Source organism: Rutidosis leptorrhynchoides, chromosome 10 (genome assembly GCF_046630445.1).
Source record: "Rutidosis leptorrhynchoides isolate AG116_Rl617_1_P2 chromosome 10, CSIRO_AGI_Rlap_v1, whole genome shotgun sequence".
NCBI lineage: Eukaryota > Viridiplantae > Streptophyta > Magnoliopsida > Asterales > Asteraceae > Rutidosis > Rutidosis leptorrhynchoides.
Genome location: NC_092342.1, coordinates 283,493,326 through 283,565,000, shown reverse-complemented (window position 1 = coordinate 283,565,000; position 71,675 = coordinate 283,493,326). Strand labels below are relative to the sequence as shown.

The 71,675-nt window shown below is 33.0% G+C and overlaps 3 protein-coding genes across 3 annotated transcripts; all 3 read left to right on the top strand.

Moving 5' to 3' along the window:
• The first annotated feature begins 34,757 nt into the window (after window positions 1-34,757).
• Window positions 34,758-37,768, top strand: LOC139871097 (mitogen-activated protein kinase kinase kinase 1-like). The gene is made up of 8 exons (XM_071858839.1): window positions 34,758-35,801; window positions 36,010-36,094; window positions 36,181-36,243; window positions 36,369-36,526; window positions 36,605-36,677; window positions 36,752-36,811; window positions 36,920-37,030; window positions 37,170-37,768. Exons 1-8 carry the CDS (start codon window positions 34,825-34,827, stop codon window positions 37,380-37,382), a joined length of 1,740 nt encoding a protein of 579 aa, XP_071714940.1. The 5' UTR covers window positions 34,758-34,824; the 3' UTR covers window positions 37,383-37,768.
• A 2,012-nt stretch (window positions 37,769-39,780) lies between these two features.
• Window positions 39,781-42,530, top strand: LOC139872867 (large ribosomal subunit protein uL18c-like). Its single transcript, XM_071860798.1, has 3 exons — window positions 39,781-40,024; window positions 41,872-42,033; window positions 42,230-42,530. Exons 1-3 carry the CDS (start codon window positions 39,836-39,838, stop codon window positions 42,377-42,379), a joined length of 501 nt encoding a protein of 166 aa, XP_071716899.1. The 5' UTR covers window positions 39,781-39,835; the 3' UTR covers window positions 42,380-42,530.
• A 1,699-nt stretch (window positions 42,531-44,229) lies between these two features.
• On the top strand, window positions 44,230-68,869 carry LOC139873564 (mitogen-activated protein kinase kinase kinase 1-like). Its single transcript, XM_071861485.1, has 5 exons — window positions 44,230-44,301; window positions 44,410-44,520; window positions 45,241-45,268; window positions 68,205-68,420; window positions 68,512-68,869. Exons 1-4 carry the CDS (start codon window positions 44,290-44,292, stop codon window positions 68,387-68,389), a joined length of 336 nt encoding a protein of 111 aa, XP_071717586.1. The 5' UTR covers window positions 44,230-44,289; the 3' UTR covers window positions 68,390-68,420; window positions 68,512-68,869.
• The last annotated feature ends 2,806 nt before the right edge of the window (window positions 68,870-71,675 follow it).

Sequence of the window (71,675 nt, the reverse complement as noted above, 5' to 3'; positions counted from 1 at the left end):
AAAACAATCATGAAAATAGACATCAGTTTCCAATTTTGGGGTTTTAAATTGATTTTAGTTCTATATAAATTAATAATTTAATATATTTTTAGTTCAATTCGGTTTTGAGTTTGGTTTTCGATTTAACCGAATTCAAAAAACTAAAACCGAATTCATATTTGAAAATCGAACCGAAAAATGAATTCAAATTCTATTCGTGTTTTTCGGTTTGGCTTTCGGTTTACACGGTTTAAAATCAAGTATTGAACACCCTAAAATTTTTATTCGAATTCAAATAAAAATGTTCGAATTCATGAAGTGTAGAACAAGAATTTTTTTAAAAATTGAACATTTTTGTTCGACGTAAGCTATTTTTGTTCAAATTCATACTTGTAGAACGGTGTAGAACAAAAACGATTTTTTGTTCGATTCTAGCTTTTTTGTTCAACTTTAGCTTTTTTTGTGCAACGTCAAGATCTGTATAACAAACACTATTTTATAGAACAAAAATATTGATTTCAATTTTCGTTCGAACAACTTCAAAATTGTTCTACCCATCCATTTTTTGTTCAACCTCAAAAGTTCTCATGGTTCTATCCACTAAAAATTCGAATTAAATCCCTAATATACATATACATATTGTACATTTTAAATATAAATGCTTAGTATCAAGTCAATATCTCCTTCCCTCGTATACATTAAAATAAAGTCTTAATAGAGCAATAAGTCTAAATCCCTTTTAATACGGGTTACTGGATTTGATAATCTAACATTCAAATTACACTTAATCATCAAATAGAGTAATAAATGCCTTAAATTAATTTTATTTCCTAATTACCCATAGTAGGAAAAACACGGGCCATTGAATTTAGACTTCCAGAATATCATGACCTTACTTATACATTCTCATTATCAAATTCAATGGTCAATTTATCAATGGTAATCAATTCATATAGAATAACTAGGTGCATTGCCCGTGCGTTGCACGAAGATGGTTATGGTTCCTGTATCGTACTTGTAATTGAGATTGGTTGATGTAGTATATGTCGAAGGTGCTACGTAAAGCTCTGCACGACCAAGTTAACAATACATATCTGAAATATTTGGATATAAACATAGATATATCATCTTGTGCATTTTAAGACCAACAATGTGTTAATAAGATCATAGCTCTTGATGAGAAGTAAAATCCATGGTTAGCTTTGTCAGTAGTTTAGTGAGAAGATCATGACTCTTATGAAACTGTCCTTAAAATAATCGTTCAGAAACATTGTTTGAAATATGTCCATTAATTGATTGCTTAAAGTCTCAGAGTCAATAAAACAAAGTAGTGACTGGTTCACACAAAGCAAGTAGACAATATTATATAAAGAATGCATAAAAGGCAAGCACTATTAGAAACTCCAATGAGGCAAGCACTATCACAATGAAATCCAACAACGACGATATATCTTTATGCATGGTCATGTATATCATAATTCACAACTGATACAGATCAAAGATGTTTAGTTAAAACTTCTAAAAGTTAAAACTATTTATTATTCTAATTATCTAACAATGACGTTTTTGTATCTCAAGAATATATATAATTGCTCCAAACAACATAGAATAATTCAGAAACAACATTAAATATTTCATAAATATACAAAGTTAAACATTTTGAAACATATCTAGCATTTGTATTATTGTTTCAAAAAATTTAAGAAACTATTAACCATCTAGCTATCATCTCATCTTTAAAGCATACTACCTATAACAATAGACATTTAAATAGAATTAAACTAACATTTTATATATATATATATATATATATATATATATATATATATATATATAATACTTTATAAAGAAATTAAACTATTTATTATGTAAAAATAAGTTACATATATATTTTTTATAAAGTTTTTTTAACTCTAAACAAACAATATAATGTGTTTTTAATTTAATTTAACATTTGTATCATAGATTATCATAGGATAAATCACAACTATTATCCTAAGAGGTGTTGGGGCCTTAAACTATTGTTTTGAAATGTACTAATCTATTATATGAATGTTATATGGATATGAAACATAATAATAGTTATTTTTATCAACACTACAAACTATATTTACTATTTAAAGATAACTGAAACTCAACCATAATTGAATATACATCGAATTATCCAACTCCGACTACTTGAATAATAGTTAAAACAAAAAATCGTATAATAATGTTATTGTTAAAAATCACCACCGAATATTGTTGACATATTTTTTTAACATTTAATTTATACCAATAACAATATAAAAAAGTACTTCGGTATAAATCATCACCGAATATTATTGACATATTTTTTTAACATTTAATTTATACCAATAACAATATAAAAAAGTACTTCGGTATAACAAAATCACCGATTTAGATAATTTAACCTACAACAACACAAAGAACATAAAAATTAGAAAATTTGAAATTAGTAACGTGAAAAGCCAAAAATAATAAAACATCACAAACTAATTTATTAATAGAATAAGAAATGAAGCTTGATGAATGAATACAAAAACTCAATACTTACACAAGATTGAATTAAAGGTTTTACATGGCTTTACATTCTCAAAAATTGATTTGTAACCCATTTAGATTTAGATTATCAAATTTATAAATTTTGTAGAGTTCATTTCATATTCTATTTATATTTTTTGATTATTTAATTTATACCAATAACAATACAAAAGAGTAGCTCGTTATAAATCACCACCGATTTAGATAACTTAATCTACAAAAACACAAAGAACATAAAAGTTAGAAAATTTGAAATTAAATAACATGAAAATTTAATAATAATAAAACACTAAAAACTAATATATTAATAGAATAAAAAATGAAGCTTGATGAAGGGATACAAAAACTACATACTTACATAGATTGAATTGAAGGTTTTACATGGCTTTACATTCTCAAAAACTTGATTTGTTACCCATTTAGATTTACATTTTCAAATTTATATAGTTTGTAGAGTTCATTTCATATTCTCACCATTGTACTCATATTTAATTTATTTAAATTTTTCTATCATAATTTATTATATGTATAATTATCATAAATATATTAGAAACTCAAAGGTTAGTGTATTAAATTAAATAGTTATCATAATCCGTTAGTTATACCTATAATAAGATTAAATATCATATATTAAATCATTAAATTTTTAGGTTTTAGTGGCCTCATTTATGAAGATGGGAATCACTTTTATATTATATTATATATTATTATTATATATAGATTCAAGTATCTGTTTTCATCGCAATCAATATCTTCCATGCCGAGTATCAATGTTGGTATATACTTATATTCTTGCTTCTTTTAGGTTTATATTATTGTAGAAATTAGGGCTTAACATTGCTTATTTTTACTTATTGTTAAAAGTATATTATCAAACCGTTATTATATATGTAAACCGCTTTTAGATGTTGTTAAATATTGTTATATGTTTGTTGCAAATGAGATTAGTTCATTAACAATTGTAAAAAATGACTTAAAATAATGTTTATAAGTGTGCAGTCATGATTAAGTTGTTTTGCATACATAAAAACAAACAGTATTCATTATTCAACATACAAATATTTATGCCACATCTTATTTACATATTCAAACAAAAAACGTCATAAAAAACAAATATCACCTTATTGATATTCACCTTCCTTCTATCTAATGTGCAACAGTTTTGAGCCGATAGGTATGTACTACGAGTATTTTTTATATTTTTATTTTTTGCCTTTTATCCCTAGCAAAACCGTCTTTATAATTATATGATATATGAATATGGTGATGTATTTAAAAAAAAACTATAATTATATGATGATTTTTAGTTTAACATGCGTGCTAATTGTGAGCACTAAATAATATGGAGTAATAAAAATATAAATAAATAATTATATTCATATTAATTACTCCATCCGTCTCTAATTTATTGTCTAGTATTCTATTTTAAAATGTCTCAATTAATTCTTCACTTTCATAAACAGAAAAGAATAAGAATATTCTATTCTATTATGCCTTTAATATATGTAGATGTGTAGATACTATTAAATAAGAAAGAAAAAGTAAGGGTAAAACTAGAAAATAAACAGAAAGTACAATAATCTTATGTTTTATGACATTTCCTTAAATTATGTGTTTTTTTGTATGAGGATGATTAAATAATGATTGAGGGAGAATATGTAATTTTCTAATAACGTCCCTGGATATTACTAATAAGAAGTAATTTATGTAAATATAATTTTACATCTTGTTAGTTAAAAAGTAGTTACTTTCAAATAATAGTTATTAATATTAAATATTAATATACAATATTACATTATATAAAACATGTGTCATAATACTGACATGTCGTATTCTCATTTAAACTGCCACGTGTCATTCTATCATTCTTCCCATTTATTAATAGATTTTTTTTATATAAGAAAAGTATTATTCTAAATATACATACAATTACTTAAACATTAAGTTAAATAAATAAAATAATATAAATATAGATATAGAAGTTGAAAGCAACTGGAGCAATGGTATCACTTTTGGGTTAACAAATATATAAAATAAAAATAATAATTTAAATTAACTAAAATAATATAAATTAAATAACATATATTAACAACACCACAACAACAACAATAACAACAAAACTCAATCTCGCACCTGTAAATAACATATATTAAATTAAACAAAAAAAATTACGGGCTTTTGTTTAATATTGTATCGATATTTGTCAATTGAAGTTAAAATAATTATTTGATAGTCCTTAAAGATATTTAGATCTATGCATTCTCTTTTTCGTCTGAGATCTTAACATAATGAAAATAATTTGTACTAAAAGCATATACAAATTAGAGATGTACCTAAAAACTATTATTAACGACCAGGATAAAAATAACTTTTTTACGGGTTAATATTTGGTGTTTTATGGATTATTTGTCAATTAAAGTTAAAATGGTTCCAACAGACGGGCTCATAATCTACCCGTTAGTATTCAATAATAATGTTTTCGATACAAATGTTATCAGTGATAAAGGCTTTTTTCATTATAATCATCTATCTTACTAAAACAGTAGTGTAAGTCCATGTGGTAGTCAGACAGAAGCCCTCAGCATTTATCTTTTTTCTCCTTAAAAGTTGATTAGATCCTAATAATTCTATAAAAATGACACGTGTCCCTCAATAATCCCTTCAATTGGTTAGGGTCGTTCAAAATTAGGGTTCACAAAATTATTTTTCCAAATTTTTCATCGATTCATTCTATCACCGATTCAATCTTTAACGATTAATGCCTCTTAAGGAAGTTCATATTCATCATCATGATCATTGAAACTGATCCTATCCCTCAAAAGTGAAAACCCTAGAATAACCACGATCACTATATCCGTCGATTATCTCTTCGATGGCGAGTGTAATTCCGTGATACGCATTTCAGTTTGTTTCATAATCGGTTGTTGCAGGAATCAATTTGATGGTCAATTGAAAATTCCTCAATCAGTCAATCGTTGCGAGAATTATTTCTTGCGGCTTTTATTAAGCTTTATCGTATTAAATGGGTAAGTTTGAATTTGTATTTGTTTCGTTCTAATTACGGTTCATCGTCAATTGAAAAGTAGATATATGTGTTGTGATTAATAAGTTTGTTTTAATTCTGAGGGAGTATTTTGTGTAATTGGTTGTAATTTATATTAAAAGTGAATTTGATTACTTAGCTATTTGTTGTACAGTAAAATTGCTGGTAGCTTTCTTCGATTTTTAGTTTTGTTTCGTGAGCAGAAATTGAAGAGAGCATGTCTAAAGCCACTTTTTGAAGCCTTGCAAAAGATCAAGGAAGGTATTTTAAGTTTTTTATTCATTTTATTTTTGTTTATAAGCTGATCAAAGAAGCCATTTTTTTCTATTTCAAAGAAGGTATTTCAAGATTCAGACTTTGATAGTTGGATTATACTTTTTTTTATTTTAATTTTTTTCTTATTTGTTCATTTTTCCTATTGATTAGTTTTTATTATATTTCCATACTTCTTAATTCTTAATATGGTATTCTGTAGCCATACTTCTTAATAAAGACTATTATGGCGGTTACAGATGATGAGGACAATAGGAGAAAGATTAGGAAGAAGATGGTATGATTTACGGTGAATGAGAATTTTAAAGCATCAACAATGATTCAGAAGTTAGATAGAGTTGGTGCTAGACTTAATAGTAGCATTCTCTTACAATCCATTATCATGGTGATTAGGTAACTAAAAGAATGTGAAAAAGCTGTTATGAAGCTCAAGTTTGAAGAAGCGATTTCTGTGTCTGCTTCTGAACACACTGTACCTGAGTCTATTGAATTCCAAACCATAGGTATCATTCTTCTTATGTTGACTGTTTGTTTTAAGTTGTTAGTGATTTAGAGTTTTTATAATTTTCACTAGCATCAGCTTCATTCCAATATGTTAACATGGGTGATTTGTAGTATGTTATTCGTGTTAACCAATATGTTATTCGTGTTACATGATAAACCATATACATATAATTACTTGTGCAGGTGGCAAGATGGGTGGGTTGACCGGTAACAAGAGAAAGCGGCTTAGGGTTGGAGCAGGTCCTTTGTAGTATGGGTCACTAGATGACACTATTGTTGTTAGATTGATGGCATCGGCTATTACAAATGATTCATGCCTTTTCGGTCAGTTTTTTCACTTTCTTGCTTTTCGGTCAGTTTTTCCACTTTGGTGTCAAGCTGGGTAATACTAAGTGTGATAGCAAGTTTGGGTGTCTTAAAAGGTTTTTTGAAGCTACCAACATATTTTGCATCTGAGTCTGAAACTGTGGGCGGTTTTAGGTCACTCGGGTCAGCTGAATAAGAAAAAGAGTCGTCAACGCATTTTCGATCATAAAAATAAACCTATCACAGATTCGTATCACTCTTTGATTATGGTCAGTTTGTTTGATTATTTTGTGATTTTAATTTTTGTATTATATTAATTAGCTTATTTATGTTCAGTATTTCTAGATATTTTGTGAAATCCAACTCAGTGTAAACTTTATAGTTCATTCATCTCATTGTTGTTAAAGGAATTAATTTCTTTTGGTTTACTCAGTGTAATCCAAGGCACATATTGTCAACTCATGATAAAATTCTTACATGGCAGCCTAACGCAAGTTTTAAATGTGCTTTATGTGATGGATATCCAAATTCGAATGATCACCTATTTAAATGCCATCACTCCAAAAGAATATGGAATAGTGTGAAGGGAAAGTTACCTTTTAGAGGCCTTCAAGATAATTTACTGAATATCAAGAACAGGCTTTTCTGATGATCCTTATAGACATAACATTTGTAGTGTTATAAATAGGGTCTCAATTTGTATTTTTATTTAGAAAGAATGGAATTATAGAATTTAAGTAAATGGCAAGAACTAAAGATGAATTAATAAATGCTATTTTGGATAATGTAAAACAAACGATTAGCCTTAGGGCTTAGAGTTAAAAGATCAAGTGCAATTTCAAGAGCAGCTGAGTAATGGGGCTTAGTTTGGATCAATATGCAGCTGCAATTTGGTTAGAATGGTCTTAGAGGTTGAGTTCGCTTAGTGTAGCGAGTCATGCTTATCTTAAGGCTTGAATATATATATATATATATATATATATATATATATATATATATATATATATATAATAATAATAAAAATACTAATATTAATAACGATAATATCAATAATAATAATAATAATATAATAATTATATTAATAATAATAATACTTAAATTAATAATAAATAATAAAAACTATAATAGTAATTATAACAATGATAATAATAATCTTATTAATGATAATATTAATTATTTTAAATGTTCAATATAATATTTATATCTAATAATATCACTAATATTAATCACAATAATAAAAATCGCAACTTTACTATTGGTTATAATAATAGTAATGATGTTAACAATGATAACAATAATATTAGTAATTATAATAACTCAAATGTATCCAATTCCATATAATAAGTTTTATTAATATTGAATGTAATAATGTAACAACTATACTTGTAATTACATTTATATTATATATATATATATATATATATATATATATATATATATATATATATATATATATATATATATATATATATATATATCATTGGGTAACATGCTTATCTCAGTTTTGTTGTTCAATGGTGTACATAACAGAATTATAAAGTTGCATCATATAAATTTTAGTATGTTTAATTTTCATGAAAGCCATACTCAAACACCCTACATGAGTTTTTCTCACGAATATATATAATTGTCCACCACTAGACTAGAACTCACAACCTATTGGTTGAAGGAGTTCTTTGATACCGCTAGGTCATTGGACTGTGATAAATGTTAGTATGTCATATATGGTTTTGTTTTTAAAGTCGGTCATTATAGCGGTACCTGATGTTACTGTGGGAAATGCAACATCACAAAGTCCGGCCTTAAGCAGTTGTGGGAGTTGCAGACCCGTTGACGATAGAAGCAGTTGTGGTTGTTTAAGGCCTTAAAAAATGGGTGTTGTACCGATCATGGTTACAGGAGATAATTGGCGGACCGCTAGAGCAGTTGCAAAGGAGGTATGCACTTTTTAATCTAAAAAAGTATTGTTTTTTGTATTGGTTATATTTTTTATGAGTATTTTCTGTCATTTTGGGCAATAATGACATAATCACTCCCGGGCAAACTTTGTGGGGTCGAAAGTTAAAAGGGATAAAGTACTCATGAAAACCAAGTATTGGTTTAAAAAATAGACCGACAAACTTTCAATTGTTATGTAGTATGTTTGACTTTATTTAGTCTAAAAGCGTTTTAAACTTTCGTCAAAATGGCTTGTTGCATTTGTTGAAATGTTGATGCTTTAACATGTACAATTTTAATGAAGATTATCCTTTGTGCTGCTAATCTACATGGTGAATGGGTCCATTTTTCTATAACGAATAGTGTCCAGTTAAAGAAAGATTCTAATGTACATTGAATTTTTAACCGAAACTTATTAATCAGTCGGGTAAGTGATAGCATGTAAAACTTACAGTTCGACAACCGATAACAATGCAACTGATTTTTTATAGCCATGTAACGTACGGGCTCAAACACATTAGTGTTCCATAAAGATTCACATGTGTCTTTAACAAGATTCATTTTGTATTGTAATGGAGCAGGTTCAAATACAAACTATCTCAATGTGAAGATTTGTGTTTCACATATGGAAATAATCAAGCACGGGGGAATAAATCAAGAGATGTCTCGAAGATGGAGAAATAGAGGAATTAAAAAAAGATCATGCTTGCATTTTGATGTGTTCTAGAGGGTGTGTGTGAAACGGCTATCAGTTTTATATTTATTTACTACAGGAAATCACCTAAATTAAACTAAAACACAAAAGGCAAGTATACCTATCGTGTAATAATATAGCTAAGGTAAAGTCCGGGAGGTCGATCCGTGGACACTATTATTGGGTGTCTTACTAGGTCAAATTAGTTAATTAAGTAGTTAAACTAGATTTAGTAATATATAGTAATTATAGGTAACTTTGGGGGAATTTACCGTTTAATGACCTGTTTGTCGATTTTAAGACTTATATCACAGTTAAAACCTAATGCAAAATATTAAATATAAATATAACTTATTTTAAAGAGTAAAGTAAATGACAACAAATAAAAGTGCAATAATTAAAAATATAAATAAAGCGTAAAAATAAAAGTGCGATAATTTAAAGTACGATAAATAAAATGACGATAAATGAAAGTACGATGAGATATAAAATAAAGGAATTATGCTTATTTAAACTTCCGTAATCATGATGTTTGACGTTTTGATTTTAATTTATTACCATGGCTTAATTGTCCTTTGTCCTGGATTATTCGATACGTCTATCTGGTTTTTGTCCATAACAGTCCATCGGCCATAATTATAAAGTGCGAGTATCCTCGTCAAATTACTCTTATACCCGAAGTCAAATATTCCAACTAATTGAGGACTTAAACTGTAACAAGGTTTTAATACTTTGTTAACAATTACACTAATTTTCATTGTATGTAATCCACCCCTGTTTTAATGAGTCCATTGACTATTAATCCATCCTCGTGTCCGGTCAAATGAACAATTATTAGTACTTATAAATATCCCGCCCATCGTATCCGATCGAGTATATGTGGTTATTTATAGATAGGTCAAATTGTAAATCTTTATATTAAATTAACGAACTACCATTCAGTTAAACAAATATAAAGCCCATTAATAGCCCATAGTCTAATTTCCACAAGTGTCGGTCTTTTGTTCAAACCCCAATTATGGTCCAAAGCCCAATTACCCAATCTTAATATTTAGCCCAACATCACGATTACTTCGGCTTAAATAAGCATAATAATAACTTAGTTACGAGACATTAATTTAAAAAGGAAGAACATAACTTACAATGATTATTTATAGCGTAGCGTTACACGGACAGAGTTTCGATTTAAAACCCGTAAAACATTCTTACAATAACCCAATTATTATTAAACTTAAATTAAAATTATAATTATAAAATATAAATATATATATATATATATATATATATATATATATATATATATATATATATATATATATATATATCGTATATGATATGAGAAAGGAAAAGAAAAAGGTGTAGTTTCTTCATTACTGTGCCTTGCTTTTATAGGCAAATAATTGATACTGTTGTAGGTGGAATGTTAGCTGGCTACCATTCAAAGTTGAATCAATAATATCTCGTTGCGAATTATTGATTTGAAATTTTCACTTATGACCCTTTAACTATGCTCAATTAACAACTTTTTATTATTTATTATTATTCTTATTATGAATTATTTAAATATTATATTATATTCTTGTGCATAGTTGACTTGTACTTTCAGCTCCGTTGCGTCGAGCGTTGAAAGTTGGTTCATGTCTCGGTTCCGGATTTTCGAACGCCTTTTCGTATAATTTAATATCTTGTACTTTGCGTTTTGCGGCTTGTACTTTTGTAATTTTGAGACGTTTCTCATCAATAAATTGAACCACTTGAATTGTACTTTGTACTTTTTAGCTTTTTGGTCATTTGCGTCTTCAAATCGTCGAATCTGTCTTTTGTCTTCACCTTTTATTATTTAAACGATAATTACTTGAAATTAGAACAATTGCAACTAAAAGCTTGTCTTTCTTGAAGGATAATGCTATGAAATATATGTTCGTTTTTAGCATTATCAAATATTCCCACACTTGAGCGTTGCTTGTCCTCAAGCAATATAGAACTTGAATATAACTTTACCAGAATTACTTCTTTATTCTTCACACTTTGTACATAAGTGATTTCAATATGGCGGTATGAACAATGATAGTAACAATGTGGTTTACAGTCCCACATGACTATGAAAATTTAGATCCTTTAAGGAAATCGGATCTTTATGAAAACATTTGATCTTTTGAAAATTAAATCTAGCTTTTACCCTAGATAAGTTTTCTGATTTGACCCACCATCGGTGTTGCAAAATATATTTGTGGATCAATATTTTGGCTAAAACTTTTAGGTTCGTGTAATCCACTGCTATCCCTGTATCGGAAAGCACATATCCAGTTTACTTGTTCCGTATATTACCTTTTAGCAAACTACCGTCCGGTTGTAAAGGAAAGCGATGAACAAGAAACTGTTAAGGCGATGTCTAATGACATGCAGTTAATCATAGTTTAAAACGTGTCGGATGCAAATACTATCCTTTGTAGGAGAAATAGTAAAGATCACCCTATGATTTTTCGGTCTGGCACAAGGTCCTGTCTCCGATCATGCTATGCAACCACTGTTCTTACGGTTGACACCCGATTTAGTTCAGGTGACCTAATGAATTCCAGGTGAATTCCTAGGATTTTACATTCAATGGTAATGAACGCATTGAAAATAGGTTTTCAGAAAACAAATCGGTTTGTAATTTGATCAAAATATTTTCTCGTTCAAGTTCAAGTTTAGATATCATTGAATTCTATGAGTTTGTAATTCTTAATCTTTAAGGTCAATCTCAAGGATTGAGTGATATCAGGCTTAAAAGCTGATTTTTAATCTTTAAGGAGATTATCCTTACTGGGGGTCTGATTCATTAGTCTTATCAAGCTAATTTGCACGGCGTCCTCCCCATTTTACGAGACACATCCTCTCATGGTTAGGATAAGTCTGACCACATGGCGACCCTGTTTGATGCTGAGGTCCGTGGATTTCCTGCTGATTTTAGAGATGACTTTTCTTGATTTTTCGTCAACCTACAGCTGGTCTGGACGACAACTTCCTGACCTAAATCAAGAAGCGCATTTCTTTTTCGGAAGACTTTACTTCCTTTTAATGATGGAATTGATTCATTGTGTAGATTCATCTTTTCTTTTATCTTTATTATAATATTACGGGTAAAACAGTTAATTTAGTCCAAAACAAAAGCACCTGCAATAAACTTTACAGAAACATGTGATAGATAGTTTTATTGAATAACTTGGTACATTCTCCCCGCACTTAGTTTTTTTCTTTGCCTTTTTATTCTCCTTTATTCCATTTTAAATGAATTCAAGCGTTTCAGGGTGTTTCTCAATTTATGTCCTTTCCGAGGTAACGATAATTTCGGTATTAACACCTAGTTTTCATCGTTCATAAATATGTATAAACATGATTTTGAATTCATTTAGTTGAAAATTTTTCAAATTTTCACAAAATTTGGCAATTAAACCAAGTGTAAACCCGAGAGAATTTATAACCCTTCCCCACACTTGAGATCTTGCAATGCCCTCATTTGCAAGAAATCAGAAAAAATTTAAATTCATGAGGGTGATTAGTGTAGGAAAATGATTAAAAATACCGAGTTTGCAAACATATTGTTGTTATTTCACATTTGATATTTTGCGTCTTGTCGTCAAAATTAGTACCTTTTTCTGAACTTAATGACAGTCTTTGAAAGTGCGTTGTTTTACCCTGTTTTGTACATGACATAAAATACAAACATATATATACATATTTTTGAACTTTGGTATATAACCCCACGTTCAAAAATTTATAAAATCTAATATTTTTTTGGCATACTTTAGATCAATAAAATTAAAAATAATGATAACAAAATTTGTCGCCCCGCCCTCTGGTAAAGCAATTTCGGTTCAACGACCTAGTCTTCAACTCACGACCAATTTTAGGTATCAAATTTTTAACTTAATGAAATAAAGTACATTTTTGTTTTTAAATTCACACCAAACTTAAATTAAAAATGCATAAAATTAAAAATTCATATTAATATTATTAATATTTTTATAAATTAATTTTACAAACTTATATTGAAAATATTAATTTTTAAAATATTTAAAAACTTAAATATATTGATTTTAAAATTTTACAATATTAATTTAATATTAATATAAAAACAAGGTAAAAATTAAAATTAAAAATCTTTTTGGTCTTTTATCCCACTTTAATCAATCAAATATTATCAAAAATATACGCCCCTCTTTTGGGTAAAGTAATTTCGGCTATATTACCTAGTTTTACTCCTGACGAATTTCTGAAATACTTTGGATTGATTGATTAAAGATATTTATACCTTAAGAATAAACGGTAAATTTCGCAGCGATGTAATAAATTTTTGTATGATATCAATAATTTCGGTTACGCATACCTAATTTTATTGAATACCAATTTAATACTTTATAGCGAACGATTCAGCGTTTATTATCAAAAGGTTAAAAGCAATAAAAATAAAAATAAAAACTGTACATACTTACCTGTGAGATAGAATTCTCAGAGACCTGCTTTAGCTGACTCATAGGAGAGTCGTGTGATTTAGTTCTCCATAGCTACGTAAGCGTAACCTCGATTCTTCAATATCTTTTCTTCTAAACATGTGAACGGTCCTTCTCTGCATAGAGTAACAAATTCGGTATTTGAATATGTTTGATTGTTCGAACATTTACCTTCGTGTGACCATTTTCCGCATTTATAACATCTTTCAAGGTGTCGTGCTCTTCTTTTTATTGCAGATTTTGATTTTCCTTTACCAAAATGTATCTTATGATGATTGTTCTTGAGTTCTTACTCCGTCCATTTTGCTTCTTATGAATGATACCAATTCACTCGGAAGGGTGTCATTATTACGTTTAGTAATCATAGCGTGTAGTAGTAGACCATGGTTCAGATCAAAGGAATTCTTCATCTCGTAAAACCTAAAAAAAAATAAAAATTCAGAATGGAGGGAGAAGACTAGTTCTTTAGGGTCTGCTAGGGAAAGACCATTCGGATTCCATTCTTGGAAACTACACGAAAACAGAATATCTAACTCTAACAGAAATAAATATTATCCTTAAAAGACTTGATTCTCCCCACACTTAGTTAGCTGTGGTGTCGAAATTGTGATTAACTTCGTTGTCAACTTCCATTGGATCATGTATGTAATGTTTAACTCTGTGATCATTAACTTTAAATTCAATCCCATTTGAATTTATTAACTCTACTGTTCCGTACGGGAAAACTCTTTTGACTATGAATGGTCCAGACAATCTTGATTTCAATTTTTCAGGAAATAGCTTGAATCGTGAATTGAAAAGAAGAACTCTGTCTACTTCTTTAAATTCTTTTGAACTTCTGATTCTTTTATCATGTCATTTCATCGTTCTTTCTTTATAAATTAACGAATTTTCGTATGCTTCATGTCTTAATTCTTCTAATTCGTTTAATTGACTTAATCGTAAACGTCCGGCTTCATGTAAATCAAGATTACATGTCTTGAAAGCCCAAAATGCTTTGTGCTCAATTTCTACTGGAAGGTGACATGCTTTTCCGTAAACGAGTTTAAAAGGTGTGATTCCAATTGGAGTTTTGTAGGCTGTTCTAAAAGCCCAGAGTGCATCCTCCAATTTTATGGACCATTCCTTTAGATTTGATCCTACGGTTTTCTCTAGAATACGTTTTAATGCTCGGTTGGTATTTTCAACTTGTCCACTTGTTTGTGGATGATAAGCGGTTGAGATTTTATGAGTTACTCCATATCTTTTGAGAACTTTCTCAAGTTGATTATTACAAAAATGAGTACCCCGATCACTTATTAAAGCTTTCGGTGTTCCGAACCTAGCAAAAAGAAATTTTAAAAACTTGACTACAACTCGTGCATCGTTAGTTGGGAGAGCTTGTGCTTTCGCCCATTTAGATACATAGTCAATGGCAACGAGAATGTAGAGATTATTATGAGATTTTGGAAATGGACCCATAAAGTCAATACCCCAAATGTCAAATACTTCACATACTTGAATGACATTTTGTGGCATTTCATCACGTTGACTTATTTTTTCGGCCCTTTGACAAGCATCACAGGATTTACAAAGAAGGTGTGCTTCTTTGAAATTTGTAGGCCAATAGAATCCAGCGTCGTAAACTTTTCTTGCGGTAAGTTGAGGCCCATAATGTCCTCCTGTTGGTCCTATGTGACAATGGTTTAAGATTTGACTAGCTTCCTCCCCGAATACACATCGGCGTATTATTCCATCGGGATAACTTTTAAACAAATGTGGATCTTCCCAAAAATAGTGTTTTATATCACTAAAGAATTTCTTTCATTTTTTGGTACGACAACCCTTTTTCAAGGAATCCACATACTAAGTAGTTTGCATAGTCTGTAAACCATGTAATTTCATTATAATCTATCTTCAATAGATATTCATCAGGAAAGTTATCTTGTATAGCCGATTCATTTAGAACTTCTAATTCGGAATTTTTAAGACGAGAAAGATGATCAGCGGCGAGATTCTCTGCTCCCTTTTTATCTTGGATTTCAATATCGAACTCTTGTAAGAGTAAGATCCAATGAATTAATCGTGGTTTGGCATCTTGTTTCGAAAATAGGTATCTAAGAGCAGAATGGTCGGTATAGACCACCGTTTTAGCTAGAACGAGATATGAACGAAATTTTTCAAAAGCAAAGACAATAGCAAGGAGTTCTTTTTCAGTAGTTGTGTAATTCGTTTGTGCTCCTTGTAATGTCTTACTAGCGTAATAAATAGGTTGAAATCGTTTTTCAATCCTTTGTCCTAAAACGGCTCCCATTGCAAAATCACTTGCATCGCACATGAGTTCAAATGGTAGATTCCAATTTGGAGTTATCATGATCGGTGCATTAGTGAGTTTTTCTTTAAGAATATTAAAAGATTTGATGCAATCATCCGAAAAGATGAATGGAGCATCCTTTTCTAGGAGTTTATTCATAGGAGTGGCAATTTTAGAAAAAACTTTTATGAAACGTCGGTAAAAACCGGCATGCCCTAGAAAACTCCTAACTCCTCTAACATTGGTGGGATGTGGAAGTTTAGCAATTACATCTACTTTAGCTCTATCCACTCCAATTCCTTCCTTTGAGATTTTATGACCAAGAACGATGCCTTCTTTAACCATGAAATGGCATTTCTCCCAATTAAAAACTAGATTTGATTGCTCGCATCTAATAAGCATTCGTTCAAGATTAACTAAACATGTTTCAAAAGTATCATCGAAGACTGAAAAGTCATCCATGAAAACTTCCATGCATTCTTCTATCATGTCATGAAAAATCGCCATCATGCACCTTTGAAAGGTTGCAGGGGCGTTGCAAAGTCCAAATGGCATGCATTTGTAAGCAAAAGTACCATAAGGGCACGTGAACGTGGTTTTCTCTTGGTCCTCGGGTGCGATTGGAATTTGAAAATATCCGGAGAAACCGTCAAGAAAACAATAGTAACTGTTTCCGGCTAATCTTTCCAACATTTGATCAATGAAAGGTAAGGAAAAGTGATCTTTTCTAGTGGCGTCATTTAATTTTCTATAATCAATACAAACACGCCATCCTGTTACAGTCCTAGTAGGAATAAGCTCATTTTTTTCATTTGTGATGACAGTCATGCCACCCTTCTTAGGTACGCATTGAACTGGGCTTACCCATGGACTATCAGAAATTGGATAAATTAAACCTGCATCTAGCAGTTTAATAATTTCTTTCTTAACAACATCTTGCATATTAGGATTTAGTCTTCGTTGGCGTTCCACATATGTTTTATGACCTTCTTCCATAAGGATTTTATGTGTGCAATACGAAGGACTTATGCCTTTAATATCATGAATCTTCCATGCAATAGCTGGTTTATGAGCTTTTAGCACAGAAATGAGTTGAGATTTTTCATTTTCCGTAAGAGAAGATGATATTATTACAGGTAATTCAGATTCACCATGTAAATAAGCATATTCCAAATGGTTTGGAAGTGGCTTTAACTCTAATGTCGGTGGTTCTTCTATCGATGATTTGTATTGATATCTGTCTTCCTCTTTTAGCATTTGAAGTTCTTCTGTTGTTGGTTCATAATTATTAGCCATGAGTGTAGCTAACATTTCAACTTCATCAATTGGTTCAGTTCCTTCTCCTAAAGAACATTCTCCTGTTCCTTGTAATTCTGGAAATTCTTCTAACAATTCTACATGTGAATCTATAGTTTGAATATAATAACATGTATCATCTGCAGATTACGGTTGTTGCATGGCTCTATCAACATAAAAGGTAACACTCTCATCCTCTATACTTAGGGTCAGTTTCTTACCGAACACGTCTATTATTGCTTTAGCCGTGTTTAAGAATGGTCTTCCTAAAATGAGAGAAACTCGAGAATCTTCTTCCATGTCCAGAATAATAAAATCTACTGGAAATAATAAAGTACCAACTTTAACTAGCATGTTCTCCATTATCCCTCTAGGATATTTTACTGATCGATCGGCTAGTTGTATGCTTATTCGTGTTGGTTTCAATTCTCCAAGGTCTAGTTTAGCATATAGTGAATACGGCATTAGATTTATGTAACATCCCGCCTTTTTTTTTTCCATTTACTTTTCCGTTATACTAATATAAAGTCCGTTATATGTTTATAACATCTCCCGTTGATACGCGTTTTAAATTATCTCGTTTAGGTAATTCCCGCACCCGAACGAAAGTTGAGGGACTAAACTTGACAAGGGATCAAACCCTTGACTAGGTCAAAGGGTCAAACCCCTTTCACCCATTCATTTTCATTCCTATCTCTCTCTTTCTCTCTAGCAAGAACACACACACTCAAAACCAAATTCATTCAATCATCATCTAAATTCGATCTAGGAGGCTTACAACAAAATAAATTACATATTTGTGATCCTCTCTTCATCCTCTTCATTTTGGTACCAACTTCATCTCATTTGGGTAACTTTCTAAAATCACTAGATTTTGTGTTCTTGATGTTTTTAACTTATAAAAGTGTTAATTAGTGTCTATGGCTCAAGTCTAACATGAATATATGATTTGTATGCTCGATCTCGTTGTTTTAGTGTAACTAGCATGAACTTGAATTTTGGTGTGTTGTTCTTGAATTTTGGATGATCACATGTTGTTAGATGTTGAAAGTTGATGTATTAAAAGTGTTACTAGTATCATTAGCTTCGTTTTGATGTATAGGTTGATTAAGGAAACTCCAAGAACATGATTAGTGATTTTGTGAACTTGGATTAGGGTTTGATAAGCTTTAGATGAACTTTTGATGCACCAAATGCTATGAAATATTGTAGATAAGAATTTTGTTGCAATGTGTGTATGATTACCTTCGAAACGGCATATCATACATGTAAATTGGTTGCCCGAATCATAAAATGCATTTGATGAACTTGAAACTTTGAAAATGGATTCGTAATGATCACTTGACGGAAAATCGGTTATTGAAATTGATGTTTTTGTTTGATGAAACGTGTTTAGTTGTTTTCCTTGTCAAATTACCTTTCCAACGATATATAGTATGCATTTTAAATGTTTTCGGTTCATAAAATATGTTAATTTGAGTTTTGGTTCGTGACTTGGACCATTTTTTTCTGCAAACTGCATGATTCCCAGGTATTGCGCGCCGCGCATTTACCCGCGCGCCGCGCAGAATCAGAAATCTCAGATGCTTGCCTTCTTGGTTGAGTTCTGACCAGAAATTGCACTGGGTGCGCGCCGCGCAACCCATTGCGCGCCGCGCATATGCCCAGCTCATTTTTGTTTTTATTTTTCCTTTCACAAAATGTTTCCCGCTTAACCGTAACTCCGATTAACATGAAACTTGGCCATTCTGCTCATAAATGATTTCTCATCATGGGAAAATTGTCGGATACCTTACCCGACCCCGTTGACTTTGACTTTGACCAAGTTTGACTTTTAGTCAAACATAACCAAACGATTATACAATCGTTCTAACATACTTAACTACTTGTATCGTGCATGAAACTTGACAAATTGATTCACATGCTATATTAATCGAGTCGTAACGAGCCATAGGACTAATTGAACATCTTTGACCATTTGTGTTTACCGTTATTGATACAATCTATATGTTTAGGTCAAGACTAGCTTTGTCTTTGCACACATTTACTTGTTGAAGTACTCTACTACTCGTGCATTCAAGGTGAGATCATAGTCCCACTTATACTCTTTTTGAATTTATATTGGGATGAGAAAACATAAACGATTCTTTTGAACTAAGTGAACACAAGAACGGGAAAACAAACATTCTACATACGAGTTTAGAACAAAAATCCTCAATTCGATTATCATTAGTTACACTTGCCGGGTGTAAGCGAGAACTTATGTTATATGGCCATATGGGTTGACAACCCTCATCTTTGACGGTTCGCTACCGTCTACGGATGAAATATATTTTCGAGAATCAGTGTTTGTTCTAGCACTAAGTGATGGGGTATACAATGGAAGGAATGTTAAGCTTTGATAATTGGGTGCTCGTGAAACAAACTTTTGGAATGTATTACTATTATTTCATTGATGCAAATCTTGTGGTTCACTTGTACTTACTTACTTAAACCTATGATTTCACCAACGTTTTCGTTGACAGATTTCTATGTTTTTCTCAGGTCCTTGAACGATACATGATACATGCTTCCGCTCATTATTTGATACTTGCATTGGATGTCGAGTATATGTGCATTTCATGGAGCGTCTTTTGACTTTACTTTAAACCGTGTCGCCTAGATTTCATTCGTATTATAACGTTGTAACTTAACTATTGGTTGAACAATTCTTGTAAACTTTGGGAACAATCTTTATTTTGAAATGAAGGCGACATATTTTGGTCAAACTTTGTCTTAAAGACTTATGACCACGTAACGGGACCTAAGTAGATGGCGCCGTCAAACATGATTTGGTCGGGTCGCTACAGATGGTATCAGAGCGTTGGTTGTAGGGATTTAGAGTTCATTAGTGTCAACCCCGAGTCATAGGGTACATTGGTGAGTCTAGACTACAACCGGCATATAGACTTGAAGTAGGAATTACTTGACTACTTGTGCATTTATACTCGAACGCTTCTACTCATATCTACTCTTAGTTCATCTTAATCTCACGTTGTTTAATTTTATTGACGCGCCACCTTGACTATATGAAATGATGTCGAATGCACATATGAATCAGGGTAATATAATTTCCGGGATTATATTACGGTGACTCATATGAACGTTCCGACATTATGACATAAAGAATTTAAGGCGAGTCGAGGAAAAACTTCTCTTTATCTTTATTCTATATCACGGTTAGTATTATTGAGAATACTAATCAATGATATTCTTGTGTCTTGAAGGAACAATGGCTCCTCGTCGTGTACGCCGCAATGAAACTCCCGAACAAGCTCTCGAACGGATGATAGCTACCGCCGTAGATGCGGCCATGGCCGGTCACTCATCCAACAACAATAATAATAACAACCACAACAACAACGACAACAACAACAATGGAGCCGGAAACTCAAACGAGGGATGCTCCTATAAAGCTTTCATGGGGTGCAAACCTCACACTTTTGATGGAACCGGGGGACCGGTCGTGCTCACCCGATGGTTTGAACAAACGGAAGCCGTCTTTAGCATAAGCGGTTGTCGGGACCAAGACAAGGTCAAATACTCCACTCACACTTTCTTCGGAATTGCTCTAACATGGTGGAACACCTATGTTCAATCGGTGGGTACCGATGAAGCTCATGCCCTCTCTTGGGCCGATCTAAAGGAAAAGATGATTGTTGAATATTTTCTGCGCGAAGAAACCCGAAAGCTTGAGGAAGAACTAAGAGCTTTGAAAGCGGTCGGAAACGATCTTAAAGCTTATAATCAACGCTTCGCCGAACTATCCTTGATGTGTCCTAATCTTGTTAACCCCGAATCTCAAAGGATTGAGCTCTACATGCTCGGTCTTCCAAAAAGCATCAAACAAGGGGTGATGTCATCCAAACCCACTACTCATCAAGCCGCTATGAACATGGCTCGCCAACTAATTGAAACGGTTGACGAAATCGTAGTTCCGGCACCTAAGGCCGAGGATAAATCGGGCGGCAACAAAAGAAAATGGGAAGCTCCCCAATCAAGCAACAACAACTTTGCCAAGAAATCTTTCACTTCCGACGGCAAGAGGGGTTATGCCGGGAATCTACCTCTTTGCAACAAATGCAACAAACATCACTTTGGTGAATGTGGCAAGTTAATTTGCCACCGGTGCCAAGGAGTTGGTCATAAGGCCAACGATTGTAAAAGTGCCACTCCCGTTGCTCGAAAGTGGCCCAATGCACCAAAGACGGGCACTTGTTACGAATGTGGTCAAACGGGTCATTATAGAAATGCATGCCCAAAGAAGAAAGATAACCCCAACACGCGCGGCCGAGCTTTCAACATCAACACCGAGGAAGCCCGGGATGATACTGAACTAGTCACGGGTACGTTTCTCCTCAACAATTCTTATGTCTCTTGCTTATTCGATTCAGGTGCCGATAAATGCTTTGTATCCAAGACTTTGACTCATTCTTTTAGCACTCCACCTCTTCCATTAGATACCACTTACACCATTGAAGTGGCTAACGGGAAACTATTAAGTGCCGACACATATTACCGGGGGTGTACGATAAACATTTTGGGTAAGGAATTTGAAATTGATTTGATACCCATGGAACTAGGAAGCTTTGATGTAATAATCGGTATGAATTGGTTAGTCAAAACGAAATCTCACATTCTTTGTGATCTTAACGCAATCCGAATTCCTATCGAGAATGGTGAACCTTTGATCGTCTATGGCGATAAGAGTTGCACCGGACTCAACCTCGTTTCGTGTGTTAAAGTTAGAAAACTACTCCGTAAGGGTTGTTTTGCGATCCTTGCTCACGTTAAGAAAGTCGAGTCCGATGAGAAGCACATCGATGATGTGCCAATTGTTAGTGACTATTCCGATGTATTTCTCGACGAATTGCCGGGTCTTCCGCCTCATCGACTGGTTGAATTCCAAATCGATCTTATTCCGGGAGCCGCACCCGTAGCACGTGCACCATATAGACTCGCTCCATCCGAAATGCAAGAATTGCAAAGTCAAATCCAAGAACTACTTGATCGTGGTTTTATCCAACCTAGCCATTCACCTTGGGGCGCTCCGATTTTGTTTGTTAAAAAGAAAGACGGATCCCTACGAATGTGCATTGATTATCGTGAACTAAATAAATTGACGGTTAAGAACCGATATCCTCTTCCTCGCATCGATGACCTCTTTGATCAACTACAAGGGTCTTGTGTATATTCGAAAATCGATCTCCGCTCGGGTTATCATCAATTAAGGGTTAAGGGGGAAGATGTCTCCAAAACCGCTTTCCGGACTCGTTACGGTAGTTATGAATTCCTTGTCATGCCATTTGGTCTCACTAACGCACCGGCGGTGTTCATGGATCTTATGAACCGCGTGTGCAAACCGTATCTCGATAAATTCGTTATTGTGTTCATCGATGACATATTGATCTATTCTAAAAATGAAGAAGAGCACGAACAACATCTCCGACTTGTGCTTGAACTTTTAAGACAAGAACAACTCTATGCCAAATTCTCCAAGTGTGAATTTTGGTTAAAGGAAGTTCAATTTCTTGGTCATGTTGTAAGTGACCAAGGTATTAAAGTCGATCCAACGAAAATCGAAGCCATTAGCAAATGGGAGACTCCTACTACTCCTACTCACATTCGTCAATTTTTGGGTCTCGCCGGGTACTATCGTAGATTCATCGAAAATTTCTCTTTGGTTGCACGTCCTCTAACCGCATTAACTCACAAAGGAAAGAAATTCATTTGGGCGACCGAGCAAGAATCCGCGTTTCAAATCTTGAAAACGAAGCTAACCACCGCTCCTATCTTGTCACTTCCCGAAGGCAATGATGACTTTGTTGTATATTGCGATGCCTCGAAACATGGTTTTGGGTGTGTATTGATGCAACGAACGAAAGTCATTGCTTATGCTTCTCGACAACTCAAAATTCATGAACGAAACTACACGACGCATGATCTCGAACTCGGAGCCGTCGTCTTTGCACTTAAAATGTGGAGACACTATCTTTATGGAACCAAGAGTACTATCTTTACCGACCACAAAAGTCTCCAACACATTTTCGATCAAAAGCAACTAAACATGAGACAACGAAGGTGGATTGAAACCTTAAACGATTACGATTGCGAGCTTCGTTACCATCCCGGGAAGGCAAATGTAGTAGCCGATGCCTTAAGTCGAAAAGAAAGAGCGGTGCCTCTCCGTGTCCGAGCTTTAAACATCACCATTCACACCAACCTTAATAGCCAAATTCGGGTAGCCCAAGATGAGGCTCTCAAGGATGAAAACATCTCTCTCGAACACTTGAACGTCCTCACCTCTCGATTCGAAGTTAAAGAAACCGGACTCCGATATTTCGCCGGAAGAATTTGGGTGCCTAGTTATGGGGATCTACGAAGCCTTATTTTAGATGAAGCCCATAAGTCACGATACTCGATTCACCCCGGTGCCAATAAGATGTACCACGACCTTAAACAACTATATTGGTGGCCGAACATCAAAAGGGACGTAGCTACTTATGTTTCCAAGTGTTTGACATGTTCCAAAGTCAAAGCCGAACACCAAAGACCGTCCGGACTACTTCAACAACCCGAGATCCCGCAATGGAAGTGGGAAAGGATAACGATGGATTTTATCACCAAGCTACCAAAAACGACGGGCGGTTATGATACCATTTGGGTTATTGTTGACCGTCTCACCAAATCCGCACACTTCCTGGCCATGAAAGAAACGGACAAAATGGAGAAACTTGCACAACTTTACATTAAGGAGATCGTAGCCCGACACGGTGTACCTTTATCGATTATCTCCGACCGAGATGGCCGTTTCGTTTCTAGATTTTGGCGTACTTTGCAAGAAGCGTTGGGAACGCGTTTAGACATGAGCACCGCATATCATCCTCAAACCGATGGACAAAGCGAACGCACAATTCAAACCTTAGAGGACATGTTACGAGCTTGCGTGGTTGATTTCGGAAAAGCTTGGGACAAGCACTTACCTCTCGCCGAGTTCTCTTACAACAATAGTTATCACGCGAGTATAAAGGCCGCACCTTTTGAAGCGCTATATGGCCGAAAATGTCGTTCACCTCTTTGTTGGGCCGAGGTAGGCGACGTGCAAATCACCGGACCCGAACTCATTCACGAAACCACCGAGAAAATCGTTCAAATCCGAGATAGGCTTAGGACGGCCCGAAGTCGTCAAAAGAGCTATACCGACAAACGACGCAACGATCTTGAATTTCAAGTCGGTGACCGAGTAATGTTAAAAGTCGCACCTTGGAAGGGTGTAATCCGTTTTGGGAAACGTGGGAAGCTAAATCCGCGGTATATTGGTCCTTTCGAAATCTTGGAGCGTATTGGAACCGTTGCTTATCGTTTAGATCTTCCGCCTCAATTGAACTCCGTTCATCCTACCTTCCATGTATCTAACTTGAAAAAGTGTCTTGCCGAACCCGATATCGTCATCCCTCTCGAAGAACTTACTATTGATGACAAACTTCATTTTGTGGAGGAACCGGTTGAAATTGTGGACACCTCCGTCAAGACATTGAAACAAAGCCGAATCCCGATTGTCAAGGTTCGTTGGAATGCCAAAAGAGGACCCGAGTTTACTTGGGAAAGACAAGATCAAATGCAAAGGAAGTATCCTCATCTATTCGTGAATTCGGAAACGCAAGATCTCGAGGAAGAAACAACGACTACTACGCCTACTTAAATTTCGGGACGAAATTTCTTTTAAGGAGTAGGTAATGTAACATCCCGCCTTTTTTTTTTTCCATTTACTTTTCCGTTATACTAATATAAAGTCCGTTATATGTTTATAACATCTCCCGTTGATACGCGTTTTAAATTATCTCGTTTAGGTAATTCCCGCACCCGAACGAAAGTTGAGGGACTAAACTTGACAAGGGATCAAACCCTTGACTAGGTCAAAGGGTCAAACCCCTTTCACCCATTCATTTTCATTCCCATCTCTCTCTTTCTCTCTAGCAAGAACACACACACTCAAAACCAAATTCATTCAATCATCATCTAAATTCGATCTAGGAGGCTTACAACAAAATAAATTACATATTTGTGATCCTCTCTTCATCCTCTTCATTTTGGTACCAACTTCATCTCATTTGGGTAACTTTCTAAAATCACTAGATTTTGTGTTCTTGATGTTTTTAACTTATAAAAGTGTTAATTAGTGTCTATGGCTCAAGTCTAACATGAATATATGATTTGTATGCTCGATCTCGTTGTTTTAGTGTAACTAGCATGAACTTGAATTTTGGTGTGTTGTTCTTGAATTTTGGATGATCACATGTTGTTAGATGTTGAAAGTTGATGTATTAAAAGTGTTACTAGTATCATTAGCTTCGTTTTGATGTATAGGTTGATTAAGGAAACTCCAAGAACATGATTAGTGATTTTGTGAACTTGGATTAGGGTTTGATAAGCTTTAGATGAACTTTTGATGCACCAAATGCTATGAAATATTGTAGATAAGAATTTTGTTGCAATGTGTGTATGATTACCTTCGAAACGGCATATCATACATGTAAATTGGTTGCCCGAATCATAAAATGCATTTGATGAACTTGAAACTTTGAAAATGGATTCGTAATGATCACTTGACAGAAAATCGGTTATTGAAATTGATGTTTTTGTTTGATGAAACGTGTTTATTTGTTTTCCTTGTCAAATTACCTTTCCAACGATATATAGTATGCATTTTAAATGTTTTCGGTTCATAAAATATGTTAATTTGAGTTTTGGTTCGTGACTTGGACCATTTTTTTCTGCAAACTGCATGATTCCCAGGTATTGCGCGCCGCGCATTTACCCGCGCGCCGCGCAGAATCAGAAATCTCAGATGCTTGCCTTCTTGGTTGAGTTCTGACCAGAAATTGCACTGGGTGCGCGCCGCGCAACCCATTGCGCGCCGCGCATATGCCCAGCTCATTTTTGTTTTTATTTTTCCTTTCACAAAATGTTTCCCGCTTAACCGTAACTCCGATTAACATGAAACTTGGCCATTCTGCTCATAAATAATTTCTCATCATGGGAAAATTGTCGGATACCTGACCCGACCCCGTTGACTTTGACTTTGACCAAGTTTGACTTTTAGTCAAACATAACCAAACGATTATACAATCGTTCTAACATACTTAACTACTTGTATCGTGCATGAAACTTGACAAATTGATTCACATGCTATATTAATCGAGTCGTAACGAGCCATAGGACTAATTGAACATCTTTGACCGTTTGTGTTTACCGTTATTGATACAATCTATATGTTTAGGTCAAGACTAGCTTTGTCTTTGCACACATTTACTTGTTGAAGTACTCTACTACTCGTGCATTCAAGGTGAGATCATAGTCCCACTTTTACTCTTTTTGAATTTATATTGGGATGAGAAAACATAAACGATTCTTTTGAACTAAGTGAACACAAGAACGGGAAAACAAATATTCTACATACGAGTTTAGAACAAAAATCCTCAATTCGATTATCATTAGTTACACTTGCCGGGTGTAAGCGAGAACTTATGTTATATGGCCATATGGGTTGACAACCCTCATCTTTGACGGTTCGCTACCGTCTACGGATGAAATATATTTTCGAGAATCAGTGTTTGTTCTAGCACTAAGTGATGGGGTATACAATGGAAGGAATGTTAAGCTTTGATAATTGGGTGCTCGTGAAACAAACTTTTGGAATGTATTACTATTATTTCATTGATGCAAATCTTGTGGTTCACTTGTACTTACTTACTTAAACCTATGATTTCACCAACGTTTTCGTTGACAGATTTCTATGTTTTTCTCAGGTCCTTGAACGATACATGATACATGCTTCCGCTCATTATTTGATACTTGCATTGGATGTCGAGTATATGTGCATTTCATGGAGCGTCTTTTGACTTTACTTTAAACCGTGTCGCCTAGATTTCATTCGTATTATAACGTTGTAACTTAACTATTGGTTGAACAATTCTTGTAAACTTTGGGAACAATCTTTATTTTGAAATGAAGGCGACATATTTTGGTCAAACTTTGTCTTAAAGACTTATGACCACGTAACGGGACCTAAGTAGACGGCGCCGTCAAACATGATTTGGTTGGGTCGCTACAATTTATACTAGCACCTAAATCTGCCAATGCTTCTATTGAACTAAGACTACCCAGAAAATATGGAATTGTGAAACTTCCTGGATCAGATAATTTTTCTGGTATCTTATTCAACAGTACTGCAGAACAATTAGCATTCATAGTAACAGCCGAGAGTTCTTCCATTTTCTTTCTATTTGTGATTAGATCTTTCAAGAATTTAGCATATCTTGGCATTCCTGAAATCACATCAATGAAAGGAAGATTTACATTTATTTGTTTAAATATATCCAAGAATTTAGATTGCTCGGCTTCAAGTCTTTCTTTTCTCATTTTATTAGGGTAAGGAAGTGGTGGTTGGTATGGTTTAACATAAGGTTTAGCCTTAAATGTGTTATCTTCATTAACCTTTTCAACTACCGGTTCTGTTTCCTTATCTTGTTCAGGTTATGGTTCTTGTGGAGTAGGAATAGAGTCATCAGAAATTACAGGTATTTCAGGTGGTTTAAGTGTAATACCACTTCTTGTGGTAATGGCTTTAGCTATTTTATTCCAGAGGTTAGCATTTGTATCGCTAGGTTGACTCCCTGGTTTTCTTTCACCTATCAACCTTGCTAGGTTACTCACTTCTTGTTCCAAATTTTAAATCGAAGCTTGTTGATTTCTAAATGCTTGAGCATTTTGTTCATTAGTTTGTTTCTGAGATGTGAAAAACTGCGTTTGAGATTCAACTAACTTTGACACCATATCTTCTAAATTTGGTTTTTTATCATCGGTTTGTGGTGGTTTAATTGAAAAATAGGTCTTTGCTGATTGTAAGTATTATTAGATACTTGTTGATTGCTAGGACCTTGTTGGTTGTTGTATGAAATATTTCGATTATAATTCTGATTTTGATTGTAGATTGGTCTTGGCGGTTGATAATTATTCTGATAATTATTTTCTGGCATTTGGTTCATGTATGAAACATTCTCTCTTTGTTCCATTGTTTGTTCAATACTGAGACAATCTTTTGTCAAATGTGGTCCTCCACACTGCTCACAACTAATTCGTATTGAGTGAATATCTTTGGTCATCTTTTCCATTCGTCTCTTAACAACATCTATCTTTGTAGACATGGAATCAAAGTCATGGCTAGAATCAGCTCTAGCCGCTTTAGATGATCTAACGATATCTTTTTCTTGGTGCCACTCATATGAGTGGGAAGCAGTGTTATCAATAATTTTGTAAGCTTCAGTTGCGGTTTTCTTCATAATAGAACCACCAACTGCTATATCGATGTCTTTTCGTGTAGTGATGTCACATCCTTGGTAGAATATTTGTACTATATGATAAGTGTCTAAACCATGTTGAGAACATCCTCTCAAACTTTCCAAATCTTGTCCATGCCTTATACAGAGTTTCATTTGGCTTTTGCGTGAACGTAACTATTTCTCCTTGAAGTCTCACGGCTTTAGATGCCGGAAAGAATTGTTTAAGAAATTTTTCAACTAAAACATCCCATGTATCAATCGCCCCTTCAGGTAACGATTCTAACCAATCTTTGGCTTCTCCCTTTAAAGTCCAGGGAAATAACATGAGATAGATCTGTTCATCCTCCACTTCTCGAATTTTAAATAGAGTACAGATCCTATTAAAGGTACGAAGATGTTCATTTGGATCTTCCTTCAACGCACCACTAAATTGACATTGATTAGTTACCATGTGTAGGATTTGTCCTTTGATTTCATAATCTGGTCCATTAATGTCTGGTTGAGTAATTGCGTGACCTTGGCCAGTGCGTTTAGCTCTCATTCGGTCTTCCATACTTAAAGGTTCCAGATTTTCCATGATTGAATTTGTTGAATCTGAATCACTAAGGGATTCTGATTTAATGGTTTCTTCCTCGACAATCTCTGGATGAATGATTAGTGGTTCAGGAGGAATGATTAGCGGTTCAGGATCTCTGAATTGTCCCTGAATATCCTCCAGATTCTCAATTGTGAGGTCGGGTTCAAAAAGTGGATTATCGAAAATTTGAATTGGAGTACTTGGTCGACTGGATGACGATTCTAAAGAAAAATAACGGCGACAATATTGGCTAGATGTCTTGATCGAGTTACAGGTGGTGAACGTATGAAAGGTGGTGAACGTTTTGCTCGGTGCATTCACTGAATATCCTATTAGTTATAAAAATAAAAATTATATAAGTTATCAAATTAATAGACTTTTCTGATTTTGCCCACGTTTCGAATAGCCAATAGATGCAGCAGGTAGCCAGGACCCTTTAAATCGGAAGCCCACAACTCGCCACTAACAAATCCAACTATTACTACGAAACAGAAAATTTTGGATGTCTATCAATTTAACCACTTAAAACAATTTTTCGTCGAAATTTTGAAATAAAAATCTATGTCCTAAACACTAGAGCGTCGAGAAATAAGAAAGAAAAAGAGCGCGTCGAAAAATGTCGAAAAATAAAAGGTCAAAAAATAAGAAAATTGTAGCGCGTCGAAAATTAAAAAGGGATTCTAAACGAAAAACGGGAATTACTTAAAAGGATACTAATATTTTAACACGGCGTCGCAAAATTTTAAGGCACCTAAATCTTAGTCTAAAGAAAAAGCACTTAAGGGATTTTACGGCAAAGCCTAAAAATCTAAAAGTATAAAAATAACTATGGCAAACTAAACTTAATACTAAAAGTTGTGACTAGAGTCTAAAAATCTAAAGGTAATAAAACTTAAAAAAAAAAAAAAAATTAATTTTATAGACAAAATCTTAAAAATATTTTTTTTAATAAAAATTTTATTTTTATATTTTTAAATTTTTTTTAACGATTTTAATATTTTTTTTAAGAAATTAATAATTTTTTTTATTTTTTTAAATAATTATTTTATTTTTTTTTACGTTTTAATTTTTTTTTAAAATATTTTTTGTAAATATTTTTTTAAAAAAATTTTTTACTTTATTTTTATTTTTAAAAAAACGAGATTTTTTTATTATTTTTTTTATTTTTCGATTTTATTTTATTTTATTTTTTAATTTTTTTTAACTTAAAAAAGTAGAAAAGCAAAAACTATTTAATTGTTTTTTTTATTCATTTACTATTCATTGAATAGTAAATGAAACGAAATTAATTAATTTACTATTCACATGAATGCGACATGATAGAAATTATTAATTATAAGTTACATAATATACCCCTGAAGTATTTAATAAATACGACTTTTTAAAACTTTTCGATTTATTCAAAATTATTATTATATTATTATATTTTATTTCAATATTATTATATTATTATATTTATTAAATTATTATATTTAAATTAATATATCTTTAATCAGTCAAAAACTAAAAAAAAAAAACTTAAATACCCCGTGAAGACACAAAATGTCCCCGGCAGCGGCGCAAAAAAACTTGATGTGTTCTAGAGGGTGTGTATGAAACGGCTATCAGTTTTATATTTATTTATAACAGGAAATCATCTAAATTAAACTAAAACACAAAAGGCAAGTATACATATCGTGTAATAATATAGCTAAGGTAAAGTCCGGAAAGTCGATCCGTGGACACTATTATTGGGTGTCTTACTAGGTCAAATTAGTTAATTAAGTAGTTAAACTAGATTTAGTAATATATAGTAATTATAGGTAACTTTGGAGGGATTTACCGTTTAATGACCGGTTTGTCGATTTTGAGACTTATATCACAGTTAAAACCTAATGTAAAATATTAAATATAAATATAACTTATTTTAAAGAGTAAAGTAAATGACAACAAATAAAAGTGCAATAATTAAAAATATAAATAAAGAGTAAAAATAAAAGTGCGATAATTTAAAGTACGATAAATAAAATGACGATAAATGAAAGTACGATGAGATATAAAATAAAGGAATTATGCTTATTTAAACTTCCGTAATCATGATGTTTGACGTTTTGATTTTAATTTATTACCATGGGTTAATTGTCTTTTGTCCTGGATTATTCGATACGTATATCTAGTTTTTGTCCATAGCAGTCCATCGGCCATAATTATAAAGTGCGAGTATCCTCGTCAAATTACCCTTATACCCGAAGTCAAATATTCCAACTAATTGAGGACTTAAACTGTAACAAGGTTTTAACACTTTGTTAACAATTACACCAATTTTCCTTGTATGTAATCCACCCCTGTTTTAATGAGTCCATTGACTATTAATCCATCCCCGTGTCCGGTCAAATGAACAATTATTAGTACTTATAAATATCCCGCCCATCGTATCCGATCGAGTGTATGTGGTTATTTATAGATACGTCAAATTGTAAATCTTTATATTAAATTAACGAACTATCATTCAGTTAAACAAATATAAAGCTCATTAATAGCCCATAGTCTAATTTTCACAAGTGTCGGTCTTTTGTTCAAACCTCAATTATGGTCCAAAGCCCAATTACCCAATCTTTATAGTTAGCTCAACATCACGATTACTTCGGCTTAAATAAGCATAATAATAACTTAGTTACGAGACATTAATTTAAAAAGGAAGAACATAACTTACAATGATTATTTATAGCGTAGCGTTACACGGACAGAGTTTCGATTTAAAACCCGTAAAACATTCTTACAATAACCTAATTATTATTAAACTTAAATTAAAATTATAATTATAAAATATATATATATATATATATATATATATATATATATATATATATATATATCGTATATGATATGAGAAAGGAAAAAAAAGGTTTAGTTTCTTCATTACTCCGTGCCTTGCTTTTATAGGCAAATGATTGATACTGTTGCAGGTGGAATGTTAGCTGGCTACCATTCAAAGTTGAATCAATAATATCTCGTTACGAATTATTGATTTGAAATTTTCACTTATGACTCTTTAACTATGCTCAATTAACAACTTTTTATTATTTATTATTATTCTTATTATGAATTATTTAAATATTATATTATATTCTTGTGCATAGTTGACTTGTACTTTCAGCTTTGTTGCGTCGAGCGTTGAAAGTTGGTTCATGTCTCGGTTCCGAATTTTCGAACGCCTTTTCGTATAATTTAATATCTTGTACTTTGCGTTTTGCGGCTTGTACTTTTGTAATTTTGAGACGTTTCTCATCAATAAATTGAACCACTTGAATTGTACTTTGTACTTTTTAGCTTTTTGGTCATTTGCGTCTTCAAATCGTCGAATCTGTCTTTTGTCTTCACCTTTTATTATTTAAACGATAATTACTTGAAATTAGAACAATTGCAACTAAAAGCTTGTCTTTCTTGAAAGATAATGCTATGAAATATATGTTCGTTTTTAGCATTATCACATTTGCTCCCAAAGTGATTAAACTTCAGCTGGAAGTGGTAACAAGTACCAGAATCCTTCATTTATTTACTTTTCCGTGTATATCTACAACTTTAATGCAACGCACGGGCTCATTTGGACACTTGACCCGTTTGGCGACTCTTTGTGTTAACTTGTACTGTCCTAATCATAACTTCAAATGATACAATATTTTACTTTTCGATTTAGTTTGATTATTTAGTTTGATACATTATTATAGGTCACATATATTTGGTTAATTAAAGAGCTGAAAATTGCCGGAACTTTTGTTAAACGCAATGTTATTTTCGTAGTTCTTTGATCTCCTTAATCATTTGTATGTTTGCCAACAGGGAATGGCAACAAGGATGGACTTTAACTCATTACATTCTGAAACAAGTGTCTTCGCTAAGTCCATTATTGGTTATATCGAATACAATTACAGAACAAATTGTTTATTTTCAAAAAGAGTTTTTCGTTTGCCAATTTTACAAATGGGCATATGTTGGAATACTTATTGGTTATTCAAATAATTTAAAACATTTGCATTTTAATAGCTTTCATTAGTTACACTTACAGTCACTGTTAAACTAATCAACCTATGTATCTGTACTTTATTTTATAGTTGATTTTTACACTTCTGTGCAACGCACGGGCTTTTAAATATAACAAATATATTGAAGCAGTTCACACACAACAATACTTGTGATACTGTCTTTATCATATCGCTAATTGATATAACATATTACGATTCAAGTTTGTTTGTGGAAAAGTCCCCGTGCAACGCACGGGCTCTTAAATCTAGTTGTATTATACATTTGGTGAGTATCAATACTAACATTATCGTATACCAATTTGTACAAGTGTCGTGCACAGACTCATAAAACTAGTATATAAATAAAGTATTTATTGAACACAACACTTAATTTCATTTTTCTGTGTAAAACTAGAGCTTTTATTTTGAAAAAAACCTCGGAACTTTCATCGTAAATGAAAGAACCATTTTCGGAAACAAATACAATAAACAAACATCCCGGCAAACAACTCGACAACTAGTAAACTATAAAATGGAACACCCTAATGACCACAGATAATTCGGGATCTGAGAGGTCGCACATATAAAGCAAACCAAATAGCCCAACTAACGACCAACAAACAACACGAGAAAGTCGCTAAGGTTTACAAACTAAAATGAAGACAAAACAACAGACAAAGCCTCTAAAAACAGCTATAAGGCATACGACAATTCAAACGAAATGCGGATTACTTAGCCTCCTTGAGCGGATTCCTATTGTCAGACTTTGCTAATTTCCCTGCAAGATGCTTATACATCACATTTTTACTTGTTCTAGATTATATTTATAAACCAAAGACGAAGAGACCACATTATGGGAATTCAACGCAGAACCAACAAAAGGACTGGGATCCGAGCTCGAAACACCACCGTGATCAACATTTCCAATGGCTTGATCTTCCACCTCATCGCGTGATCTAGGAGACCTGTCAATACGCGACAACGTCTCCGAATCAACCATCTTCGACACTCCGCATAACCATCATGTCCAACCTTACCTTGTGTCGAAATACACTCGAAAGCAACTTTATAGCTACGATCAAATTTCCAAGCTTTCGAACACTCTTTTCGTACGCTTTACCGGAGCACGAAAACGACAAAATGGCATTATCCAAATCTTTAGCACTTCAACACCATCTACAAACGAAACAGCATCAGCTAATATGACACCAATTTACCACCCAAGTTGGACCTTTTTAGTTTTTACACTATCAACATAGCTGCATAGTGTTGTTATTAAAAGAAAGTGCCAATTAAATAATTAAATAATTTAGATAATAAGATCTGTGTAAATTTAATAATTGTGCTCAAGTCAACCCCTAAAATGACGACTCATCCAATAGCAATGGCGCGCAGCCTCTTCTGAATACTCCGTACATATTTCATCATACCCCAAAAAACCTATACGTACAGAGAGAGAAACTATACCAGTTTATCTCTCTACATGTTACCAATACAGAAACATGTCTACGAAGAAGAAACGATTAGTACCGAGGCTCGATCGAAGAAACGCAGCAAAAAACATCGATTACGACTCATCTAAATCCTCATCATCTAATCGAACTCGATCACTTGAACGTTTTTTGCTCTCCAATCGCACCAGTTTCCGAATTCAAGGAATCGAAGGCGAAATCGACTTGATTTGCAAAACCCTAGGGCTTTCAAGACCAGAAGACCTTTCGATTACCGATTCTGATTGGAACGCTCATAATTATACGCACAAATCTAGGTTTTGTAATCAGAACGTTACTAAATTGTCACCGGAGACTCAATTTAGGTTTTATCATGATGATGACGTCAAGGTACGTGAAGTTAATTGTGCAATTGACCGTTCGGAATTAGGTAATGTTGCTTTTTCAAGTCATAGTAATATTGATAATGAGGATGATGATGTAGCGTGCAAAGCACGTGATAACATTACTAAAGAGTCACCGGAGACTGAATTTAGGGTTTATCGTGATGATGACGTCAAGGTAGGTGAGGTTAAATGTGAAATTGACCGTTCGGAATTAGGTAATGTTGCCTTTTCATGTCATAGTAATATCGTTAATGAGGATGATGATGTAGCGTGCAAAGCACGTGATAGATGTAATGTGAAAGATAAGAGTGAAATTAAAGGTGTACGGTCATTGTTATGTGCTCCGCCACCTGTTATGCTGCCGGTGGCTGTGGATAATTTGGGTTCGAATTGGGAGCTGATTGAGGGTTTTGGTGGACCAGTTGGGGATTTAAAGGAAGAGACTGATATACTGGTTGATTACAGAGTTGTTGCTGAGGATTTTAAGGATGATGAAGAGGATGAGGTTTCGTCGAATGCAGCTACTCAAGTCGAGTATTCATTTTCGCCTAATGGACCTTTGAAGTACATTATTAACAACTGGCAGAAAGGTGATTTTCTTGGAAGAGGTTCGTATGGAACCGTATATGAAGGTTTCACCAAGTAAGTATATTGAAATTTGGTCGCAAGTGTATGTATGATTTTATCGTATACTAGCTAAAGTTGTAAATGACATTACTATTAGTTTAACAGGGTGTGGTTTGTTGGTGCTAACTGTTAGGTTAATTTCTTATATTAATTAGTTAAAATGTGGTGTTATTGTATTGATAAATTATGAAGGGTGATTTTTTGCATAAATGTTTGTTTGCAGACATGGGTTCTTCTTCGCTGTGAAGGAAGTTTCTCTGCTTGATGAAGGAAGCCAAGGAAAGCAAAGCATTGTTCAGCTTGAGCAGGTGCTTTACTAGTCGCTTTTTCTTCTACTTAGACATATTGGATTCTGCATTCTAATGTATCTTTAAATATTTTCTGTTGATTTCAGGAAATTTCTTTGTTAAGCCAATTTCAACACGAGAATATAGTTCGATATCTTGGGACTGATACTGTATGCATCTCTCTTTTACTAAAACTGTTAATTACACCGTATGTTTGAACCAAAACAAGGTTCATGTTCCGTTATCTCGTATATGATTTGACTTACTGTCTGTTGTTAATGTGATGATGTTTCAGGGTGATGGCAAACTATATATTTTTCTTGAACTTGTAACTAAAGGTTCGCTTGCAAGTCTGTATCGAAAGTATCATCTTGGAGATTCTCAAGTCTCTGCATACACCAGGCAGATATTGAGCGGGCTAAATTACTTGCATGAGCGAGATGTGGTTCATAGGTACTAGTTGCTGCTGTGAGTTAAAGCACAGATTTTGTTGTTACCATTTGTTCTTTCCTAATTTTAACATTCATATAGGGATATTAAATGTGCTAACATATTGGTTGATGCAAGCGGATCTGTAAAGCTCGCAGATTTTGGGTTGGCAAAGGTAACTGCACAGAAATTATTCTGCTTTTTGTTTATTATATGTAATATGTAATGTAACACTGTTTATCTACACAGGCAACTAAATTGAATGACATTAAATCTTGCAAAGGGACTCCATTTTGGATGGCACCAGAGGTTTCTTGATTCTTTCAAATATATATTTGATAACGCTAATATAATTTAATAAAATGAATGATGCTTTACAAATAATATTATTTTCGCATTGTACTATTGTATCCTTAGGTTGTTAACCGAAAGAATAATGGATACGGGCTTGCAGCAGATATATGGAGCCTTGGTTGCACAGTGTTGGAGATGTTAACAAGAAAAATTCCGTACTCCCACTTGGAACGGGTATGACCTTAATATTTCTCTTGAAAACTTGTGTATCATTTGCTTCCATTTTACATACTAATTAGATACTAATACATAACTTTTATTACGTTCGAGAAGTTATTTTGTTCTGACTGGGACATGCCTTTTGGTTTTACAGATGCAAGCATTGTTCAGAATCGGAAGGGGTGAACCCCCTCCTATTCCCGAAACGTTGTCTATAGAGGCCCAAGATTTCATTGGTAAATGCTTACAAGTTAACCAAAGTGATAGGCCAACTGCTGCCCAACTATTGATGCACCCGTTTGTCAAGACCGGTGCGTATGAATCAAAGCCATGTTCTCCCCGATATGGTGTTATATGTTCATTGTAGCTGCAAATAAGTCCTACTATAATATCACAAGGCAAGTTCACCTTAATGTGATATAGTTTGACAACTGTACATCATAAAAAATTGCAAAACCAAATTGACATGAAAAATGAATTGTTCTGCTGGAGTAAAAGAAAATATTCCTTGTAAGAGGGCTGATGTTCTTATTGTATAGAACATCCTCAGTAATAACATCTAGGAGTTAAAGTTGGAGTGCAAGATTCTCTTCAAATTGTAGTTAGATTAGAATTGTGAAGACGCGTGTTGTTACTTACATCGTGTCATTTGTTGCTTGTGGCTGATTCAGTTTGCTATTAGCTTTAGTTTTGTTTGTAGAGGTGATGGAAAATGTACGTTGTAGCCGGAAACTGTATATAGTTGTTTTTTTCGAGTGATGTTATATATAAGTTTGCTGATTTGAAAAACAAAAAATATGTCATTGATTGGAATAATTTTGCAGTATGTTATCTGTTGTAATTTGTATTTGAAGTTGATATCAAATTTGAGGGCTTTTTAGATATTTACTGTGACGTTCGACCTTTGACAGATCTTTTGAAGTGAGGATTAGAAGGCTAAAATGCATGCGGATATCATTCCGATGAGAGATATTGCTTGTAATCAATGGTTGCAAAAATGTAGATTGTCAGTGACACATAACTCTGTGTTGCCTTTCTTTAAATCCCGATAGTCAAGCGAGTTTCAAATTCTTGACGTACAAAGGGATCGAACTTGCGCCCATTTTGAAAAAGGCTTCGAAACATGGCCCCCACCTGCTCTCCCCAACATGGTGTCATATGTTTATAGTAAATGCAAATAAGTCCGACTTTAATATCACGAGTCAAGTTCACCTTAATGTGATAGTTTATATCAAGGAGTTAAAGTTGCAGTGCAAGATTGTCTTCAAATTGTAGTTAGATGAGAATTGTGAAGATGTGTGGTGTTACTTACGTGATAATTAATTCGCGTCTTTTTTTGCTTGTGGCTGATCCGGTTTGCTATTTGCTTTAGTTTTGTTTGTAGAGGGGATGGAAAATGTATGTTGTAGTCAGAAACTGTATATAGTTGTATATAAGTTCGGTGACTTGAAAAAACAGAAAAGTATGTCACTGATTGGAACAATTAATCAGTATGTTATCTATTGTAATCTGTATTTGAAGTTGCTATCAAATATGAGGGCTACGAGTGTAATTTGACTATACAAGGTAAAATCTTCAAAATTAACTAAGATTATGTAAAATATGGAAATTTTTAAAGATAGCCCTAAGGTTTTAAGACATGCTTTAAACATTTGTACCATTCTAATAACCAAATTACTATTCTTTTGTACAAGTTTTTGTTCACAAATTTTTTTCTTAAAAATAACCCTTAGAACTATCATTAGAAAACTCTATAAAATAATTAATATATCAGAGATCATATTTATGGATTAATCTCATGACCCACGAGTCAAGTGTATGAGTAAGATAAGATATAAAAAACTTACTCGTACTCTATTACCTTGGTAAATGTATCAATCGGAAGTTAGTATAACTTAAAAGTTACTGTATAATTTATCGTAAATTTTATTAAAAATTACCTCAATTTTCTATTTTAGGTAATCTATGTTATTTTGACGTTTAAAAAATTATTTTATCAAATTAACGATGCTCCATATTTTTAAGTAAATTATATGCAAGTCTAATCATTGGCTGATTGGCACTTATGGAATGGAAAACCTCGTGAATGATGATTCTTACGAACTTGATATTTACTTAAAATTCGTTATATTCGTAATATGATCGTAGAAGATTAACGGCACATGTATGTGTCAATTATCAGACTTGCATATGTTTGTTATCTTCGCGAAAATGGCAATGATTAGGTTTGCATATGATTTACTTTTAAAAATGCAGTATCGTTAATTTTTGACAGAGTTCTAACTTAAAAATAATGATACTTCTATTTTTGATTAATATTTGATATACAATCCTTTAAACGTCAAAATAAACATAGATTAAATAATATATGAAATTGAGTTATAAAAAAAAAGTTACGTAGATTTTAGTGAGATTTGCCTATAATTTGGAGATTGATATTTCCCAACTTCACTTTTACTTGTTCTACCAATATTTACTAAACTGCGCTTAATGATAGGTTTGCAAAAATTCTTAAAGTTTTTTGTTATAGTTTTTCAAGAGGTATTTTGAGAAAAAAATCATGAAAACATGGTGAAACAATTAAAATTGATTGTGAAAATTATCATCTCTCATAATTTATGTACAAGTAATTACTCCGTAACTAATAATAGTGGAGGTGTTGATTGAATAATTGTAAAGTAGAGGGACCTTGTGAGTAAAGTTTGGACAGTTGTTTTATCTATCTTCATCTATCTATCTACTCAATAAAACGTTATCTATGTTGATTTGGGTACACAACACCGGAATACAACAGAAGAAGAAGAAAATAAGGTGTATACAATGTCATCTATTTCGTTATCATCCCTACAAAGCACATATTCCTATTCAAATTTTCATCACCAACAAAACCTTTTCTTCATTCAACCGTCACTAATATCTGATCGGAAAACAAGGTCACTGAAAATAGAAGCATCTGCAAGAACTCGTCAAGATAACAGACAAGCTCGCCATGCTCGTATCCGTAAGAAGGTACCTTTATAAAATGAAACCCTAATTTCTGTTGTTACCTGCATTGACCTGTAGTATGTTTAGGAATAACTAGTCCGGATCGGCCCGCGCGTTGCGGCGGGGGCTTTCGGCCTGCGTATTCATATTTAATGTAGTGTTGTGTATTTACAGAGGGGAAAACGGGTCATGTGTTAAGCGTCGTTGTAGGTGTCGCCGTCTTCAGTGTTTTTTAAAAAGTATCCGTTTCGAACGTAGGTAGTTTCGTTTTGTTGATAAAATTATTTCGAGTATAACGGTGCTGTCGGAAAAATTTAACTCGCGTCGAGGAGGAAGATACGGGCTGTCGTTGTGTTTAGCGTTTTTTAAAAAGTGTCTGTTTCGAACTTGGTTAGCTTCGTTTTGTTCATAAGATTATTTCGAGTCTGGCGCTGCCGTCGGAAAAATTTAACTCGTGCCGAGCGGGAAGATAAGGGTTGTCGTTGTGTTTAGCGTTTTTTTGAGAAGTGTCCGTTTCACGTATAGTTAGTCCCGTTGGGTTGGTAAGATTTTTTCGAGTTGAACGGTGGTCACTGAAAAAATTAACTCGCACCCAGCGAGAAGATAGGGCCCGTTATAAATTCGGGTGGATTTAGTTTTCTATATTTTAATTAAATTATGTAATTTACACTTTTCACCCCCTAAAAATGTAAACTTGTGGGACCGATGTGGAAATATAGGCAAATTTGAGGGACCGTTTGTAGTGTGAACGCAAACTTAAAACTACAACCAAATATAACTAAAACTACATAACGTGCCACCACTTTTAGTAATATAAGAACTACATAACGTGCCACCACTTTTAGTAATATAAGGTTAATTTCATTGATAACATTAAGATTCCTGGTATTATCGTTATTGCACATGATGATGTGGCGTGCAAATATTCGATTTTAGCCGATTTATGCCATTTCGAAAAATTGTGGATTTTTTTGCGAAATGTTTGAGTATATGAGAAATTATGTGTGTACAATTAGGCTTTAATTTACCTGATTCTCTTAAACTTATTATCTCTGAGAATGTCTTGAAAATCTCATTTATCTCATATTCGTATACAATTCTATGAAATGGACCAAGTTCGACCATCTGCAAAATATTTCCCTTGAGGTTAACCGCCCATTTCATGGGCCTAGGAGGTCTCGAACGTCTTGTGTTCGAGCCTCACCCGAGCGGGTTTTACCACACGTGATGCCCGTATGGATTCGTGGGGTTTCTTCTTGAGAGGCGGTAGGACAGTTCGTTTAGGGAAATAATCGGGTGGGTGGGTTCAGACATAACGTTCGGACCCCGTCAGTGACTTCTAACCGCCTTTAAAAAAAAAGTATATTAAAACTTTACTACAAGTGTTTTTGACATGTGTTAAGTTTTATATGTTTGTGAATACGGAGTATAATTTTTTACATGTATTTAAAAAATAAATAAAAATAAAAAAAAAACTGCTAAGAAATAAACAATTTTACAAGTATATAAGATTTTTTAGTGGGTGTCGAGTCCTCGATCCAAGCTCGAGCCTACAACATGAAGGTTTGCCGATACAGAGTACCAGTCGATTGCAGCTATACATCCACTTGTAAAACTGTAATTTATTTATTTGTATCACCTACTTCTTAAATGGTAAAAACAGGTAACAAGTAAGAGGAAAATGTTATAAGTTTGCAAATATAAATTTCTAAGGCATTTCAAATTGTTTGTTGAGACGTTCAAAAACACTTATACAGAATGTAGTAAATTAATGAAGGATTTCAGTTAATGGAGCATGATTTTACTGACGTAAGTACACCGTTTTAGCGGTAGCTTTTTTGATTTCCTACCAGTATGACATTTTACTGTAGGTGGAAGGGACACCAGAAAGACCAAGAATGTGTGTGTTCCGCTCCAACAAGCATATGTATGTTCAGGTGATTGATGATACCAAAATGCATACACTTGCATCAGCTTCAACAATGCAGAAACCACTCTCTGAGGAGTTTGATTTCACCTCCGGGCCCACTATTGTAAGTATAATAATAATCAACCATATTTACCACAGATAAAATTAATAAGCTATCAATTACTTTGTTCTTGCTACCTTCAATCGGTTGATATAAGCTTGTGGAAATGTAAATAAGTACATAATTTTATTCAATTATTACTATCAGGCGTATTGGGTATATGTTTGTGTGTTTAACGTGCGTTTTTTTTGGGTGTTAGGATGTAGCTAAGAAAATTGGTGAAGCTATTGCAAAGTCGTGTATTGAGAAAGGGATAACAGCTGTGGCATTTGATAGAGGTGGTTATCCTTATCATGGACGTATTCAAGCGCTCGCTGATTCAGCTAGAGAACATGGTCTCCAGTTCTAGTAATTTGGCGAGTCTCTACTTGTTCTTGTTGTATTCAAGATTGAATCTTTTTTATTCACCGGATATGCCAAAGTTGCATATAGTTGTTGTTAGTACTAAATGTTCTGAAACTTGTGTTCAGTTTACTGCAAGCAGGGGAATCTTTAAAGTATAGGTGGCCATTTCGCCTCATAAATGGGTCAATTCGGATATGTATGGGTCAACATGTAAAACTACAAAAAAAAAAGCCAAATAATAGGTACATATGTCTAATATGTGAACCAAGTAATAATTCCGTTCGTAGTACTCCTTCCAGTCTTACAAAAATTGTACATCTTACTATTTTTGTTTGTTCTAAAAATAATTGTCTCTTTACTTTAAATAATCACAAAAAAAAAAACCATTTAAGTTCCAATTATGCCATTTTTATTATTAGAAATGTAACATTAGATATGTCAACTACCTTTATAATTACTCTTTAGAACAACTTTCTTTTTAATTAAAGGGCTAAAGTCATAAATTGGCTATATATATACTCAAATGTCCCGATGTCGTCCATATACCCATTTCCGTCCTACTGTCGTTTACAAACTTTTAAAAAAGTGTACCAATGTAAACAAAAACTTTCAAAAAGTGTACCAATATAAACAAAAATGACCTGCTACCGGCTAAACCGGTTTAAAATGATATCAAATCAAAAAGTGTAATTGTTTTATTATTTTAAATATTACTGAATATTACGTGGTCAACATCTTGATTCGTGATTGACAACGAGATGATGAAATTTAAAAATACAATTTGATTAGGCATGTACTTGTGGATGGTTATGCAGAATTTAAATCTCTAATTCGAAGGAATCATCTCGAATTTGAGAGCCAAACTTCGGATTTCAAAAGTCAACAAGATATTCATCAATCGAATTAGTTTGATTTAGTTAAATTCAAGTTCTAATTCGGTTTGTCAAGCATTAAGTGATGATTTTACAACAACTTTTGTGTTGAATTCAATCCCTAAAAACTTTCACATCACGAAATTGTGTTTGCGTAACGACCCATTTTCGTAAGTGAAAATCGGATGTCACACTAACCATTTCATTTATTTCAAAACATTACATTAAATGCTTCCCAATAAGCAAATGGAAGGTGCGTTACAAATTCATGACCAAAAACTAATATAAATTAAAAGAACACTTGAACTAACTTTTCGACTTCCTTAGCTTCTTGCAAACTCCGTTTCTTGCGTTCCTTGAATATCTGCCGCATGGAATTAAAAATGCGGCTGAGCTAAAAACCCAGTGCGCGGATACAAATATAAGGAAACAAACAATATGTATTTTACAAAAACGATTAAGAATTTAAAAAGTCTTGATCTATTTTGTAAAAAAGAATTTTTTTCGACATCTAACATTGAAGGGTTGTTCCTTTTGTGAAAGTTGCTTCTTTTAGCGTTCGGGTTTTATTTAAAAAAAAAAAGTTAGTAAAGTGGAGGTTCGATTTGTATTTTAATAAAAGTTAGGGGGTTAAGTTTGTGAAATTTGAAAAAAATATACGTATAAAGTGGGAGTTCGATTTCTATTTTAATAAAAGTTAGGGGGTTAAGTTTGTGAAAATTGAATATTAGTAAAAAAAAAAAAGTTAGTAAAGTGGGGGTTCGATTTGTATTTTAATAAAAGTTAGGGGGTTAAGTTGGGAAAACTATACGTATAAAGTGGGGGTACAATTTGTATTTTAATAAGAGTATAAAGTGGGGGTGCGATTTATATTTTAATTAAATTTGGGGGTTAAGTTTGCGTAAAGTGGGAAAAAGAATAGTGCTGTTCATTTGGTCTTTGCCTTTTTGATATAGGTATATAATATGTAATGTAACACTGTTTATCTACACAGGCAACTAAATTGAATGACATTAAATCTTGCAAAGGGACTCCATTTTGGATGGCACCAGAGGTTTCTTGATTCTTTCAAATATATATTTGATAACGCTAATATAATTTAATAAAATGAATGATGCTTTACAAATAATATTATATTCGCATTGTACTATTGTATCCTTAGGTTGTTAACCGAAAGAATAATGGATACGGGCTTGCAGCAGATATATGGAGCCTTGGTTGCACAGTGTTGGAGATGTTAACAAGAAAAATTCCGTACTCCCACTTGGAACGGGTATGACCTTAATATTTTTCTTGAAAACTTGTGTATCATTTGCTTCCATTTTACATACTAATTTACATATTACCTAATAGACAAAAGTTATGAATAGTTAACAGGGACATTTTCGACTTTTAACCTTTTTTTTTTTAATTTTAACTAAATTTCATTTTACACACTTTTTTGAAAAATTTAAATCGACCCCCCAAACAGGGGGTAAAGTGTCAATTAACCATTTTCATAAAAAAATCTTAAATAAACTCCACCCAAATATTTAACGGGTCATGTCTTCTCGCTCGCAACGAGTTAAATTTTTCCGACACCATCGTTAAACTCGAAATAATTTTAGGAACACAATGTCACTAGCTATACTCAAAACGGACGCTTTTTTAAAAAACGCTAAATATTTGGGGTACTTTTCATACACGTTGATTTTGCGTTAAATTTTTAAAAGTCGACAATTCCATAGCGAAACGCTGAGATGCACATATATTGTTAACTTAAAATAACATTTAAATCTCTCACGGGTTATACCTTTTAGTTCGACTCGAGTTGCGCTTCAACGACATCATCGTTAGCCACAAAATAATTTTATTAAACGCAATAAAATACATTGAAAACCGAACCCCCTGCGCGAAGCGAGGGTTCGATAACTAGTTAGATACTAATACATATCTTTTATTACGTTCGAGAAGTTATTTTGTTCTGACTGGGACATGCCTTTTGGTTTTACAGATGCAAGCATTGTTCAGAATCGGAAGGGGTGATGTGACGATCGCTCCAAATCCATATGGACGAACACGTCATTCATCGATTTCATCGCGAGGTTTTGACCTCTATGTGATACGTTTTGTAACATTGCATTCGTTTGAAAAGGTATTTCATAAATGAATATATAAATTCCAGGTTTTTAACATCTGATGATTCCTACGCATAGATAATCACCATTTAAATGGTTTACAATAATACATCTGTTGACAATACAGTCAAAATAAGGTACATGGTGAATGCAAGTTTCTTGTATATAGCATGTATGACTCCAAGCACATATCTTGTATCACGTATAAGCAAACAGCGGAAGACTTCTAGAATCCTGAGAATAAACATGCTTCAAGTGTCAACACAAAGGTTGGTGAGTTCATAGTTTTAATATTACACATAATCCGTATATCAATGTGGATTACAAAATTTCAGTTGTTTTATTCAAAACATTTATCAATAGGTTTTACATAAAAGGTGGATCACAAGATTTCAGTTGTTTCATCCGAAACGTTTATCAATCGGTTCTACAAAATTGAGCACCCTGGTAACTAAACTTTAACGTTTATATAATTTGTACCCTTTGTATAATCATCTTAATAATACACGCAAACCAACGTGTACGCTTCTCAAATAGCATACGTCCGTTAAAAGGCTAGTACTCTAGCTCGGACGGGGATATCAAGCCCTATGGATCCATATACTACTACTCGCGCCCACCAGTTCTTATAACTGGCAGTTACTAGTTACCAAAGCTAAGGGATTTTCGGTTCAAACTCAGTGTAGAATTTAGTATGTACTTGTATCCATTGTGTTTAAAATAAAGTGCATGTATTCTCAGCCCAAAAATATATATTGCAAAAGCAATTAAAAAGGGAGCAAATGAAACTCACGCATATAAATATTGTAAATCAGTTAATAAAGCATTTGCATGTATTCTCAGCCCAAAAATGTAATGAGTAAAAGGGGATCAATGAAACTCACGCATATAAATATTGTAAATCAGTTAATAAAGCATTTGCATGTATTCTCAGCCCAAAAATGTTGAGAGTAAAAAGGGATCATATGAAACTCACTGTTTAATATTGATATACAATATTGTAGGAAAGCACGTAGACGCATCGGAGATGATAAACACGAGTTTTGATTCACAAAAAAATATCCCCGAACATTACCCATAACCTCCTTGGCAATAACCCATAATTTCCTTAGCTCTATCCCGCTTGAAAACCCATTTTGAAAATTACTTGGACAGCACTCCGTCGTAATATTTTATGTACATTATTATTTTTGTATTGCAAAAATAATAACACTAATATTAATAATAATAAGATTAATAATAATAATAATCTTAATATTAATAATAATAATAATAATAATAATAGTAATAAAATAAAATATATAAATAATTACGGAGTATATATCTGCATATGTGTGTGTGAAAACTGTCAAGCAAACAAGCAATTTATAGGGTGTCAGCTGGAATTGCACCCCATGCGATCGCATGGGGTTTGTTCCTCTTATCCACGCGATCGCATGGCCTATAAAAACAGCTCATAAACTTTTTGTCCACAAGCTTGTCGACATGATTAATTAATTATAATTAATATATATAATTTAAATTAATTAAATAAATATTATATTATATTTACGTGCATAGTTGACTCGTAAATTTAATTCCGTTATTTTGTACGTTGACGTCCGGTTTAAGTCCCGGTTCCGATTTTTCAAACGTGGTTTCGTACACTGAGAAAACTAGCATTTTACGTTTTACCACCTATACCTTTGTCAATAATTAGGCTTATTCTTCACTAAATTATATTCTATGAAATATAACTTATACATTTAAGTATCGTGGTCATTTGCTTTTATAAATCATCGTTTCGCAGTATATATACATATACATATATATATTTTATTTATTTATTTTGAAATAGTGTTTTACTGTAGCAAAGTTACTGTAGCAAAGTCAATTTTTACTGTAGCAAATAGTGATTTTTGAAAACACTGTAGCATTTTGGGTACTGTAGCAATTTAAAAATACTGTAACAAATTAGTGTTTTACTGGTTCATCTTAAACGTTTTAGTTAACTTATCTAAATATCAATCGAATCAATAATCGAATGTTATTATTGTTTAATAAATAACTTGAAATCATATATATTCAAATAGATATATAAACCAATAAGTTTAATGTACGGTATCATGCAATTAAAACTTTGTTACGTTTTCAAGTTATAGTATATATATGTATCTATTTACATATAATGGTTCGCGAATCGTTGAGAACAACCGAAGGGTAATTGAATAGTTCAAAATTTTGAGATTCTGATAATGCTAAAAACGAACATATATTTCATAGCATTATTCCTCAAGAAAGACAAGCTTTTAGTTGCAATGGTTCTATTTACAAGTGATATTCGTTTAAATAATAAAAGGTGAAGACAGAAGACAGATTCGACGATTTGAAGACGCAAACGACCAAAAAGCTCAAAAGAACAAAAGACAATCAAAAAGGTTCCAATTATTGATAAGAAACGTCTCGAAATCACAAGAGTACAAGATTCAAAACACAAAGTACAAGATATTAAATTGTACGCGAGGACGTTCGAAAATCCGGAACCGGGACCAGAGTCAACTCTTAACGCTCGACGCAACGGACTAAAAATTACAAGTTAACTATATATATAAATATAATATAATATATAATTAATTATATTAATTATATATATATTATATATATATATTAAAAACCGTCGGCAGCAGGAAACTCCAAGGGTGTGAGCTGTAAATATATCTCCGCGACTCGCGGAGTTTTAAGGGCATTTTGCCGCGAGTCGCGGAGCCCCAATTTTCAACCCTGGCTATAAAGCAACCCGAATTCTGATCAAAATCATCATCATTTTTCTTCTCATTCATACGAGTAATATATATTTATATTTATAATTTATATTTTAATTTTAATTATAATTTTAATAATAAGGGTATGTTAGCGAATGTTGTAAGGGTGTAAGTCGAAATTCTGTCCGTGTAACGCTACGCTATTTTTAATCATTGTAAGTTATGTTCAACCTTTTTACATTAATGTCTCGTAGCTAAGTTATTATTATGCTTATTTAAAACGAAGTAATCATGATGTTGGGCTAATTACTAAAATTGGGTAATTGGGCTTTGTACCATAATTGGGGTTTGGACAAAAGAACGACACTTGTGGAAACTAGACTATGGGCTATTAATGGGCTTTATATTTGTTTAACTAAATGAAAGTTTGTTAATGTTAATATAAAGATTTACAATTGGGCGTCCCTATAAATTACCATATACACTCAATCGGACACGATGGGCGGGGTATTTATATGTACGAATAATCGTTCATTTAACCGGACACGGGAATGGATTAATAGCCACTAGAATAATTAAAACAGGGGTGAAATTACATTCAAGGGTAATTGGTGTAATTGTTAACAAAGTAGTAAAACCTTGGTTTACACGCAGTCGATAACCTGGTGTATTCATTAAACAAAGTATTAAAACCTTGTTACAATTCGAATCCCCAATTAGTTGGAATATTTATCTTCGGGTATAATAATAATTTGACAAGGACACTTGCAATTTATATTTATGACTGATGGACTGTTATGGACGAAAACCAGACGGACTTATTGAATAATCCAGGACAAAGGACAATTAACCCATGGGCATAAAACTAAAATCAACACGTCAAACATCATGATTACGGAAGTTTAAATAAGCATAATTCTTTTATTTCATATTTAATTTCCTTTATTTTATATTTAATTGCACTTCTAATTATCGCACTTTTATTTATTGTTATTTTATTTAATCGCACTTTTAATTATCGTACCTTTTAATTATCGTAATTTTATTTTATCGCATTTTTATTCGCAATTTCATTATCGTTATTTACTTTACGCTTTAATTTAAGTCTTGTATTTATTTTATATTTTACATTAGGTTTTAACTGCGACTAAAGTTTTAAAATCGACAAACCGGTCATTAAACGGTAAAAACCCCCCTTTATAATAATAATATCACTTATATATATATTTGTATTTTTATAAAAGTAAACTAATATAGCGTTGAGCTTTGTTTAAAGATTTCCCTGTGGAACGAACCGGACTTACTAAAAACTACACTACTGTACGATTAGGTACACTGCCTATAAGTGTTGTAGCAAGGTTTAAGTATATCCATTCTATAAATAAATAAATATCTTGTGTAAAATTGTATCGTATTTAATAGTATTTCCTAGTAAAATATAAGCTATTTTATATACACCTCGTTCGACATCAAGTATTTTTGGCGCCGCTGCCGGGGAACTATCTTAAAAGCCGGAAGCGCAACGCTAATATAAAAAAAAAAAAGATTTTTATCTACTTTTATTAAAAGTCGTTTTTGTAAAATTACGTTTTAAAAATTCGAAAAATATAAAAAGAAAAAAACAAAAATATTAGTATTTTTAAGATTTTGTTAAATAGTTAAGTTTTATAAGTTCCTTTATTTCTATTTTAGTTTATAAAAATATAACTTTTGTTTTAAACATCTTTTATTTATATAAAAAAACAGAAAACATAAAAAAAAAAAAAAATAAAGAAAACGCGTAAAAAAGTAAAACCTGTCAACTGAATTTCTGATCCCCGCGACTCGCGGGGTTTTCTTCTTTATTTGCCGCGACTCGCGGAGACCCTCTGACACTCGCACAAGAAGCCCTAATCGAGCATTAATTACGGGATTTTAATTATTATTATTATTATTTAACTTAATTATTATTATTATTATTATTAATTTTAGTTTTATTTTTACTTTTTACTTTATATTTATGTATTTTGTTTAATTAGTTTTATTAAAATTGTAAAATTAGTAGTTTTATTAAATAAATAATATAAAAATAATATTTTTATAAAAATTGTACTTTTTACAACTTTTTGTATATTTTTATATTTTGTACCTTTTTAATCGTTGAAGCATAACTTTTGTATTTTTAGCTCATATTTAATTTTAAACTTAGTTTTTGCTATAGTTATTTTTACTCCTAGATTTTTAGGCTTTGCCGTAGAATTCCTTAAGTGCTTTTTCTTTAGACTAAGATTTAGGTGCTTTAGAATTTTGCGACGCCTTTTTAAGTTTTAGTTTCTTTTTAAGTTATTTCCATTTGGGATTTAGTTTTTCCTGTAAGCTTTAATATTTTTAGAGACCTTTTACTATGTACCAATTATCATTCCAATTAGTAATTTCAATTTGCGATTATAATTTTAAGTTAGTTGTAGTAATAAGGTTAAATTAGTTAAGTATTTTTAAGTTTTGATAAGTTTCTTTTATTTTTCCGTTACCTTTTATTTTTCAACCATTTTTCCTTTTTCGACCTTTTTCGACGAACTCTTTGTCTCTCTTATTTCTCGCCATTCTAGTTTTTAGGACTTAGAATTTTATTCTACTTCTTATCTAAATTTCTAAAAATTACGAAAATTTATTTTAAGTGGTTAAATTGATAGACATCAAAATTTTCTGGTTCGTAGTAATAGTTGGATTTGTACGTGGACCGGGTTATTGGAGCCAAACAGTCCTCAATTATATTGAGACCAAACGAATCCTGCCCCTCTGCTGCATCTTTTGGCTATTCGAAACGTGGGCAAAATCAGAAAAGTCTATTGATTGGATAACTTATTATAATTTTTCTTTCCTTTTAAAAACTAATAGGATATTCAGTGAATGAACCGAGCAAGACGTTCATCACCTTTTGTACGTTCACCACCTGTAACTCGATCAAGACATCGTTTAACAAATATAACCGCCGTTGATTTTTCTTTAGAATCGTCATCCAGTCGACCAAGTACTTCAGTCCAAATTTCCGATAATCCATTTTTTGAACCCGACCTCACAATTGAGAATCCAGAAAATATTCAGGAACGGTTCGTAGATCCTGAACCACTAAACTTTCCTCCGGAACCACCAATCATTCAAACAGAGATTGTTGAGGAACGAACCATTAAATCTGAAGCATCTAGTGATACCAATTCAACAAATTCAATTATGGAGAATCTGGAACCTTTAAGTATGGAAGACCGAATGAGAGCTAAACGCACTGGCCAAGGTCACGCAATTACTCATCCAGACATTAATGCGCCAGATTATGAAATCAAAGGACAAATTCTACACATGGTGACTAATCAATGCCAATTTAGTGGTGCGCCGAAGGAAGATCCAAATGAACATCTACGTACCTTTAATAGGATCTGCACACTATTTAAAATACGAGAAGTGGAGGATGAACAGATATATCTCATGTTATTTCCCTGGACTTTAAAGGGAGAAGCCAAAGATTGGTTGGAATCGTTACCTGAAGGGGCGATTGATACATGGGACGTTTTAATTGACAAATTTCTTAAACAATTCTTTCCTGCATCTAAAGCCGTAAGACTTCAAGCAGAAATTGTTACGTTCACACAGAAACCAAATGAAACTCTATATGAGGCGTGGACAAGATATGGAAAGTTGTTAAGAGGATGTCCGCAACATGGTTTAGACACCTGTCAAATAGTACAAATATTCTACCAAGGATGCGACATCACTACAAGAAAAGACATAGATATAGCAGCTGGTGGTTCTATTATGAAGAAAACCGAAACTGATGCTTACAAAATTATTGATAACACTGCTTCCCACTCGCATGAGTGGCACCAAGAAAAAGACATCATTAGATCATCTAAAGCAGCTAGAGCCGATTCTAGTCATGACTTAGATTCCATTTCCGCAAAGATAGATGCTTTCGAGAGACGAATGGAAAAGATGACTAAAGATATTCATGCAATACGAATTAGTTGTGAGCAGTGTGGAGGACCACATTTGACAAAAGATTGTCTCAGTATTGAATTAACAATGGAACAAAGAGAGAATATTTCATACATAAACCAAAGGCCTGGAAATAATTATCAGAATAATTATCAACCGCCAAGACCGATTTACAATCAAAACCAGAATTATAACCGAAATATTCCATACAACAACCAACAAGGTCCTAGCAATCAACAAGTATCCAATAATACTTATAATCAGCAAAGACCGAATTTTCAAAACAAACCACCACAACAAACCGATGATAAAAAGCCAAATTTAGAAGATATGATGACGAAGCTAGTTGAAACTCAAACGCAGTTTTTCACATCTCAAAAACAAACTAATGAACAAAATGCTCAAGCATTTAGAAATCAACAAGCTTCTATTCAAAATCTGGAACAAGAAGTAAGTAACCTAGCAAGGTTAATAGGTGAAAGAAAACCGGGAAGTTTACCTAGTGATACAAATGCTAACCCCCGGAATGAAACAGCTAAAGCTATTACCACAAGAAGTGGTACAACACTTAAACCACCTGAAATACCTGTAACTTCTGATGAAACTATTCCTACTCCACAAAAACCACAACCTGATCAAGATAAGGAAAAAGAACCGGTAGTTGAAAAGGTTAATGAAGATAACACAGTTAAGGATAAACCTTATGTTAAACCATACCAACCACCACTTCCTTATCCGAGTAAAATGAAGAAAGAAAAACTTGAAGCCGAGCAATCCAAATTCTTGGATATGTTTAAACAGATAAATGTAAATCTTCCTTTCATTGATGTGATTTCAGGAATGCCAAGATATGCTAAATTCTTGAAAGATCTGATCACAAATAGAAAGAAAATGGAAGAACTTTCGGCTGTTACTATGAATGCTAATTGTTCAGCAGTGCTGTTGAATAAGATACCAGAAAAACTATCTGATCCAGGAAGTTTCACAATTCCATGTTTTCTGGGTAGTCTTAGTTCAATAGAAGCATTGGCAGACTTAGGTGCTAGTATAAATCTAATGCCGTATTCACTATACGCTAAACTAGACCTTGGAGAATTGAAACCAACCAGAATAAGCATACAACTAGCCGATAGATCAATAAAATATCCTAGAGGGATAATGGAGAACATGCTAGTTAAAGTTGGTACTTTAGTATTTCCAGTAGATTTTGTTGTTTTGGACATGGAAGAAGATTCTCAAGTTCCTCTCATATTAGGAAGACCATTCTTAAACACGGCTAAAGCAATGATAGACGTGTTCGGTAAGAAACTGACCCTAAGTATAGAGGATGAAAGTGTTACCTTTTCAGTTGATAGAGCAATGCAACAACCACAATCTGCAGATGATACATGTTATTATATTCAAACTATAGATGCACATGCAGAATTATTAGAAGAATTTCCAGAATTACAAGGAACAGGAGAATGTTCTTTAGGAGAAAGTAATGAACCAATTGATGAAGCTGAAATGTTAGCTACACTTATAGCTAATGGATATGAACCAACAACAGAAGAAATTCAAATGCTAAAAGAAGAAGACAGATATCGATATAAATCATCGATAGAAGAACCTCCAAAATTAGAGTTAAAGCCACTTCCAAACCATTTGGAATACGCTTATTTACATGGTGAATCTGAATTACCTGTAATAATATCGTCTTCTCTTACTAAAAATGAGAAATCACAACTCATTTCTGTGTTGAAAGCTCATAAACCAGCCATTGCATGGAAGATTCATGATATTAAAGGAATAAGTCCTTCGTATTGCACACATAAAATCCTTATGGAAGAAGGTCATAAAACGTATGTGCAACGCCAACGAAGACTAAATCCTAATATGCAAGATGTAGTTAAAAAGGAAATTATTAAACTGCTAGATGCAGGTTTGATATATCCAATTTCTGATAGTCCATGGGTAAGCCCAGTTCAATGCGTGCCTAAGAAGGGTGGCATGACTGTCATTACAAATGAGAAAAATGAGCTTATTCCTACTAGGACTGTAACAGGATGGCGTGTATGTATTGATTATAGAAAATTAAATGACGCCACCAGAAAAGATCACTTTCCCTTACCTTTCATAGATCAAATGTTGGAAAGATTAGCCGGAAATAGTTACTATTGTTTCCTAGATGGATTTTCCGGATATTTTCAAATTCCAATAGCACCCGAAGACCAAGAGAAAACCACATTCACGTGCCCTTATGGTACTTTTGCTTACAAACGCATGCCATTTGGACTTTGTAACGCCCCTGCAACCTTTCAAAGGTGCATGATGGCGATTTTTCACGACATGATAGAAGAATGCATGGAAGTATTCATGGATGACTTTTCAGTCTTCGGTGATACATTTAATTCATGTCTAGTTAATCTGGAACGAATGCTAATTAGATGCGAAAAATCAAATCTAGTACTTAATTGGGAGAAATGCCATTTCATGGTTAAAGAAGGCATCGTTCTTGGACATAAAATTTCAAAAGAAGGAATTGAAGTGGATAGAGCTAAAGTAGATGTAATTGCTAAACTTCCACATCCCACCAATGTTAGAGGAGTTAGGAGTTTTCTAGGGCATGCCGGTTTTTACCGACGTTTCATAAAAGATTTTTCTAAAATTGCCACTCCAATGAATAAACTCCTAGAAAAGGATGCGCCATTCATCTTTTCAGATGAGTGTATCAAATCTTTTAATATTCTTAAAGAAAAACTCACTAATGCACCGATCATGATAACACCAAATTGGAATCTACCATTTGAACTAATGTGCGATGCAAGTGATTTTGCAATGGGAGCCGTTTTAGGACAAAGGATTGAAAAACGATTTCAACCTATATATTATGCTAGTAAGACATTACAAGGAGCACAAACGAACTATACAACTACTGAAAAAGAACTCCTTGCTATTGTCTTTGCTTTTGACAAATTTCGATCATATCTCGTTCTAGCAAAAACGGTGGTCTATACCGACCATTCTGCTCTTAGATACCTATTTTCAAAACAAGATGCTAAACCAAGATTAATCCGTTGGATCTTACTCTTACAAGAGTTTGATATTGAAATCCGAGATAAAAAAGGAGCAGAAAATCTCGCCGCTGATCATCTTTCTCGTCTTGAAAATCCCGAATTAGAAGTTCTGAATGAATCGGCCATACAAGACAACTTTCCTGATGAATATCTATTGAAGATAGATTATAAAGAAATCCCATGGTTTGCAGACTATGCAAACTACTTAGTTTGTGGATTCCTTGAAAAAGGATTATCGTACCAAAGACGAAAGAAATTCTTCAGTGATATAAAACACTATTTCTGGGAAGATCCACATCTGTTTAAAAGTTGTCCCGATGGAATAATACGCCGATGTGTATTTGGAGATGAAGCTAGTAAAATTTTAAACCATTGTCACACAGGACCAACAGGAGGGCATTATGGGCCTCAACTAACAGCAAGAAAAGTTTATGAAGCTGGATTCTATTGGCCTACAATTTACAAAGACTCACACCTTCTTTGCAAATCCTGTGATGCATGTCAAAGGGCCGGAAAAATAAGTCAACGTGATGAAATGCCACAAAATGTCATCCAAGTATGTGAAGTATTTGACATTTGGGGTATTGACTTTATGGGTCCATTTCCAAAATCTCATAATAATCTATATATACTCGTAGCCATTGATTATGTATCTAAATGGGCGGAAGCACAAGCTCTCCCAACTAACGATGCACGAGTTGTAGTCAACTTTTTAAAACGTCTTTTTGCAAGGTTTGGAACACCGAAAGCTTTAATAAGTGATCGGGGTACTCATTTCTGTAATAATCAACTTGAGAAAGTTCTTAAAAGATATGGAGTAACTCATAAAATCTCCACCGCATATCATCCACAAACAAGTGGACAAGTTGAAAATACCAACCGAGCTTTAAAACGTATTCTAGAGAAAACCGTAGGATCAAATCCGAAGGAATGGTCCATTAAATTGGAGGATGCACTCTGGGCTTTTAGAACAGCCTACAAAACTCCAATTGGAACCACACCTTTTAGACTTGTGTATGGAAAAGCATGTCATCTTCCAGTAGAAATTGAACACAAAGCATTTTGGGCTTTGAAGACATGTAATCTTGATTTACATGAAGCCGGACGTCTACGATTAAGTCAACTAAACGAATTAGAAGAATTAAGACATGAAGCATACGAAAATTCGTTGATCTATAAAGAAAGAACGAAGAAATGGCATGATAAAAGAATCAGAAGTTCAAAAGAATTTAAAGAAGGAGACAGAGTTCTTCTTTTCAATTCACGATTCAAGCTATTTCCTGGAAAATTGAAATCAAGATGGTCTGGACCATTCATAGTCAAAAGAGTTTTCCCATACGGAACGATAGAATTGATGAATTCAAATGGGATTGAATTTAAAGTTAATGGTCACAGAGTTAAACATTACATACAGGGTCCGATGGAAGTCGACAACGAAGTTAATCACAATTTCGACACCACAGCTAACTAAGTGTGGGGAGAATCAAGTCTGTAAAGGATAATATGTATTTCTGTTAGAGTTAGATTGTCTGTTTTCGTGTAGTTCTCGAAGACGGAACACGTATGGTCTTTCCCTAGCAGACCCTAAAGAACTAGTCTTCTCCCCCCATTCTGAATTTTTATTTTTTTTAGGTTTTTACAAAATGAAGACTGCCTGTGAACTAAACCATGGTCTAATGCTACACGCTTTGATCACTAAACGTAATAATGACATACTACCGAGCGAAATAGTATCAGTAATCAGAGAAAGAATGGACGGAGTTAGAAAAGGATCCAGATGCGAAGATAATAAGTTACAATTTGGTAAAGGAATATCAAAATCCGCAGCAAAAAGAAGAGCACGACACCTAGAACGATGTCACAAATGCGGAAAATGGTCACATGGAGGTAAATGTTCAAATAATCAAACCTATTCAAATACCGAATTTGTTACTTTATGCAGAGACGGACCGTTCATATGTTTAGAAGAAAAGACAATGAATGCTCGAGGTTACGCCTATGCAGCCATGGAAAACCAATTAAACCGACTATCTTATGAATATAATAGATCATATAACTAAGAAATCTATTTCACAGGTATGTCTGTACAGTTTTTATTTTTATTTATTTTTTAACCTTTTGATAATAAACGCTAATTTGTTCGCTAAAAAGTATTAAATTGGTATTGAATAAAATTAGGTTTGACGACCGAAATTATTGATATCATTCAAAAATTTATTACATCACTGCGAAATTTAACGTTTATTCTTAAGGTATAAATATCTTTAAACAATCAAACCAAAATATTTCAAAAATTCGTCATGAGTTAAATTAGGTCTTGGAACCGAAATTACTTTACCGAAAAGAGGGACGCATATTTTTGATAATATTTGATTGATTAAAGTGGGATAAAAAGACAAAAAGATTTTCAATTTTATTTTTACCATGTTTTTTAAAAAAATTAATATTTAAATCTTAAATTAATATTGTAAACTTTGTAAAAACAATATTTTTAAAATTGTAAATATTTGAAAAATTAATATAAGTTTGGTGTGAATTTATAATATGAATTTTTAAATTAAGTTTGGTGTGAATTTTTAATTTTTAAAAAAATGAATTTTAATTTTATGCATTTTAAATTTTGAGTTTGGTGTGAATTTTTAATTTTAATTTTGAATTTTATATTTATGTTGTGTGAATTTAAAAACAAAAATTTACTTTATCTCATTAAGTTAAGAATATGGTTTTTAAAATTCGTCGTAAGTTGAAGACTAGGTCTTTGAACCGAAATTGCTTTACCCGAGGGAGGGACGAGAACTTTTATTATCATTATTTTTAATCTTATTGATTTAAAGTATGCCAAAAACATTGAAAAAACCCAAAAATCTTAGCTTTTAAAACAATCGCTACAAAAAGACAAATTTTAAAATTTTGTCGAAGGACGGACTAGGACATCGATCCGAAACGACCTCGTCCTAAATAACAAGGGAAACAAAATTTTAAAATTAATTTCTTAATTGTTTTATAAGTTAAAGATTATAAAAAAAAAAAAAAAAAAAAAAAAAAAAAAAAAAAGGTAAACTCCGCGACTCGCGGAGTTTTCAGTGAAAAACCTCCGCGACTCGCGGAGGGACAAAATTACAGAAAAAAAATATAAGGAGCTGAACGATCAGTTCACTCCCACACAAAAACACTGCAATTTTGACAGCGAAAAAAGACCCCGAAAAACCCGAAAATCACCCCCAAAAATCTCAATTTTTAACCGTTAATCACCAAATTTTTTGCTAAAATCATGTTGAGAAGGATGATATCTAAGAACTACTCAAGAAAAATGGTAAATTTCTACACCTAAACACCATTTAATTCGAATTTTAGTGTTCTTGAGCTAATTTTTACCCAATTTGATTTTGATGCTTTTTAGTGTAATTAGACTTAAATTGTTTATGTATTATGCTTGTATAACCTAGATTGATGCTGTTTAACATGATTAGAAGCCTTAAACTTCAAATTTTGAATAATCTAGGGTTTGTGTTCTTGAGCAATTTGGGGCTTTTTGATATAAACAGGTTATGGCCGATTTTTGTCATGAATTGTTGCTAAATTGAGTAGTGTAACATGTCTAGGTAGTTAAATGATCCAAACTTTGAGCCTAAACATGATTTTGAGAATTAAAGTGGACTTTTTCAAGTCCAAAATTCATGAACTTGATTTTTGAAAGATAATGCCATTTGAGACTTGTTTATTTGCTAGTAATGATTATTTTGACATGTTATTTGAGTTGAATGTTTATGAACTTGGCGAAAATTTTCGTATATGCTTATTTGAAAAAGTGTAGATTTGATAAAAATGTGAAAATAAGCTTAAGTTTGATGTAAATTGATAATGTCATTGTAATTATTTTGATTGATGATTTTGCTGACACTAATGCATATTTGGATGCACAAAATTTGTGTTTGATGTGTTTTGCAGAATGAAAGGGGTGAATCTTCATCCCAAGCCCGTCATGCTCCTGCTGAGAACTTGGAACAACAGGAGGTAGATAACTACTACAAGCAGGATGTACCTCATCCAGTCATGACCTTTTCAGATATGCACTTGGAACAGTTGCACCCGAACCTGCGATTTGACAGACTTTGGATAGATTATCCAAAATATCAACGGGGTTTGCATACTCTTCATTCCAAGGTTGTTGAGGTACCGAGGGTCATAGAATGGGGACCCTTGGAAGCTGTAGAATTGGCCGGGCCAATTAGGGAGTTACTGGTACAGAGGTATGGTAATTCTTCTTTTAATGACTGGATATGTTTATTCACCATACGCAGACCTGTATATAAAGTATGGTGTGAAGAGTTGTTATGTAGTATAGAGTTGAATGATCGGGTAGCTAGTTTAACCGATCGTTCTTTTATTAGATTTTTGTTAGGCGGTTCGATGCGCCACATGTCTTTACTGGACATGGCTCAGGCTTTACGTATATACACGCCTGAGGAATTAGCGTCTGCCGATTGTAGAGGATTGATATTAAACGGTAGGAAAATAGATGAAAATTTTGATACACACGGTGTGTGGAGTCAAATGACAAGCCATCACCGTTTTAAAGGGGGAAACTACTCTTATTTGGATATAGATAGAGCCGAATTAAGAGTAATACATAGGTTTTTAGCTAATTCGATTACACAAAGGGGTAAAAACAAAGAAAAGGTAAATGAACAAGATTTGTTTTACCATATGTGTATTCGAGACCCACACAGCGCTGTAAGTATACCATATTGTGTGGGTTATTATTTATCAGCTATGGTTCGAGGGATGCGTCCACATAGCATAATAGGAGGTGGTATTTTTATTACTTTGATTGGTGAATATCTCGGTGTGGATATAAGTCGGGGGGGATTATTGGTAGAAGAGCCGGAACCCCGCGACACTATAGGTTTAAATGTATACCATGGTGCTAAAGTTTTGAAGCGGCGAAATAACGCCGCAGTACGATACAATGGTAGACATCCACAGGTAGAGAGAAACCAGGAACAAGGTAATGTAGGAGGGGGGAATGAGATGCAAGAAATGCATAGGTTTATAGCTTCTCAGGAATACGAAAATGCTAGACAGAGAGCATTTGAAGATTGGCAAGTTCATCAGAACCAGATCATAGCGCATTGCCAACATATAGGTAGAAACTATATTCCTACACCGAAACCCGTCTTCCCTCCTTGGTCGATAGAGATGCAGCCACCATATCCTACGTATGACCCTGCCGAAGCATTCTATAGCACTTATGGTTATGCGTGGAACCCCTATTGGTACCAATATCATCCTTAGTTTACTTATTTTTATTTTTATTTTGTAATTTGTAATTATTGATATGTTTAATACTTTTGTTAATATTGTAATCATTTTTATAATTATCTAACTTTTATTCTTAGATTTTAATAATTTTTGAATGTGGGGTAATATACCAAACTTCAAAAATATGTATATATGTTTGCAGTTTATCTTATGTACACAACAGGGTAAAACAACGCATTTTCAAAGACTGGCATTAAGTTCAGCAAAAGCAACTAATTTTGACGACAAGATGCAAAATATATGTGAAATAACAACAAGACGGAATGAACAAATGATGTGCACCATTTATCATTCAGCAAACAAACGCCAATATATTTGGAAACTTTGGTAAAAATTTAATCATTTTCACACAAATCACCCTCAATAATTTAAATTGTTACTGATTTCTTGCAAATGAGGGCAATGCAAGATCTTAAGTGTGGGAAGGGGTTAAATTCTTTCGGATTTTAAAAATTTTTATATTAAACACTTGGTTACCATTAAAATACTAGTAAAGCAGTAGTTGTATTAGAATCTAGTGCTCTCTGATAAAAAAAGAACAGCCCTAGTCTTATATACTGACTACCCAATTCTAGTAAAATTTTTCAAAATTTTCAAATAAATGAATTCAAAATCATGTTTATACATATTTATGAACGATAAAACTAGGTTTTAACACCGAAATTATTGTTACCTCGGAAAGGACATAAATTGATAAACAAACTAAAATGTTAAAATTCATTTAAAATGGAATAGAGGACGATAAAAAGAAAAATAAAAAGCCAAGTGTGGGAAAATTTACCAAGTTATTTTAAACATATGCCACATATATTTGTAACAAATAACTGAAAATACTTTTGCTTTGGACTAAACTAAACTGTTTTACCCGATGAAAGAAAAGAAGAGATGGATCTACACGATGAATCAATTCCATCATTAAAAGGAAGTAAAGTCTTCCGAAAAAGACACGCGCTTCTTGATTTAGGTCATGAAGTTGTCGTCCAGACCAGCTGTAGGTTGACGAAAAATCTAGAAAAGTCATCACTAAAATCAGCAGGAAATCCATGGACCTCAGCATTAAACAGGGTCGCCATGTGGTCAGATTTATCCTAACCATGAGAAGGATTTATCTCGTACAATGGGGAGGCACCGTGCAAATTAGCTGGATAAGACTAATGAATCAGATCCCCAGAAAGGATAATCTCCTTAAAGATTAAAAATTAGCTTTCAAGACTGATATTACTCAATCCTAGAGATTGACCTTAAAGATTGAGAATTCAAACTCATGGAATTCGATGATATCTAAACTCGAGCTTGAACGAGAAAATATTTTGATCAAAAATACAAACCGATTTGTTTTCTGAAAACCCTATTTTCAATGCGTTCATTACCATTGAACGTAAAATCCTAGGAATTCACCTGGAATTCATTAGGTCACCTGAACTAAATCGGGTGTCAACCGTAAGAACGGTGGTTGCATAGCATGGTCAAAGACAGGACCTTGTGCCAGACCGAAAAATTATAAGGGTGAGCTTTACTATTGCTCCTACCAAGGATAGTAATTGCGTCCGACACGTTATAGACCATAATCAAAAGTATGTCACGGGACATTGCCTTAACAGTTGCTTGTTCAACGCTTTCCTTTACAACCGGACGGTAGTTTACCGAAAGGTAATATACGGAACAAGTAAACTGGACGTGTTGCTTTCCAAATACAAGGTTAGCAAGTGGGTGACACAAAACCGCAAGTTTTGAGCTAAAATTTTCAAATCTGAAACCCACCAAACCCACAAAAATATTTTGCAAACACCGGTAAAGGGTTATTCCGGAAAACTTATCTAGGGTAAAAACTAGATTTAATTTTCAAAAGATCAAATGTTTTCATAAAGATCCAATTTCCTTAATGGATCTAAATTTTTATAGTCGTGTGGGACTGTAAACCATATCGTTACTACCATTGTTTATACCACCATATAGAAATCACTGATGTACAAAGTGTGAAGAATAAAGAAGTGATTCTAGTATTTCAAGACAATATTGCTTGAGGACAAGCAACGCTCAAGTGTGGGAATATTTGATAATGCTAAAAACGAACATATATTTCATAGCATTATTCCTCAAGAAAGACAAGCTTTTAGTTGCAATGGTTCTATTTACAAGTGATATTCGTTTAAATAATAAAAGGTGAAGACAGAAGACAGATTCGACGATTTGAAGACGCAAACGACCAAAAAGCTCAAAAGAACAAAAGACAATCAAAAAGGTTCCAATTATTGATAAGAAACGTCTCGAAATCACAAGAGTACAAGATTCAAAACACAAAGTACAAGATATTAAATTGTACGCGAGGACGTTCGAAAATCCGGAACCGGGACCAGAGTCAACTCTTAACGCTCGACGCAACGGACTAAAAATTACAAGTTAACTATATATATAAATATAATATAATATATAATTAATTATATTAATTATATATATATTATATATATATATTAAAAACCGTCGGCAGCAGGAAACTCCAAGGGTGTGAGCTGTAAATATATCTCCGCGACTCGCGGAGTTTTAAGGGCATTTTGCCGCGAGTCGCGGAGCCCCAATTTTCAACCCTGGCTATAAAGCAACCCGAATTCTGATCAAAATCATCATCATTTTTCTTCTCATTCATACGAGTAATATATATTTATATTTATAATTTATATTTTAATTTTAATTATAATTTTAATAATAAGGGTATGTTAGCGAATGTTGTAAGGGTGTAAGTCGAAATTCTGTCCGTGTAACGCTACGCTATTTTTAATCATTGTAAGTTATGTTCAACCTTTTTACATTAATGTCTCGTAGCTAAGTTATTATTATGCTTATTTAAAACGAAGTAATCATGATGTTGGGCTAATTACTAAAATTGGGTAATTGGGCTTTGTACCATAATTGGGGTTTGGACAAAAGAACGACACTTGTGGAAACTAGACTATGGGCTATTAATGGGCTTTATATTTGTTTAACTAAATGAAAGTTTGTTAATGTTAATATAAAGATTTACAATTGGGCGTCCCTATAAATTACCATATACACTCAATCGGACACGATGGGCGGGGTATTTATATGTACGAATAATCGTTCATTTAACCGGACACGGGAATGGATTAATAGCCACTAGAATAATTAAAACAGGGGTGAAATTACATTCAAGGGTAATTGGTGTAATTGTTAACAAAGTAGTAAAACCTTGGTTTACACGCAGTCGATAACCTGGTGTATTCATTAAACAAAGTATTAAAACCTTGTTACAATTCGAATCCCCAATTAGTTGGAATATTTATCTTCGGGTATAATAATAATTTGACAAGGACACTTGCAATTTATATTTATGACTGATGGACTGTTATGGACGAAAACCAGACGGACTTATTGAATAATCCAGGACAAAGGACAATTAACCCATGGGCATAAAACTAAAATCAACACGTCAAACATCATGATTACGGAAGTTTAAATAAGCATAATTCTTTTATTTCATATTTAATTTCCTTTATTTTATATTTAATTGCACTTCTAATTATCGCACTTTTATTTATTGTTATTTTATTTAATCGCACTTTTAATTATCGTACCTTTTAATTATCGTAATTTTATTTTATCGCATTTTTATTCGCAATTTCATTATCGTTATTTACTTTACGCTTTAATTTAAGTCTTGTATTTATTTTATATTTTACATTAGGTTTTAACTGCGACTAAAGTTTTAAAATCGACAAACCGGTCATTAAACGGTAAAAACCCCCCTTTATAATAATAATATCACTTATATATATATTTGTATTTTTATAAAAGTAAACTAATATAGCGTTGAGCTTTGTTTAAAGATTTCCCTGTGGAACGAACCGGACTTACTAAAAACTACACTACTGTACGATTAGGTACACTGCCTATAAGTGTTGTAGCAAGGTTTAAGTATATCCATTCTATAAATAAATAAATATCTTGTGTAAAATTGTATCGTATTTAATAGTATTTCCTAGTAAAATATAAGCTATTTTATATACACCTCGTTCGACATCAGATTCAATTTCATAGGTTTTGCTTATCGTGTCGAAAACGTTAAAGATTAAGTTTAAATTTGGTCAGAAATTTTCGGGTCATCACAGTACCTACCCGTTAAAGAAATTTCGTCCCGAAATTTGAGTGAAGTCGTCATGGCTAACAATAAAAATGTTTTCATGACGAATATGAGTTGATAAATAGAATTTTATCACCATTGAATAATACAGATAAAACAATCCGATTACTCGAAGTGTATGAGAGAAGTTATCGTAATAGAATGAAATGGAGAATAGAAATTCGTCTTATCTCTTGATGTAGTAACGATTGATTTCCGGAATTTAAGGAATAGAAAATCTTCATAATTTAAATAAGATTTGATTCTTTGGTAATTGCGGAAATTAGGATTTCCTTTGATTAAATGCGTAATCTGCCTCGATTTCTATGCCTGATATTTCGCTATAAATTGACATCATCCGTCTCATTATTTTCACCATCCCTACTTTCTTCCCCAATTAATACATTCAAAAGATTGTGAAAATGCTCAATCCAGTTCTGGTTCTTGACCTAATATTGACGTTTGCCACAATCATCCTTCTTTTCCAGCTCCCACCAGAAGAATCTATTTATTTCTATTATGCTCTAGGGATTGTTGTATTTATCATTCTCCCGTGTCTTTATATCGCTATACGCATTGATATACACGGTTTGTAAATTTATGTGTTTTTATCGGGCTTTTTATTCTCCGTTATATTTCAATGTCCCTACTTCTGTCTTCTATAATCATTGTTATTCACAGTTAATACTCCCTCCTATTTGCTGCGATTTATACTCCAATTTCTATTTCAGAGCTTTGTCCCTTCTTCTCTTCTTCTTGCGATTAGGCATCTCTTGTAATGGTCCAGCATTCGTAGGTATGGAGTTTTGGATGAACATAGTTAATGTTCCGAGAAGGTGATCGTAATGGCACGATCTTGATTTGTCAAATTACCAGAATATCCGGAAAAGACCGAATCATCAAGAAAATATTTTCTTGATATGTTTAGAGGTTAAATAGAATAAAAGAGTTATGTAACATGGTTCATGATGAGGGTGTGATATGTGAACCTTTATCAAGTTCCATTAGAAACTCAGCATGCCTTACTGTAATATAATCACGTTGATCAAGTGTTATTATATTATACTAACTCATGCTTCAGTTCCCAATATTACTTCAAAACATCCATTTTTTTTATTTTTTATTTTTTATTTTTTGAATTTTTCAGATTTTAGAAACTAAAATAGTTTCTTTTATGATGTAATACAGATAGCGTGAAGAGATAAATAATTTCGGATGATAATAGTTATGAAGATATCTTCAGAAATATCGAAGATATTTATAATGAAAGATATGATAATATCTTAGAATTTCTAATATCAGAGGATGATGAAGAATATTGTCCGTATGGGTTTAGTATCAGGAGCAAGGTATTCGTTAATGGCTTCAGCAGATACTTAAACATTTAGATTCTTTGAAGGCAGGTTCAGTCTTTGTGATTTATCCACAGCCTCCTTCATACTTTGCTTAATCCGTTTTCCAGTTCCAAACCTTCTATTTTTCTCAGCTTTACCACCATACTATTCTTTATCATCAAACTTTTGACTGTTAACGTTGTCTTCAGTTTTTGCTGCTTCATCAGCATTGTTCCAATTTCAGAGAACAAGTTTCATAGTTTGGGGTGTTTTTCGGAAACTTCACATTCGAAGTATGTAAGTCTAGAAGTTGGATGTTATCTATATATAACTGTTGTCGTAGAAAATGCTGCGAGATTTAAAATACTGATTGCTAATTCCCGGTGGTTTGGTATGGCAATTATTGTTACAAGATGTAGACGAGTACATGATAGGGTTTCAATGATTATAATGATTTTTCAGAGGGTCAAGGATCAATGAAGTTGTTGATAAATTTACTGTAAATGTGGTGGAACATAAAAGGTTCCCCAGTAACAAAAACGTATATGCCAAAGTTATAAGTCTGAAAGGTCGTCGTTGACTAGTTGAATGGGTGATAATACTGGATACTTTTAAAAAGGAATTGCAAGGTTATTTTCAGTAATAATAATGCCGAAGGATTTATCACAGATACGTGTTAAAGTTTTACTTAGGTTTCGAGAGCTTTCCAGATGTATGATTATAAGTACAAATCTTTCTTCTCGTAGATATCGTGTAGTTGGTTTGTCTTCTCGTTTGTTCATTAGTTGAAGTGTTTTCAAGAATTTCGATGGGTTTGAACGCAAAATGTAATCATATGATGTTCTAGTACAGTTCTGAATTCAAAGCATGGTTTTCGAAGCATGGTTTTGAAAGATGTAGGAATCTAAGAGTGATGTTTTCCGTTTAATCTTGACTTAGATTCTGATCTATCGAAATCAGAATATGAAATTGAATGAAAATGGTTATTCTGTGATTAACAGATACGTATATCTGTAGGTTTGAGCAGTATAGTTAATGATTGCTGAATCAGAATTGAAGAATGTATAGTGTAACATATTAATGTGGAATTTATATATTTCTAGGGTGTTACCTACCCGTTAAAATATTCTCAGCATTAACAGTTTGTACAAAAGGATTTTCAATTACAATCTTTATGAAAATATATGTATGTATATTTCCTTCAGATGTAATATAGATTTAATGAGTTATTAAACTCATTTGGTTTTCGGTTGGGACTTGAAACGAATAGTCTCTTCTATATTAAAGATTACATAATCGTCGCAGGATATTTCTCCAATGAAGTTATGAATCAATACTTCATCGTTTATGGTTATTAGTATTCTTCGGTGCCTACGGTGCGTATGAGGTTGATACTCGTGGGACAGATTGTGAGGTTAAGGTTTACGGTGCGGATGTTGTTGTTGGTGGTACTGGTACTGTTGTTGGTTGTGCTGCTGGTTCTGGTGGTGCTACCGGTGCTGCCTGTGATGCCTGCAAATTGTGCATCATATTCTCCAAAGCCACAACTCGAGCGCGAAGCTCGTTAACTTCTTCTATTATTCCGGGATGATTGGCGGTTGGTACGAGAGGATGAATAAAGTTTAAAATTCTAGTTATCATATAATCGTTGCGAAATATCCTGGAAATGAGGGTAAAGATAGTGTTTCGAACGGGTTCGCCGGTAAGTGCCTCAGGTTCCTCACCAAGAGGTGAATTCGGTTGGTGGAAAGGATTGCCTTCCTCTTGTCTCCATTGATTAAGTTGATTACGAACCCATCCCCAATTCATCCAGAATTGGTGATGACTGATTGGTTGATTCATTCCGGTTACACTGTAGCAAATAGTGATTTTTGAAAACACTGTAGCATTTTGGGTACTGTAGCAATTTAAAAATACTGTAACAAATTAGTGTTTTACTGGTTCATCTTAAACGTTTTAGTTAACTTATCTAAATATCAATCGAATCAATAATCGAATGTTATTATTGTTTAATAAATAACTTGAAATCATATATATTCAAATAGATATATAAACCAATAAGTTTAATGTACGGTATCATGCAATTAAAACTTTGTTACGTTTTCAAGTTATAGTATATATATGTATCTATTTACATATAATGGTTCGCGAATCGTTGAGAACAACCGAAGGGTAATTGAATAGTTCAAAATTTTGAGATTCAATTTCATAGGTTTTGCTTATCGTGTCGAAAACGTTAAAGATTAAGTTTAAATTTGGTCAGAAATTTCCGGGTCATCACAGGTGAACCCCCTCTTATTCCCGAAACGTTGTCTATAGAGGCCCAAGATTTCATTGGTAAATGCTTACAAGTTAACCAAAGTGATAGGCCAACTGCTGCCCAACTATTGATGCACCCGTTTGTCAAGACCAGTGCGTATGAATCAAAGCCATGTTCTCCCCGATATGGTGTTATATGTTCATTGTAGCTGCAAATAAGTCCTACTATAATATCACAAGGCAAGTTCACCTTAATGTGATATAGTTTGACAACTGTACATCATAAAAAATTGCAAAACCAAATTGACATGAAAAATGAATTGTTCTGCAGGAGTAAAAGAAAATATTCCTTGTAAGAGGGCTGATGTTCTTATTGTATAGAACATCCTCAGTAATAACATCTAGGAGTTAAAGTTGGAGTGCAAGATTCTCTTCAAATTGTAGTTAGATTAGAATTGTGAAGACGCGTGTTGTTACTTACATCGTGTCATTTGTTGCTTGTGGCTGATTCAGTTTGCTATTAGCTTTAGTTTTGTTTGTAGAGGTGATGGAAAATGTATGTTGTAGCCGGAAACTGTATATAGTTGTTTTTTTCGAGTGATGTTATATATAAGTTTGCTGATTTGAAAAACAAAAAATATGTCATTGATTGGAATAATTTTGCAGTATGTTATCTGTTGTAATTTGTATTTGAAGTTGATATCAAATTTGAGGGCTTTTTAGATATTTACTGTGACGTTCGACCTTTGACAGATCTTTTGAAGTGAGGATTAGAAGGCTAAAATGCATGCGGATATCATTCCGATGAGAGATATTGCTTGTAATCAATGGTTGCAAAAATGTAGATTGTCAGTGACACATAACTCTGTGTTGCCTTTCTTTAAATCCAGATAGTCAAGCGAGTTTCAAATTCTTGATGTACAAAGGGATCGAACTTGCGCCCATTTTGAAAAAGGCTTCGAAACATGGCCCCCACCTGCTCTCCCCAACATGGTGTCATATGTTTATAGTAAATGCAAATAAGTCCGACTTTAATATCACGAGTCAAGTTCACCTTAATGTGATAGTTTGAATCAAGGAGTTAAAGTTGCAGTGCAAGATTGTCTTCAAATTGTAGTTAGATGAGAATTGTGAAGATGTGTGGTGTTACTTACGTGATAATTAATTCGCGTCTTTTTTTGCTTGTGGCTGATCCGGTTTGCTATTTGCTTTAGTTTTGTTTGTAGAGGGGATGGAAAATGTATGTTGTAGTCAGAAACTGTATATAGTTGTATATAAGTTCGGTGACTTGAAAAAACAGAAAAGTATGTCACTGATTGGAACAATTAATCAGTATGTTATCTATTGTAATCTGTATGTATTTGAAGTTGATATCAAATATGAGGGCTACGAGTGTAATTTGACTATACAAGGTAAAATCTTCAAAATTAACTAAGATTATGTAAAATATGGAAATTTTTAAAGATAGCCCTAAGGTTTTAAGACATGCTTTAAACATTTGTACCATTCTAATAACCACTCAATAACATACAAATAACCAAATTACTATTCTTTTGTACAAGTTTTTGTTCACAAATTTTTTTCTTAAAAATAGCCCTTAGAACTATCATTAGAAAACTCTGTAAAATAATTAATATATCAGAGATCATATTTATGGATTAATCTCATGACCCATGAGTCAAGTGTATGAGTAAGATAAGATATAAAAAACTTACTCGTACTCTATTACCTTGGTAAATGTATCAATCGGAAGTTAGTATAACTTAAAAGTTACTGTATAATTTATCGTAAATTTTATTAAAAATTACCTCAATTTTCTATTTTAGGTAATCTATGTTATTTTGACGTTTAAAAAATTATTTTATCAAATTAACGATGCTCCATATTTTTAAGTAAATTATATGCAAGTCTAATCATTGGCTGATTGGCACTTATGGAATGGAAAACCTCGTGAATGATGATTCTTACGAACTTGATATTTACTTAAAATTCGTTATATTCGTAATATGATCGTAGAAGATTAACGGCACATGTATGTGTCAATTATCAGACTTGCATATGTTTGTTATCTTCGCGAAAGTGGCAATGATTAGGTTTGCATATAATTTACTTTTAAAAATGCAGTATCGTTAATTTTTGACAGAGTTCTAACTTAAAAATAACGATACTTCTATTTTTGATTAATATTTTATATACAATCCTTTAAACGTCAAAATAAACATAGATTAAATAATATATGAAATTGAGTTAAAAAAAAAAAGTTACGTAGTTTTAAGTGAGATTTGCCTATAATTTGGAGATTGATATTTTCCAACTTCACTTTTACTTGTTCTACCAATATTTACTAAACTGCACTTAATGATAGGTTTGCAAAAATTCTTAAAGTTTTTTGTTATAATTTTTCAAGAGGTATTTTGAGAAAAAAATCATGAAAACATGGTGAAACAATTAAAATTGATTGTGAAAATTATCATCTCTCATAATTTATGTACAAGTAATTACTCCGTAACTAATAATAGTGGAGGTGTTGATTGAATAATTGTAAAGTAGAGGGACCTTGTGAGTAAAGTTTGGACAGTTGTTTTATCTATCTTCTATTCTATCTACTCAATAAAACGTTATCTATGTTGATTTGGGTACACAACACCGGAATACAACAGAAGAAGAAGAAGAAGAAAATAAGGTGTATACAATGTCATCTATTTCGTTATCATCCCTACAAAGTGTATTTAATATATTTATACTAATTAAATACTAAGTGTATTTATAGTAAATATATTTATACTAATTAAATTCTTTTATTAAAATTATTTTAATACAACGGCAACATAACAATCGTTAACATTAATTAACGACGTTACAACGGTCATATATACATAACGGTTGTTAATATCGATTGACGACGTTACAACGACTATATTTTTCAAATATAAATTAAACATCCCCGTTTTCACATTTTCACAAATCAATCTTCATTTTCTCAAATTACTACTCTCAAAAGTTTTTAAAAGATGATTCAACCAAGGATGATTTTCCCTACTATATTGGTCATACTAAGTATCGTCCTTGTTGCTAGTATATCACAGGATGAACCTATATTCTATCCTTCCCTTGTGGTTTTATTATTTGTAATCTTTCCATTGTTCTGTTGTTTGCTACTTATGAATTTAAACTGATTCTAATTTCATGTTGTTATTTGTTTATGAATAAAAATTGATTATGATTATGATTTATGTTGTTCATCTTTCTGAAAATAGAAAATGTCAAACTTATCAAAGCTTGAGTTTGATGCATTAGATGTATCGGGAACAAACTACACATCATGGATCATGGACGTAGAAATTAATCTTGGATCATTGGGTATTCTAGAAACTTTAAAAGAAAACAATACTTGTTCTGATCAAGATAAATTAAAATCGATTGCTTTTATTCGCAAACACATTGATATCACCTTAAAACATATGTATCTCACTATCAAAGATCCACATGTTTTAT

Bases quoted from the DNA above. Each gene is read 5' to 3' on its own strand.
- LOC139871097 (XM_071858839.1), top strand. From the start codon at position 34,825: ATGTCTACGAAGAAGAAACGATTAGTACCGAGGCTCGATCGAAGAAAC. The intron at 36,095-36,180 runs GTGCTTTACTAG...TGTTGATTTCAG, and splicing joins GCATTGTTCAGCTTGAGCAG to GAAATTTCTTTGTTAAGCCA. The intron at 36,812-36,919 runs GTTTCTTGATTC...TTGTATCCTTAG, and splicing joins CATTTTGGATGGCACCAGAG to GTTGTTAACCGAAAGAATAA.
- LOC139872867 (XM_071860798.1), top strand. From the start codon at position 39,836: ATGTCATCTATTTCGTTATCATCCCTACAAAGCACATATTCCTATTCA. The intron at 40,025-41,871 runs GTACCTTTATAA...ATTTTACTGTAG, and splicing joins ATGCTCGTATCCGTAAGAAG to GTGGAAGGGACACCAGAAAG. The intron at 42,034-42,229 runs GTAAGTATAATA...TTTGGGTGTTAG, and splicing joins TCACCTCCGGGCCCACTATT to GATGTAGCTAAGAAAATTGG.
- LOC139873564 (XM_071861485.1), top strand. The intron at 44,521-45,240 runs GTATGACCTTAA...TTGGTTTTACAG, and splicing joins CGTACTCCCACTTGGAACGG to ATGCAAGCATTGTTCAGAAT. The intron at 45,269-68,204 runs GTGATGTGACGA...GGGTCATCACAG, and splicing joins ATTGTTCAGAATCGGAAGGG to GTGAACCCCCTCTTATTCCC.